Here is a 51,559-nt window from a genome sequence, read left to right as displayed (position 1 = left end):
AGCCTTGGGGTTCACACGGGTTGCGACGCCCAAGAACACAGCTGCGGCGCGCCCCTGCAAACCGAACACCCGTGTTTTCCTTCAGCCCAAACTCAACCAAAAATACTTCCAAACAATCTCAAAATCAGAACTAAAACCCAGTACAACATTATCACAAAACCAGCAATAAAACCCAAGCTTTACCACACTCAAAAACACTACCAAAAACCTAATTCCATAACCTTAAAGTTTCAAGCTTAAAAGTAGCCAAAACCATAGAGAAAACCAACTAAAAACAGAGTTTAAAGTTCTTTACCTCAGCTATGATTTGAATCCCTTTAGCTGCTATAATTCAATCCTAAACCCTCAAGCCTCAAGTCCTTACTCAAGATTCCAAGCCCAAATTGAAAGAGAAACCGTGAGGGAGAAGAGCACAATCGAGAGGAAGAGAGAAAGAGCTAGAGTGTTCTCTTTCTTCAGCCAAGGGAAAGGGTGACTAAGTCATCAAATTTTTTCCTTAAATGACTAAAATGCCCCTAGGGCCAACCTTCTCTCTCAAAGCCCCCAAAGGTTATTTTGTCAATTGCCACCTACCTCGTTAATCATAATTAATGTCTCTCAATTCCTGTTGCTTCTAATATCCTCAAATAATTACCAAATAATTTCCCATTACCCGCTCAATCCCGGTAATGTACTAAGTATCAAATTACCCCTAGGCTCACCCCGAGCCCAGTATTTGACCTCATTATGACTAAACCGCTAACTTACTTCCTTGGATCGTCTCGTGCCGAGTAACTCAAATATACCCACATAATAATGTGGTCTCACCCATATATCACATACATGCACATAAATATACAAATATGTCATCAATGGGCCAAAATTACGAAAATATCCTTCTTATAAGAAACAGCCCCATATACATGCAAATACAACCATAAAATAATACAACACACATAATCATGCATATAATCACATAATAACACATTAAACCAATTATTGCCCTCTGGCCCCCTAATCCAGTCTGTAACCGATGCTAAATTGTTGTTTTTTAGTAGTGTGCCTACCTATGTCAGGAATTTCCCAACTCCTACTCTTGTTTAGGGTTTCACCTCCACATGTCATTTAGGAACATTGGGAACCGCCCACAAACACACTCGCCACCTATAGTAGTAGCGATGACTCGTAGAGTACGCGACCCTATCCGTACAACCAGTAATGCATATATTAGGGAAAATGTGTGATCCTTCTTTGAACGTGTGCACCTACCACTTGGTAGCTTGGCGCACATCCCCAATGCACTGCCCACTCGGGAAGAACCCCCTCGAAGGGTCGCAAGAAGCTACAATGGGCCCAAGAGACATGCGGATGACTTAGCCAACACGTCAAGCCCTCTCTGAGAAGTCTCCATCCTTGTTTTCTTATTGAAAAATTCTTGTAAACCCCATCAAAAGGGGTATTAGCATTCATAATGTAATCTAGCCTTAATCAACAGGCTCGTAATCCCTCAGCTGCCTATAAAAAGGGCTGAGGGTCTCACTTGTAAGAGGGACGAGTTTGGTGCATGCTCATACACTGTCCATATTTCAGAAGAGCTTGAGGTTTACAAGTTCTTCTTCCTAATGCCAATACAAATACAATAGACATAAGGTGAAATCTTAGTAACCCGAACCACTTAATAATTCATTCATCTCATTTTACATTCTAGTATTTACTTTTTATAGTTGATGGAGTTGACGAAAAATTGTGTCAAAAATATATTCAACACATTTTTAGTACGTGGTCGAAATAGCATTAGTAAATAACATTATCATGGAAATTAATATAAATCCACATATACATAATAAAATCACACCGATAACACTAATATGTTTTTGCCGACAGCGTCTTATTGCTTACTATATATTGCCATTATTAACCAACTCAAAGTGGAAACGATTATTTATTTATTTATTTTAAAAAACGTCTTGTATCATGCTTTTTGTTTGGCTAAGACTATAGCTAATAAATTAGCATGTGACCATAAATGACACGTAAAAAAGAAGCATATAATAATAAAGTTGTAGTGTGGAAGGTTAGAGAGCAAATTTCCAAACAGTAAGTATTGTACTGTTGTGAAGTTAGTTAAGTTTAATTATTTAATTTTATCCAAAATATCAATAATAGATTATTAAAAAAAAGAAGAAGAAGAAGATAGAAGTAGTTATCTATATCAACCAAGCATGCATGTGAAGGCAATTAGTGCTGTAATTATAACCCTGAAAGAGTTATCACAATTCACATGTACAATCCTCATAACTTTCTTGTGGAAGGGCATGGCCCTATATTCCTTCACAAGTTTTCCTATGTGGCATTATATATATATATATAAATATTTATATATTATTATTATTATTAAACTATTAGCTTTACAAACATTAGTCATTTTCATTAATTTTCCTAAGTTGCAATGTCAAAAACGGCAAACTATGTGTTACCCCTTTAACATTATTGACTTATTTATGCCCACAACCTATGATGATGATGAGTAGTGCCAGTTTTCATTAATAAATAAATATATAATATAAACAATTATATGTGTGACAAATAATTTAACTCAAAGATAGTGACCAATGGATCAATCTCCATCCCAATAAGTTATGCAAAAGTTAAAAAAATATGAAGAAAAAAAACAACATCGGATGATGCAAAGCTTGCTTGTTTTCATTGCTAATTAATTCATTAACACACACTCTTTCGGGCCATTATATTTTATTATAAAATAATTATTAGGTAAATAATAATATTTCTTTATATGGGTATGTCTGTCTATGAATAGAACATGTGTAATTGTCATAATTTTCCTCTGATTTGAGATATACCATAAGGTACTACATATATATACATATTCATTCCATATATAGTTGCTAAATATAGCTATATTTAAGCATTAATTAATCACTATTCGTTCCAAGATTCAAAATAGTGTGGCTGTAATGAGTTTGATTTGTATAACTTTGCTTGGATTACTTGCTTCACAAGATGAAAGCTGATAACAATTTTATATAACACGCAACAATAACATATATAATTTGTTACAGTGTAGACGGCAAAAATTAATAAATGTAATCTTTAGAATATTTTTTTGATAAGAAAACAGATGGCTAATAAGTCTTCAGATAGCTTGCTTATTTTTTCAATACAGTGATGACTACTAGTGGGATTGAAATTATGCTGAGAATCTCAATATTAATTATATATATCTATATATATAGTTTGTGAAATAAATGCACTTATTAATTATATTAATTATATGATTTGTATATATATAATATAATATAATATAATTCAATTTTGTTGATATCATCTATATATATTGCCGTCCACGAAAGGGTATGAGAAATAATTTATATATATTTATATAGATATAATTGCAAAATATCATTCAAATAATAGCTACTACTTCTTGCAATATATATATGTATTAACCGTCCAGTCAACCGTTCTAGAATCATTAAACTAAATGGATTTTGAAATAGATGAAATTAGTATTAACAAAATTAAATATATAGTAATGAAGCTTTAAGAGTTTGAGAAAACAATCAAATTATTTAATTAGATATAAATTATGTGTATACGTAGTGTATATATTATGTATACTAGATTATTTAAAATAATAGAGAGAATCTAGCAGTGGTTATATAGTCTTCATTCTAGAGATTTTAAATATAGGCCACAATTATTATTATTATAATTGTTGTTATTAGTCAAAATAAGCCATCATGCAAATTCCTTCTATAATTCTACTATATATGCCAGCCACAATTATCAATTTGTTGTGCAAAATTGCCTAATTGACCCAAATTAAGATACTCCATCGAATACTTCTAATAATACTCCAGTTCATTTTCACATCAACAACCAATAAATCAAGTAATCATACCGTACATATATAAAATATTATTATATTTATACATGCTGGAAAAAAGTTGTAAAAAAAATTATTATTGTTTTTTTTTAAAAAAAAAAAAAAGGTAGAAAAGTAAAGCAATGCAGCACACATTTTCTACCAAATCCATGTCACGGTTGTATAGTACTACTTCATCTTCTTTTGGTGGGTTTAGAGGAAAAAGCTAAGATTTGTGCTCCACCAACTCCACATCTTCAACCCTTATCCAAAAACCCTTCATTTATTTCTTTCAATATATCCAAAAATTACACACTAGTGGAAGGTATATATATATATATATTTTAGAGACCCATTTTCTCTTTTTCTTTTCTTTATTATATACTATAAAATTATAAAAAAAATTCTTTATTGTAATATATGTTTTTTTGTTGACCCCAGTTGTCATAATAAAATAAATATATCTAATATCTTATAGCTTAACTTGATCTACAAAACTCTTCTTATTGATAGAGCTTCGCAACTTGTTTGTCTCAACTTGAACTCGATCCATATTTATATATATATATATGCGTATAGATACATAGTTCTTAAGTTACATAAAGATAATCAGATTTCGTTGGATTAGTGCCACGCATACACAAACACAATATATATTGTATACGTAGATGTAATGATAACATATATATACTGTTCAACAACTCTGTTCGAACCGTACCAACAGCACTGTACAACATAAAATATTCATGATGACGATGATACAATATAAGACATGCCTTTGAGTACACACCGGCCAACTTTTGTCCCAACGTATAGTTTTCCACGTGCAACTCACGTGAGATTACATGCTTTGTTATTTTACTTCTCTCCCTCTTTAATTATTCAATGTTAAAACAACAAAAACTATGCACTACTTACTGTGTTTTCTACGTTCGATGTGATTATAAATAAACACGATCGAATAAATTATATGTACATATGCTTTTGGTTAGATATATACATATATATATATGTATATATGATTCATATGAATGAAGGTGTAAGATGATGACAATGGATTAGGGTTTTATTATATGGAGATTAATACTTCCACAAGGTTAGAATTAGAAGGTTTGGCTTTCCCGTCACTCATGGGACGGCACGGCACAAACAAAAAAATTGTGGTTGGGCAACACGTTTATCATGGTATTTTTGTTTGTATATAATTAAAAAAAATTAATATATATTAATTGCCATAAACTAACAAAATTGACCCTTCTAGAGTTAGCTTTGTTTTTATTCAAATTCAATCCAATCTAGGCTTTGGTACCAAAGTACATGTTAAATTATCTTCGTTTGAAAGAAGGAAAAAAAAGTTGAAACTTTGAAGAAAAGCTATAAAATTCAAAAACTCTATTAGCTATAGTATATAACTTTAGTGGGAATATGAAGATAAAAAAGAGACTAGTAAAAACTAGAGTCTAGAAAATAAAGATATAAACGAATATTATTCTTATTTTTATTATATAAAAAAAGGCCTAACTTTGAATATATTAAACTTATCCAAAAATATTATATAATGCTAATTTATATGTGTGAAAATAATTGATAACCAATCTAATTAAATTAGTATGGGTTCTTAATATCATATCACTTATAATAAGTCATCTTCTTTTTTTTTTTTTTTTTAACTTTTAAAATTTTATATATTTTTGTTATTGCGTGCATGTTAGTGTTTTTTTTTTGTCTAAAATGGATGGGAAATAACAAGTGCTTTGCACATGCATAAGCATACACAAGTTGAAAATTAGAGGGAAATGTGTCATACCCAACACAAAAAAGAAGAAAAATATATTATTCATTGAAGCTTATTTTCAAGGCAAAAATGGAGAATCGGCAAGTGGTGTCTTCTATGGCTTAACTAAATGTGGAAGTGGAATCTTCCATAACTTTAACTAAATTATTGCTCCCATTATCGAACAGATTAGGCTCAAGATTTCAATCAATTTTTATTTTTGAAATTTCAACTAAAATTCGTGTTTAATATGGTAGTTATAATTTAAATGTAGGGTAGGTAATTATTTGGTACTCTGTGTTTTTGCAAAATATCATTTTGGTACCTTCTCTTTTCAAAAATACTTATATGATACCCTGTATTTTAAAATCGTACATATTTGGTATCCTAAACTCAAATTTAATTAATAAAATTTTACCAATTTAATCAAACTGTTGTCAATTATGTAAGTTCCAAATTTAAATTTAATTACTTAATTACAGTTTGATCATATTGACAAAATTTTATCTATCAAATTTGAGTCTAGGGTATCAAATATGTATAATTTTAAAATACAGGGTACCATATGAGTATTATTAAAAATAGAGGGTACCAAAATAATACTTTGCAAAAACATAGATACAAAATGAGTAAATTCCCTTAAATGTAAAATAAAATCGAAAAAATAACTATAATTTATGGTAAAATACCTTTAGTTGAGGTTTTTGTTATTTGTGTTGATAAGCATAACCTAATAATTCTCAATTCGACCATCTCCTCTCCTTATTGTGTAAAAAAAAACTTGTTATTTTTGCGTTATACTATGATGATATTTAACTAATTATTATGAATGAATATATCACTTTGATCTCTTTGATTTTAGTTATATATTGGATTTAACTATTTATTATAGAAGCCATTTCTGAAAATACAATTAAAAAAAACTATTTATATAATAGAAAATTCTAAGAATGTATTTTTTTTTTTAAATAAAAAATTAATCATACACTCCATTTTTGTTAACTTTTAAATATAACATTTTCGTTTTTGTTGTTATTGTAATTTCTAAATATGTGAATGAAGTTTTGTCAAAAAAAAAATGAGAATGAAGTTTTTTAAAAAAACAAAAATCTGAGAATGGACAATATACACGGAGGAAGTATATATTTTAGTTAAACTGATTAAATCAAAATAATAAATTTTTAAGAATTGCTAAGGAGCAGTCTAACTTTAAAAGTAGTGAAATACTCTTATTATTATTGCAATTAAATATCGGGGTGCAACAATTTAATAAATATTTTAGAATACGAATAACCAATCAAAATCAAAAGTAATACTTTCATATAGTACTAGACACGTTAAAATAACAAATATCTGCCCTCTAAATTTATTTATAAGTAATATTAACCACTTATTTTATTTTAAAATAATAACATAATCCAACTCAGCAATGGCCCAAAATTTAGAAAGAATCAAAAGCCAATATGTTCAAGTACAAGGCAAAATCCAGAATCAAATAGTTTTATTTTATTTTTAATAATTTTTATTTATTAATTATTAAAGAAATATCTCGTTTTGTTTGCATTTAATAAGGGGTCCACATCTCCATTTTCTTGATTTTGGCGTCCTCTTCGTATATATATATAGTCTCCTCCCTCGTTTCGCCTTTACCGATAAGCCCACACAAATCACAGCAACAAAAAAAATAAAACGTATACAAATACAGACACTCTTTCTCTCTGCGTCAGTTATGAAAAATTAACTCAAAAAAAAAAAAAAGATGGCATTTCAGAGGAAGAAAAAGATTAAAATTCACCGCCGAACCGAAGAGAGAGCAGATTTCTTTGATGGCTTACCGGACGATATCGTCACTTGTATCCTCGCCAAGCTTAGTTCCTCGGCTTCTTCTCCTTCAGATTTCGTCAACATTCTTGCTACGTAAGTTTTTCTTTCGAAAATTTTCTTGTTTGGATGAATAGAAAGTGATTTTGGACTTATTTTTCTTTTCTTTTTTCTGATGCAGATGTAAGAGATTGAATCGGTTAGGTCTTCATCCATTGGTACTATCTAAAGCTGGTCCCAAAGTGTTTGATATTAAACCAGAAAAGTGGTCCGATTCGGCTCACCGGTTTTTGAAAGAGTGCGTTAACTCCGGCAACGCCGAGGCTTGTTATACACTCGGAATGGTTAGCCACAACAAACCGTTTTTCGTTTTTGTTATTTAAAATAATTTTTTTTTTATTTTTAATCATTTTTATGTGGTTTTTTTTTGTTGTTTCCAGATCCGATTTTATTGCTTACAAAACCCAGGGAGTGGGGCTTCACTCATGGCAAAGGCAGCGATGAAATCTCACGCGCCGGCGCTTTACTCCCTCGCGGTGATTCAGTTCAACGGAAGCGGCGGTTCCAAGAGCGACAAGGATCTGCGCGCGGGAGTCGCTTTGTGCGCACGCGCGGCCTACCTCGGCCACATCGACGCACTACGCGAACTCGGCCATTGCCTCCAGGACGGTTACGGCACCAGGCAGAACGTTACCGAGGGGCGCCGCCTCCTAATTCAGGCAAACGCACGCGAGCTCGCCGCTGGACTTCGGTCTCCGGCGTGGAGGTCAAATTACTACCGGTGCTTGACGCCGCCAGGGCCGGTCGGTTGCCCGCTCCTGAGCGATTTCGGGTGCATCGTGCCGGAGCCAGAGCTCCATCCAGCGAACCGGTTCCTGAAAGAGTGGTTCGGGTCAGGTCGCGGCGTGTTGGGGCAGAAGCTCAGACTCTGCGCCCATGGAGGGTGCGGTCGGCCAGAGACACGGCCTCACGAGTTTCGAAGGTGCTCAGTGTGTGGAAAAGTGAATTACTGCTCGCGTGGGTGCCAAGCGCTCGATTGGAAACTTCGGCATAAAGCTGACTGTAATCCTGGAGAGCGGTGGCTTGAAGAAGACGGCGGCGGCGACGTCGTCGTCGTCGGTGGTCGGGCACAAATGGTGGAGATTGAAGACGGTGAGAATGTGTTGATTGGACAATTAAATTGAAATTAAAAAAATAAGTTTACTTGTCTTTTTTAGAATATTTAATTTTAGTTGAGAAAATTGTTGTCTTTTCTCTTGTACAGGTGAACATAAAAAAGTTTTTGAAAAAAAAAATTAATTGTGTATCACAAAAAGAAAATGACCGTATATATTTTCTTAATTTTGTTTCAGTATTTTTTTAGTTACTCTTTTTGTTGCACATGCATTGTGCATGATTCCCTCCTAATTTGTCAAAAAAATTAGACTAGGCTTTTTTTTAGTGTAAAAGAAATAAGATATAGGGATAGGAAAATGAATGTTAGACATTATTTATGGTAAATGCATTTATTGAAAAAAAAAGTATATAAGATTTCAAATTCTTTGAAGGAAAAGAAAGGGTCTGAGGATCAAAAGCTGAGAATTTGAATCGGTGTGGTGTGGTGTGTTGTGGTGGTTGTGGTCAATTTGGGGGAAAAGCATACAAAACGAGGGTCCACCTGTACGACTCTGGGGATTAAGATCTAATCTAACAAGACCAGACCCCTTTGTCTTTGTATGAATTAAGTATTTTAGGGTTTGGGGATTCTATTTCAGTAGCTGTTTTAGGAGCCAAGCCAACACTTGACTATTTATATGGATCTTAGATTATTTAGGAAAATAAAAATTAAAGATTGTTAAATAATTATGCTATAAGATCGAGTCTAAATAATTATTAATATGGGAAAGGTGGAAGACCCCTATATGTCAACAATATTTAATTTAAGATTATAATAATGTTTAATATTCATATTAGAAAAAAGTATTGTATATTAATATTGACTTATATTTAGAATAAAAGTGCATTTCAAATAATTAATAAAATTGATGAAATCAGGTCTGGGAATTGCATAGCGAAACGTGTAGAGGGAGCAATTAACAGGTCTTGCACGCATGTCTTATGACTATATGAGTCAGTCATGACTTGCTTTGCTGCTTTTTTTTTTTTTTTCACTGCCCAATTGATAGTTGATACGGTTGCACGGACTACACATGCATCTCTCTCTCTCTCTCTCTCATAAATGTTTTCAGCAACTTCCTAGAAAGTTCCACTTCCTTGTGGTTTCTTTGATTTTGTAACTTGTTTTGCTGATTGGGAGAGATTTTTTTTTTTTTTTTGCCAAAGGTCCACAAATTCTATTTTTGTTTACCACACAATTGGTTTGAACCATAAAAGTTACAAAAAAATCTACATCTATTGTGATTTTTTATATTAAAAAAAAAGTAGCATGTATTTCATTAAAATATAATTTTAGTACTCTCTAATGCTAAAATTTCTTAAGGGTAATGTATTTGTAATTTAGTAACAAATAGCACCTTTGTCATTATTTTGGTCAATAATTTTTCCATAACATCCAAATTATCCTTCCTTTTATGGACCAATTTGGTATCCCGCATTTCATTAAAATATAATCTTAATACTATCTAATACAAACGATTCATATCAAGTGTCCAATACTTGTAAAATCAATAACAAATGGTATGTTACTGCCCCAAGGGGTCTTTCCTTACTGCTTCTTTGGGGTCCAATCCTAGTTTCATCTGGAGGAGTATCCTAGAGTCTCAGGGGTTAGTGGCCAAGGCGGTGCGGCGTAGTATTGGGTGTGGAGCGAGTACCTCTATTTTAGATGACCCTTGGCTGCCAGATGAGAGCAACCCTTATGTTCAGTCTGAGCATCCTGGGTTATTGGGCAAGAAGGTCTGTCAGCTCTTCAAGGAGGAGAGGAGGGAATGGGATCCAGACATTCTTTTGGATCTTTTTAATGAGAGGGATGTGGAGCTTATTTTGAGTATTCCTCTGTGCGTCTCGGTTGATGGGGATTCTTGGCAATGGACGAAGGAAACCTATGGCATCTATTCTGTGCGTTCTGCATATAAGTTGGCCCAAGAATCCAATGGTGGGTGGTCTCCGGCAGATAATTCGGGCTTTTGGAGGAATCTATGGAACTTAAAGATCCCCCCAAAGGCTAAAAACATATTGTGGCGTGCCAATTCTGGATGTCTTCCTACTAGCTTACTTTTGAGATCTCGTCGCATTGAGATTCCTCCAGTATGTGCTGTATGTCAGTCTGACCAGGAGTCTATTTTACACGCTTTGGTGACTTGTCCTTTCGCGAATAGTTGTTGGGCAAAATCCAAGGTGGGTGTCCTTGTCGGCCCTTTTTCTGAGTTTGGGGACTGGTTTGCAGAGGTTCTGTCTAAAGGGAACAAGGAGAGCGCTGCAGAAGCAGGGGTATTGTGCAGGGAGATCTGGAAAGCTAGGAATACTCTGGTCTGGAATCAGAAGAGATCCTTAGTTGATGAGGTAGTTTTATCAGCTTCTCTATTACTTGATCAATGGTTAGCTGCTCAGGATTCTATGTTGGCCCCCCCTTCTGGTATATGGAGGCCTGTTGATGGTGCTGAGCACTGGACGTGCCCTCAGACAGACGTGATCAAGGTGAATGTTGATGCTGCTATCTTCTCTTCAGAGGGGAAATTTGGTATTGGGTGTGTGGCTAGAGATGGTGCGGGGCATCTTATTGAAGCTTTCTCCTCATTGAAAGCTGGGAGAGTGAAGCCTCTTGAAGCTGAGGCCCTCGGATTGAAAGAAGCTCTTAGTTGGATAAAGAGAAAGGAGTGGAGACCTGTGGTCTTGGAGACCGACTGCCTTAATGTGGTGCACGCTGTGCGTAGTGAGGTCGATATGGTTTCTACTTTTGGTCTTATAATCAGAGATTGTAAGAGTCTTCTTAATGATCTGTGTAATGTGGATCTTTTCTTTGTTAAACGGTCAGCCAACAAGGTTGTTCACTACATTGCTAGAGCATCTTGTTCTTTTGCTGGTTGTATTCATATAGGGGATGTTGTAGCCCCTCCTTTGTTGTCCCTCTTATTAGAGGACTCGTTGAATCAATAAAGTTATCTTTTGATTTCAAAAAAAAAAAACAAATGGTATGTTTCGCACGATTTTCATCAGCAATTTTTCTATAATGCCCAAATCACTCTCCATTTTATGAAATTAATTCATTTTTAATATTCTTCCATCTTTTAAATAAATTAAAATTATTAAAGAAGAAACAATGGCACTTGTCTTATTTTTATGGGGCCAATATTTAGTATTTAATATTTTTTCACAAAAACTTAATTAACTTATTGATTATAAAATCTATAATTTAAGTAAATTAAAATCTAAACAAACTAAAACATTAGTTACTCAGACCTCAATACTACAGGTGCTCAAACAAAGCCTTCACATAGAGTTTCTCAGATTTGAGTTTCAGACAAGTTTTGGACGGAGCATTTCAAATGGAGCTTTTGTAGATTTAATGTTTTTCATAAGCATGTTATATTTTTTTTGTCTCCACTAAAACCCTAGCTGCCTAAGGGTTTTCTCAATTTTTTAATTTTCTCTTCTAGGCTAGGGTGGCGAGCACCGCCCCTAGTGTGTGCCCGATTCCACTCTGGTTGAGAGGGGACAATTACATCATTCCTTTGAGGGATAGTGTGGCTCCATGCATCTATTTTTCTTCTCGACTAAGGCAGTTCCAGAGCTATTCTCATTAGTGGTTGAGTACAGGGAGACTTTTTTCATTGGGGGGGGGGGGGGGGTTTGCTGGGATTGGGGTTTTGTTCGTTTGGCAGCATGGATGGCAACGACAAAATCCCTGTTTTAGTACACACAAGACATGTGGTTGGTTTGTGGGGGGTTGAGATCTCGAGGTGTGGCATGGTGACTGTAACGCCCTAAACTCCAAGGACCGTTACGGTGTGCCTTTTAAACAGTGCTAAACTCGCTAATCGAGTCATTTAGCCATAATCGTGTAACGAAGTATGATTAGCGATTTATGATTAAATTTTTTGGTTAAGATATAACGTTTCACTAAAATGTTTAATGTATACATTGAGATCCCAAAAAATTATTTAAAGGTTAATTACAACAAAATATTTACAACCAATCGACCTAAACGGAAAAATAGGGTTTAACCCTAGTTCCTCTTTCAACCATCGGCCGTGGTGGTCAAGCAGCCGCATATGTACACACCGTCACCTAAGCTCTTCAACTCAAGGATGATCCAGCTTTCTTTAGCCTTTACCTGCACCACATAGCACCTGTGAGCCGAAGCCAAGCAAGAAAACTCAATATGCTCATGAACAGTAATAACCTGTCATCAAATCATAATGTGCATGCCTAGCAATAATAGCCTTAATCACGCATGCAAATAAGTTCAAATAATGATGGTTGTGGGCCCTGCCCTCCTGTATGGATGACTATCAATCCTAAACAGATGAGTAATTAACACTTGAGGTTCCGATAGCCCTAATTAAATGGGATCTGCACCCTTAGATGAGTGACTGATGAGCAAGTCACTAACATGGGATCTGCACCCTTAGATGAGTGACTAAGGAGTCACTAGTGTGGGTTCCGTACCCTTAGCCATGTGACGATACAGTCACCTGGGCCTTCTGGCCCTATCTCTGAGTAACTAGCCATAGACTAGACAAGCGCTTATAGTTTTCATCGAACTTGAGGTCGGTCCGACATTAATGCTCATGATGAGTCATTCAATGTAGATGTCGATTAGATCTAATCTTTTCAGCCCTGCGTTCATGATGCTTATGCTGCTCTTGACTCATAGGTCAATAACATATGACCAGTGCTCAGTACTGCTGTCGAACTTGACTAGTAAGTCACAGCTTCACAGCCAGTTCTGACACCATTGTCGATTCTGACTAGTAAGTCATTGCCACGCACAAGTAAGCAATGCTTCCAAGCATATATCATATGTCAAATATCCAAATGTAGGGCATTCAACATGCTTACTTAACAATTGCTAGCATAATTAGAATCATGCAAAAACACAAGAGACTCAAGCTCTGATCAATCTCATATTCAACATTCATGGCATGCTCTAACCACATGTTTCTCGTGCATCACATACAGGGTGCAGTTTTCTTACCTCTGGTTCGAGCGAGAAATAACAAATGAGTGACCCTTGAGAATGATCGATCCTTTAATTTCTTAGCAGTCACCTAGTCATAACCAAATATAGGATTCCATCAATAAATTGAGTAAAAAAGGTTCCCGGACCAAGACCTAGCCTCCGAGACATCGAATCCTACTAAACCGGGTAGTAGGAACGATCCCGAGACCTAAGGTTTGAGTTCCCATGATCAAAACACTACTTTGGCCACAAATGTCCTCAAGCGTCGCGACCCCCAGCCATAACAGAGGTGCTAGCCTCAAGCACCTGCCCCAAGCGCCGCGACCCTATGGCCTTTCAACACCACTCTGCTTCTTCGTCAAGCTTGGGCCACGTCGCTCTAGAACAGAACCGCAACCCCACCCAAAACCTAGCCAAAAACCCCTATTTTTCCTCTTCGAACTCAATTCAAAACCTCACTAAAACACTTCCAACACCACAAAGAAAAGGTCCCAACTATTACCACAACTTGTCCATCATAAAACCAACAAAACCCAAGCCTTAAACCATTCAAAACCTCATCAAATTCCCATTCCTATGATCAAAACTCCAACCTCAAAACTGACACAAAAAACAGAGCAAGAAACCAGAAAATTGAACTAACTCCTTACCTTAAACTCGAATTGAATCCTCTTCAATCTCTGAACACAAGCCTAAACCCTTAAGCCTTGATTCCGACACTTAAACCTTTAATCTTAGCTTCAAAAAAAATCCAAAGGAAGGGAGAGGAAGAGAGATGATCGGGTGAAAAGGGAAAATGGTCTCTGTTTTGGTTATGTTTTTCTACAGCCTTCCTTAGTTAACATATATCCAAAGGTGAAATGACCAAAATGCCCCCAAACCTATCTTTTTTCCTTAACAGCCCCCAATGGCAGAAGTCATTTCCCATCTAATCCCGCTAATCATAATTAACGTCGTACAATTCTCGTTATTCTCAATATTCTCAAATGCTAATAAATCATATCTCATTACCCTTTAATTCCCAGTAAAGTTCTAATCCTCAAATCACCTCAAGGCTCACCCCGAGCCCTGAAATTAACTCCGCTATGACCAGACCGATAACTTGCATTCAAAGATCGTCTTATACTGAATGGCTCAAACAAATCCACATATGATGTGGTATTATTCATAATTCTCCCATATGCATGAAAATGCACAATTACTCCCTCAACGTGTCAAATTACCAAAATGCCCTTATAATTAAAAATGGACCCATATACATGCATTTATCATCATATTATAATATAATCCACATAAACATACATATAATTATTTAATAACATAATAAATCAATTATGGTCCTCCCGACCTCCTAATTAATGTCCTAAACCTTATTAAGAAATTTGGGGCATTACAATGACTCAAATATGTGTCATTATTAAGGATTTTTTTTCTTCATTTTTTTCCTCTAGTTTTTTTATAAAGTCCCGTAAAGGGGCGAAGGGATACTAATGGCTCAATATAGTGACAAAGTTAGGCTTTGACATGCTTTACGCTCTCAGATGAGTTGTGCCTTTTTCGCATGTTAAATAAATTGAAATTTCTGAATGTATATACTTTGGGTAATTGAGGTTTACCTCTTTAATTAATGGAGTTCTTCATTTTTTTATTGAAAAAATATTGTTAATTAATATTTACTTATCATTTACAATCCACCTAAATTTATTATCATATACTAAAAAATATAAGTGAATTTGTCTAAGAAGGGTAGAAACTTGGAGCTATTTTATCGTTACTAATTAATCTTTACAATTTTAATTGACAATTGAAGTTTATCATAACAACATTTATATGCCACCATCGTAGTTTTTATTAGAAAAAATACGATTATAGTAAAATAAGTATGGTGCACTCAAAAATTTATAAAGATACTCTATTTATTCTTTAAAAAAATTCACAAACTACACGCGCTTTTATTTTTTCTTCTCTTTCATATTCTAAATATATAATAAGTGATATATATTTTAAATTATGGAAAAATACTAGTTGACGCTTGTGTGTTTTGACAGAATACTTGATCGATCCCGTATTTTGTTAAATGATAAATCAGACTTTTTGTTTTGCAAAATAGATCAAAATGATACATGAGCCTAATTTTGGTCAAATATTTTTTCAATACGACTAAAATTTACATCTTTGTAAATTATTTAATTTTAAAATATAAAATAAAATACTATTCAATTAAAATTAATAAAAAATCGAAATAAGATTTTATAATAATAAAAATTATATTTTAATTAGTTTTTAAATCACACAAAACTGAAACCTAGGGAACTTAAAACATTAAACTGAAACTCTAATCAAATAAACAAAATTCTTTGTTTTTTTTTTCTTCTAATTTCTTCTTCTTCATCATCAGCATCTTCTTCTTATCTTTTTCTTCTTCTTCTTCTTTAGGGAAGCTTGGAGGGACGTGACTGGCGAGGTGGCTGGCAAGCAGAGAGACTCGCGGACCCCAACCTTTACCGCCCTTCTTCCCCAATCTCGACCTCCACTTGGAACCCAACCTCGACCTCCACTCGGGGCCCGAACCGGCCTCCACCTCTAGCGCCCTTCTTTCCTAACATAGACTTGATTTGGCCCCTATGTTTGATGGCCCTTGACCTCTTTGACAGAGCTGTTGGGCAGATCAGTCAGGAGCAGTGGATCTGGATATTAGGCTGGGCATCGATTTTTTTTTTCTTCAAATTTGTTAGACCACCACTGACCACTATCTTCATCGACGCTTGTCATTGCCTTCATAAACTCTCTCACCTCTCGGCAACTAAAAGGATCTGTAAACCGTAACCCATTAATTGCCTTTTATTGTTTGATTAAAATTGTTTATATTGGCTTTGTGTTTTGTGAATATCTTGTTGGTGTTCAATTGCTTACTGTTAGTATTTTTTTTATTTGTTTTGATTCTTTAGGCTTGATTTGTTTGAAGGATTTGAGGTTTTTGGGTTGGTGTTGTGGCTTTAAGAGTTTCTAGTTGGTGTTGGTGGCACTGACAATTTGAGATTGTTCTCGGAGATTATTATGTATTTGATTTTTCTGTTTTGTAGTTTTGCATTTGTTTAATTTTATTTAGTATTTGTTTTTACTTTGTTTAATTTTTGTTTTAGTTTTTTAGATAAATAGATTTTAGTTTTTCTTAATTAAATTAATTTTTTTTACATTTTTTATATTATTTAATTTTTTTTATTTAAAAATATATTTTTAATTAATTAATTAATAAAACTTGAGGGCATTTTGGTCATATTAAAAAATTATTTGACTAAAATTTGGCTCAGGATATCATTTGAACAGTTTTACAAAATAAATGATCTGATTTATTATTTAACAAAATACGGGAGCCGATCGATTATTCGGACAAAATACTGGAATCAAACTAGTATTTTTTCTTAAATTATTAGACAAAAAATACCTGTTTATATATTCTTTATGAGACTATATAAAGATAATCTCATCAAAGAATCCAATTACATTATAAATATTTGAAGTCAATTGATTTAGTTTCTTTACGAAAAAATATACTTATGAAGTTGTGATTTCTATAAAGGAAACAAGGTGCTAAGAAGGAGTTTCTTTAACGTTTTTTTTTTCTTTTACAAAATAAATTTTATAATTTAGGTTAAAAGGTGAGGGAACTGATTTTGAATGATTCCTTAAACAACTTACACCAAGTGTTTGACGGAATGCTTAACTGAATACAAAAGTATTTTTAATGATTTTTTTATGAATTTTTAGTTTACTTATTTGATGGGTTTGAGATTATTATATGCTCTTCTGGTATAGAATGGTTTTGCCCATTTATTACATTTTGACTTTTATTATTTTGTACTCTTACACTTTGATTTTGTTGGATTGACTTATTGTTTTTATTTTTAAATCTTAGAGGTCATCATCTGCTTCTAGAAACCACTTTGTTTCACACAAAATACTTGGCTTACAGAGTCAAAAGAAGTCATTGACTTATGATAGATATCTTAATGAACTGTAGTTTGTGTAATATATGATTTTATTGATCTTGAGAAAAGAATGATGATGTGAGCCAACCAATTCACATTTATGATAATATATTTGCTACCATGAACAAGGTATCTCATGTGCATTATTTCTTCTTTTCAGTTTCTGTTCTTACTGTTTAATTGTGTTATTGGATGTATTTAATCCTAATTTCTATATTGAAGAATATCATAAAATGACTAGAAGCTCCACGAAACAATAAATTAATAAAAACTAAGAAAATTAATATCAGAGTTTGGTGGTAAGAAAAAAAAGTTGTAACTTGGTGTATAAAATTGTGTTCTTATGATACAAATTAGGGTATTTATTTTTTACTTCTATCATAAGGTTAGCATGGTTATCATTTTTTTTTAACTCATTCTAATATAATTGTCTTTTTCTTTTTTGTGTGTGCTTTTTTTTTTTTTTTAATAACCATGAGTATTTAGATTTCGTTAGACTAGTCCTAAGGGCAAATTCTGAGTAATGAGATGTTCTATACAAAATATGTTATTTTAAAAAAATTATATATAAAGTAATAATTTTTAAAATTTTGAGAGTCTAAATGAAAAAAAATATGATTTTCAATTTTTGGAATCTCATTGTGTTGGGACCCTAGTCACAAGTCTAGCCCGCTTGTGTCTAGGGCCGAACCTGCTAAGCACATGGGTATCTAGCAGCTCAACTAGGAGACCTCCAAGGGACGACAAAGTTTTAAGTACATGAGAGTTTGAACCCTGGAAAAGTAAGTATATCTTTATTTGTGTTATCATTTTTCTAGTTTATGACATTTATCTAATTATAATGCAATTATTTTCCTGATTTGGTTATGTCACATTAGATTGAGACATAACATTCAAATAATTTAGATTAATATATTTGGAGAAAAAGAAAGAAGAAAAAAATAGAAAAAATACCAATTTGATTCATGTGTTTTGCTTGAATACTCGATCGACCCCTATGTTTTGTTAAATGGTTAAAACAGAGCTTGTGTTTTGCAAAATGAAACAAAATGATACCCTGGACCCGATTTTAGTCAAATAATTTTTCAATATGACTAAAATACCCTTAGATTTATGAATTAATGAATTTATTAAATAATGAAAAATATATTTTAAAATAAAAAAAATGAAAAAAAACATATGTTTAATTTTATTTTTCTTTTATCTCTCCTTTCTCTTCTCCTTTTCTTCTCTTCTGTGTTCTTCTCCTTCTCATCCACGAACCCAGACCCAGCCCCAAGCCCCCATCAGTGAACCCAGGCGCTCCGCCCCATCTGGAGGTATGAGCTCACAAGAATAAAAACCCCGAAAATTAGACCCCAAGTTATCATCTCCTTACAAGTAGTTAAGGTGCACCGACAGACACGAATCACACGCAGTAAAGAGGTCCCAAAGAAAACCTTCTCAAAATAAAGATGTGTTGATAAACATCACACATGCATAAAATGACATAATAATGTTTCATCACAAAATAAGCATAAAACATGGCAGGACTTGTTAAAGTTCCTCACAAAGAAAGCAACAGAACTGGAGAAACCTTTTAGGCAAAATAAGTCAAGTAGCGTTACAACCAAATCGAAGTAAAAAGAAATAAGCTACCCACACATGGGAGAAAAAGACAGGCAGGAAAAGACTTCATGGTTTCTCGCCGCGAGCACTCCATTTGACAGCCTTAGCAACAATGTGGTCACCGAATGAGGAGAAGTTGAAGCAAGGATTTTGTCTCCACACCATATAAGGAGCACTCCACGACTTGTACTCGACCTCTGCGAGTTTCGCCTTGAGAGAACTAATCTCCTCCAGCAATGCCAGAACTTTAGCTTCCGCCATTTTCTTACTCTTGGATGAAGAGGAAGCCTTCGCCACCGCTGCTTCTCAAGCTCCTGGATCTTAACAATCAGCCAACATTTTTCCACCTCGGCCGAGGACAAGTCTCTCGCCAAAGTTATTAAGCGTTGAGCCACGAGAGAAGTCTACAAAAGAAAAAGGGTGTACATATAGGAGGTCAAGATACATGAAACATATGTATAAGGAACCACACATAATAAAGTTTCGCAAGGTATAAACTTACCTAGGTAGTTGAATGCGTAAGGGTCTCCCCGAGGCTCTGACATATTAAAACTCTCAAGCCCCCTCCACTCGTCCTCGGCAATGTCCTCAGCTGTACGGGTATACCTCTGCACATAAGGAGCTGACACGTAATTCACCCATGATACCTCACTTGAACCAGGAACGTCTGGATGAGCAAGGACAGACGACGCACTGGCCGAACGGGGCAGAGGACCTCTAGAAGGGCCATAGACAGGGAAATTTCTAGGAGCAGCGTTAAACTTATTGTAGGAGGGCAAGACAAAGCACCCTGGGTTGGAAGGTGGAGCTCGCGAATGAGAGGTTGTGTTTGGGTCCATAAAAGCAAAAGGCCCCTGCCCCTAGAAGCAGAAGATGCGCGGGTCGGTCGCTTGAACTTAGGAGAGGGCTCATCTTGAACCTAGTCGTCACCTCCACCAAAGGAGTTTGTGCCCGTCATAAGGACTTTTTCTTCCGCTCTGTAATATGCCACAACAAATCAGGATCGTAGACGCAAGAAAGGCCATAGGCATTGAGGTTTGTCGTAGTAAAAAGGTAAGCCACCATCTTCTCCATGACGCCTACCTTAGCCAAGGTCTCTACGCAAAGAAGTTGTTGGGCAGATATTTTGGGACGAGGGATGTCCCTTGAACCACCAACTCAATTGTTAGCCTAACAAAAAAAAATAAAAAATAAAAAATAAAAAGAGGTACGACGCTTATTTGGAGAGTTGCGAAAATGTTCACGAACAGAGGGGCAGCCCGTAACGAAGAAGAAATCCTGTTTCCACGAGCCAAGATTGGAGACGCCATCCTCGATCAACAAAACTTGGGTATTGGTCTTTTGCAGAAAATAAAAGCCCTTCGACTTAAGAATCGACATGAGATTATACATGAAGTGCACCTCCTTCGTCGTGGGAGCATGACCCACGCATATCATATACGCCATATATAGACAACTGAGAGTCAGCCAGCTATTTGGCGCCAGCTGAAGTGGAGCAAGTCCGAAGTACTTGAGTACTTCTTCAAAGAATGGATGAAGAGGAATCGTGCTCGCCTTCAATAGATGTTCATTGAACGCTATAGAACCAGGGGTGGCTCATGATCCCGACACTTAAAAGTGGGCACGTAGAATTGGAACTCACCACTTATGTGGTATTTCTCCATTAGTTTCATTAACTTCTTTTCCGACATATGGGAGACAAGGGAAGCCACTAGCAGGGGACCGGAGTTCGGATTCTCGGGTGCCACGTTTCAACGACGTCTCTTTGACATATCTACAAGGCCAAAAGAAAAATGTGACGTCAGTACAGGACATTTTACCTTCCATTTACATTTTCATTGTTGTCTGCCCGCAGGAGTTTTCCACCTAAGTGTTGGAGGTGGAAGCATTAGAAATGGGTTCTCTATAGACAATGGCTGAAGGGATCTAGAGGTGGCTTCGAAATCACTATAGAAAGCTTCCTCATAAAGAGGAGAGCCAAGAGGTGGAGGTTCAGGTGGAAGGTTCTCTTCCATAAACGTCAGCTCCATTTGTAAGTCTAGAAGGCTCGCTTTAAGACTAGCAGTGTAGTCGTTGAAGGCCCTAAAAGAAGCAACCCCCTCACCCCTCGAGACAGAGTCTATCTCACTTTCAACAACCCAATTTTTTTGCCTAAGGGCGGTTAATCGCTCCAAATGATACATACATGCCTTCCTTAAGATCTCGTGCACATGGTGTGGGCTATCTATAGAAGGCTTTGAATCTGATGAAGATTGCTCTATGGGTTCAACACCAGGAAGTACGCTAGACAACTCGTCGAAAGCCATGGAATGACGTCTCATGAAGAGCACGAGTGCAAATGTGTGTGCAATTCATGAGGTGATACAAGATACAAAAGAGCGGGTTTAAAACACCTAGACACTTGTGCATAAATAAGGGGCCAACTATGGGGCACGATAGTGTGTGCGTGAGGTGAACATACTAATGGACACGAGCATAGAGTTCCGCGTGAAGGGGTACTAGGGCTAAAACAACACCACTTCCAAATGGTAACTTAAACCCTCCGAGCATGAAAATGTAAAGGAGTGACCAAGGGAATACCTCGAATAGATAAAGGACAGCTACTGGAGGCTCGTAATCACTAGAGATGCCCACCACCGTCTCTACCTCAACTCCTCGCACCAAACACCTGCAAGTGCCACCGATACCTTCACACCTCGCACCACATGCCTACAAAAAGAAAGGGGATAGAAAGAGAGAATTTTTTAGTACTCAAGTGAACATACGAATATCTATAGACATTTATAAAAAAAAAAGAAAAGAAAAACAAAGCAAAAAACAAAAGAAAAGAAAAGAAAAACAAAGTGTTCTTGTGGGGGATAAAACCACCAACCTCTTGGAGTTTTAAAGACCAAGGCACCACCAATCTAAGAGAAATGAGAGTGTAGCAAGCGTCTTCAAGAAGAAGACCTATTTATAGAAAGCTCAAACAAATCCTAGCCATTGAATCCAATATTTGATCCATGGTCAAAAATGAGGTCTTACACTCACATTGGGATCCACGAAGTGAAATGATAGGCCCACATTCATTCTTAAGAACTCATGAAAATCACTACATACAAAGTTTGTTTCTTCACACTACCAAAGCAAAGAAACACACTAACACCACATGTGCATTGAAGATACCATACCGAAGAGTCTACCTGGGCTCCTAAAGACCCTCTCATAGACTTGGGAGCAAGTGTGGATGCCAAAAAAAAAACGTGACACACTCTCGAGGTAGTCCCGAGAGACCATGGATCAAATGGTGAAACCTTTGCTTCTCACAACCTTGGTTGCATCGTCGTGAGATCCCGGACATGCCCACATTGCGCACCAGGGAGACCCTCGTCTCGTGCATGGGCACCATGCCGCCTAGCGAGACCCTTGTCTCGCGCATGGGCACCAAGCTGCCTCGCGAAGCCATAGCCCTCGCGGGCCTTTCCTTTCGTGCCTCGCAAGACCCTCGTCTAGCGTATGGGCACCATGCCGCCTCATGCCTCACAAAGCCATAGCCCTCACCTTGCAAGACCCTCGTTTCGTGCATGGGCACCATGTCGCCTTGCGCCTCGCGAAGCCAAAGCGCCCGCGGGCCCTTCCTTTTGTGCCTTGCGAGACCCTCGTCTCATGCATGAGGACCATGCTGCCTCGCGAAGCCAAATCACTGCAGGCTCTTTATTTCATGCCTACGTGTCTCGCCCCTGGTGTGCGCACAAGGCACCTCGTTGAAGAGGTCTTATCTCCCTCCTTGAGATAAGCATCACCAATGAGACACATCCTCCCCTGTGGGTCTCACAAGATGTAGAATCAAGGACCTCTTAAACATGCGTTCGAGGAAGGTTAGGGAAGATCCCACAACGATTCAGTATGAAGTAAGAAATGGTGGGAGCGACGAAGCGTGTCATCCATGATAACGTATAAGGATTTCAATACTTGAAGCTCGTAGGAACAAGTTATCTTAGGAGGGTGAAAACCTACGTATGACTTGAGGAGCTCGTACAGGAATGGAATGCACCTACAAACCAAGAGGAGTTATGGTACAGGCTTAATATCCACGCCAGACAAGTAGTGGCAGTACAAGAATGATACACAGTAAGGACTCCCCCAGCACACTTATAAGGTTCGTACCTGACAAGTAGTGGGGGTACGACATGGTACCAAGGCAGGAGTACTTTTGTAGACCCCTGACACGTACTAAAGCCGACCACCACTCCTCTAACAACACTACCACATGCACCCTAGATATGTAGTTCTTTGTTCTTTCGGGATCACAATGTACTAAGGGCCATCAGAGCTCACTTATAAATAGGACTTCATTTCATCATCGAACGAGGTTGAAAAATTGACTGTGTACTAAGGCTATTGAGTAATATACGAGTATCATTTCTCTATTATTGTTCAAAGCTTTTATCCTTCAAGTTTTCCCTAAGTTCTTTCTAAGTTTATCATTTTCTTACATATATCTTTGAGTTTACGACCTAATATCGTTGACGAGTTCTCACCGTCAACAAATCTCATTCTAGTCAATCAAGTTGATAAGAGCATTTTTCTCTTGCCACTACATGGCTCAGGCATGATTATTGAGATTAGTCTATAATTACTATTGATATGAATGATGAATTATACATAAATACCATTTCCTTTCAGCTATTTTCTACTGTTTTATTCTCAGGTTTAGGATTTGGGCCTTCATAGACAGTACCAACAGAATATGGTTTTTGTTTAATTATATAGCCTATCTCCAACAAGGTGAAAGTTTTCATTGAGATTTCAAATTGCCAACAATGATTTTAATGGATTATATCATTGATTTGAAAAGTATACCTATTCACTCACTATCCAGAAAGGAAACTTGGATAGGTATAGATGTAAAGTACCATGATTGAACTGGCAAGTAGGATGCAGATATGCCAACATTTTTCTACAAAATGCAGCAGAATGCACACGACCCCAAATTAAAACCATAAAGCCAAACAAAGTTTCATTGATGGTGTATGATAGAAAAGATAAGTTCAAAACATGTGCTTCTTCACAAGTTTTCCAACAGAAACTAAATTTTTATGATAACTTGGATTGGATCAATGCAAATCTTAAATAGCAATCCCATCTAAACGTATAGCAGGAAGCAACATTCACCAATAAAATTCCTAATAAATTTTTGATAATTCCTGGTAATTTGCCAAGTCCAATTCAATTCATGACTTTATTTCATTGAAAAGTAAGAGGTTACTTACAAATTCACCAATAAAAATATCAATACAACACCAAAATTTGGAATATTATGAATCTCACCCTTATGCCATTAAACTCACTTTCTCAATAATAATGAGTAATTCCTCACCTAAACACTAATCAAATATCAAATTAGCCAAACTACTCTACTTTCTTTCAATGTATAACATACTCAAAATTTTATACCAATAAAGAATTCAAAAAATCTGAATCATACCCATTAATCTACGCTTCCTTGAATTCGACCCCAGCAGCTTTATCAGCTTCAATCTTCTTCTTGTTCTTCTCTATCGCCGAAGCAACTTGCTGAGGCATATACTTCTCATCATGCTTAGCCAAAACCTCTGTAGCCACAAAGTAACAGTCTCCACTCCTCGCTTTCTCAGAGACGTTTTTAGCCGAAACTTCGTTTCGAATCTCGTCAGTGATAGGCTTAACGAACCCTTCAACCACCGCCGAGTGACCCTCCCTGAATAAATCAGGCAAAGCTCCCTGATACCTGACCAGAATATCGGTGATCAGGTCGGTGACGACGAACTCGATCTCCGGCGACGAAGCCGGGTGGACTACGCTGCCTTCTAGGACCAAACCCCCGAGCCGGAACTTGTTCTTGCTAGGGTTTACAATGAACTTGTCGAGAGCTTCAGTTGGGGTCACGTAGAAGACCAATTGGTCTTGGAATGAGTTGAGGACGACCACGATGAAGCCCGCGACGCAGCTAAAGCTCAACGCGTAGAGCCAGAGCCTCCGAGTCTGCATTTGGCGGGCTCGGGCACCGATGTCGACGGACTTGGCCCGTTTTGGGTTGCGTCGGGCCGTTGAGAGGAACCGAAGCCCGAGGGATAAATCTTCCGGGGTTGAACGGTGGTGGGGGAGTCGGGAGAGAATCAACGGTGGAGATTGGAAGATGGATTGGCGATAGACAATAGTGGTGGCGATATGGGTTGTTTTCAGAGTCGCTCGGAGGAGATGGGATCTGAGACGGAGCGCCAGGCGAGCCGCCATAGTTTTGTTCCGAAGAGAGGAATCTCTCGCAACTGGTATAGTTGTGCTGAAGAAAAAAACTTTGACACAATTAGTTATCTATATATATATGTGTAAACATCATGAATTTGGCAAGAAAAACGGTGATTTAATATGTGAATTTAGACATAGTAGAACTTGGCCCACTTAGCCTTAAGGATTTCTTAATACTTGAGCTCAAATGATCTTCAGCCAATCAAGGAAAATACAATTGAGAAGCTTGCCAAAAAAAATGCTCAAAATGCAATGGAAACCAAAAATAAAAACCATCATATCACCATAACAATTTCACAATACCAACCAGAATGTCAAATTCTATCTAATCAAAACCAAACAATTCAAACATGAATACTTGTATATGGCCATAAGTCAAAGGAGATATCAACTAAAAGCATTTCAATGAAAACTTATTTTCTGAATTGGATTCAATTCATACCACTACTCTATCTATATATATATACAAAGGAGAACAATATATATCATACTCATCATCCTGGATAAAAAGCCAAAATAAAAACATGAATAGCAAGTAATTTCCCATTTTCTTTTTTAACTGCCGTCATTTATTCATTTTTCTCTCTTTTTCTTTTCCATTATTTATTGTCTATGAAAGGGAAGAGAGGGATAAAAAAGAATAGTAAATTTGTCAAAATTTCACAACATAGTAGGTATACTATACAGTATAGTTTTCTTCAATTAAAGTTAGGCACCTATGCAATGATAAACTATATTGTACAGCTTATGTTAATTAAGACGTTAGGAAAAGAAATAGTGGATGTGTGATGTGAATTGATCTGCAGTGTTAATTGATATAAGAGAGTTACCCCAGGTAGAGAATGAGTATGACATGTACATAAGATTGGCAACTTTGGAATAAGTTAAGAATGTTTTATGTTTTCAATTGATCAAGATTTTGAATTTTCATTCAAACTAATTAGCCTAATAGGTCTTTCTGTTTTCTTTGAATAATTGTACTTCGTAGCATTGTTATTAATTGAGTGTTGAAAATGTTCTTCTGTCTTTTGTTTCTTTTAAAATAATTTTTAAACGGAATATGGAGATCGTAAAGAGGCTATTAGGTAGCATTGCTATTTACACAAAAAATATGTTCCTCCACTAACTAGTTTGCTTCAATTTGGCTAAAGGAGTTGGTTCATGACATTTAACACATAACATCCATAGTGATAAAACCAAACCAGAAACTAACAAAACGAAAGAATAAAACAATATCTACCAAACAAGAACACTAGAATTTATACTAGTTCCATTTTCAATTTAGAGATCTACAATCCAGTTTCTGTTGGAGGTCAATTATAACATTCCATAAATCATTATCCAATCCTTTGAAACAAATCATTTGTTAGTTTCTGGTTTTGGTTTTGGTTTTGGTTTTAGTACGTAAGGAATTTGGTTGATTGAATTGATCAAATATAAACATTTTCAATGGGTTACCATAACAACTTTTTTTTCATCATTTTTGTTTTGTCATAAGAAAAAAAAAGCTTGTGGATCAAGACAAAGTCCATAGTTTTCCTGTTCAGAAACAGATACCCCTACACCCGATTAAGGTATATCTCATTACTTAATTAAAACATAAAACCCAGACATAAAACGATAGGATCAAAGCTATCACAACCAGAAAACAAAGATAATCAGATAAAATCGTGAAGAAAGCCAAACCAAAAATTTAAACCCTTGAACACAAATAAGAAAGCCCAAAATCTAGGTTTTGGGTTCAACAAAATCACACGACACAAATAGATATTCAAATTACAGTAATAATCGATGAAAAGAGATATACAAAAGGGTGCACAGCTCAAAATCAAGGGCTTGGGTACTCAGAGTCATAGAATAGAGAAATTACCGTGAGAATGAAGCTGGTCGGACAGGCAAGAGGCGAGAGACCAGTACAAAGGTCGTCTCAGAGGCAGGGGAGATGCTAGGTGAGGCCAGAGAGACTTTTTGTCATTTTCTTATCATCTTAATAATTTTATTTTACTTAAATGATTTTAGGAATTAGTTTTTTTTTTTATTAAAAAAAGTACAGGCAATGACACTTTACATGGAAAAGATATGACTGGGAGTATTCATGGTATTCACAATATATTTTCCTAAAATTACTAATAATTTAGGTTCCACACATCTATTTTCCACCACATGCGTAACATTCTATATACGCCATAGATAGCCAAAATATTACAATGTGTATTTAAAATAGTATTCAACTTACTAATTAAATTATTTGGATATAAACGTATATTTAAGTATAATTAACGTATTAGGGTTTAAACATTTTGATCATAGGAATACTGATTTTCATTAAAAAGTTTGAGTCCACACATGGGATCCCGAAAATAAGTGTTTACAAGGCATTTACAACTTCAAAAGTAATTACAACATAAGTTGGCCTAAACGACAAAATTAAGTTTGGCTCTAGTCCCTGTTGATCCCTCGGCCGTGGCGGTCGAGCAGCCGCCAATGTACACACCGCCCCTAAAGCTCTCCAACTCATAGCTGGTCTAGCTTTCCATTTCTCTTACCTGCACCACATAGCACCCGTGAGCCAAGGCTTAATAAGAAAACTTAAAACAACCGATTCAATAGGCAACAAAATATAAACAATGAACATAGCATTAATAATATGCTCAAACAACCATATGATCCAAGTTAACAATCAATAAATTAAACAAGTGCAAATGACACTTATGTATATTTAGGTGACGTTCAGGCTCGGTGCTCTTAGGCTGAGTCCTCTGGTCTTATGGCTAACCCCGACTCGCTTAGGTCGGGTTGCGTTCCGCACGCTTACTGTCAGCCCTGGCTCCCTTAGGTCGGACTTTCAGATTAAATATAATCAAACGTATAGATTGTACAATACATAATCATATGCAACATATACAAGCATGCCTAACAAATAATCACATTTATATTCACAGTCATGTCCATTTACACAGGTCCAAGTGTTGGGAATAGTGTCATTAAAACAATTGTAGTTGACAAATGTTTTAAATGAAATAAATAATTGAATTAAATTATTATATATATAGACTATGTCTGATATTATGTTGATAATATTAAGTAAATATGAGAAAATTCCAAAGTTCATCTATGTGGTATTAATCTTATGTTGATATGAGAGGATCGAGAATGAGATAATAAACTTAAAATAGTTCGCAGTAAAATAAAGTTATGAAATCTTTAGATTAATTACTGCTAGTACGATTCACTAGTATTATGAATACAAGTGACCTAGATCCAGGTTACTAGTGTAGTAGGACACTTTAATGAATGTACTTTATATATAGTGATATATGGAACTGGACCAGATGTGATTTGTTAATATTTGTTTAAATACAGTTTCGTAGTATTAATCAACCACATTAAACGATGATCATATACACAATGATCTTAATCTTGAGATTACTATGAACTCTTATATATGTCATCTGATCCTTTTATTCATGCATTAAGGTTTGTCAAAATGATCAAGCTAAGGACAATTGTGTTTGGGGAATAAATGATATATAAGGCTGGGGACATAGTTTAACAGATATGAAATCTATATCTTCTTATAGATTGACTAATTGTTCCCTATTGGGTTGACTTTTGAGACTGAAAAAATTATGAGCGCTCACGTCGCAAAATTGTTGCGACACAACCTTCACTAGTAAAGTCAATGGTACACTAGGAGCTAGATATAGTTAAAAGGTAAAAAAGTAATTTTATTCCCTTTTAATTATGAACCATTAATAGAGGAATAACGTTGTATGTAATGATTATATCAATTGAAACGTTATTCTTTAATAAAGTATTCTTTATTAAATAAAAAGATAATACCATATTTTGTGGGAAAGATTTATTTAAATAAATAATAAAATAAAATAAAATAGGAAAAATGCAATAAAGTAGTATTTATTTATTTAATTAATTAATAATTTGAAAATAGATTTTTTCAAATTTGATAAGTTAGTTATTACCTAAACCAATTATTATTATGAATAATAAGGTAATATACAATCTATATATATTATGTGAGAATAAGATGAGAAAATTGACGGTGATTCAGAAGAGTTTCAGAAAATTGTCAGACAAGAAATTCTCATATTATTCTCTTATCATTCCAACATTTCTCAAGCCATAATCCAAGTACTCACATGTTGAGATAAATTTTGTCATTTCTAAATTACAAACCCTTGATCTCTATGTGCCCACCCACTTCTTGAGGTGTAGAGAACACTCTAGAAGATTGTGATCTGAGTACTCAAAACGTTAGATAGGAAGTACGTTATTTATACAAAAAGACTCAAGGACACTTGATAGGCTTTAAGAGGTAAATATTTATGTCCTTGAATATTTGTATACGTGTGTATGTAATATATATATGTATGTGTGTATATCTATGTATATATATACATGTATGGGCATGTATATATATATTGCATGATTAATAATATTGCATATTAATGGTTCCTACATGTATTCTTGAACATATAAATTGTTTATATAAGAGGTGGAAAATTTTTTGTTGTTAACCAACTGGGCCCACCATGTTGTTTCGTTACACACTCTGATTGTTTTCCAGCAATTGGTATCAAGAGCAGGTCATTAATCCATGCATATTGTTGATTGTTGTGTGGGATTATGTGCATTCTTATATTATATGTGATCTATATTTGAATGGATGGATGTTTATATTGAAGATGACAGATTCTTAAGGGTTGTTTATAATAATGATTTTGGGTTAAGGAATTGGTCGTAATATTTCTAGTTGAAAAATGTAAGCCAATTTTGGGGCATAGGATTTTTGTAATTTTATTGTTTGAAAAGTAAATTATAAAATTGTTGTAATTGGATTCAATGAAGTTTGGCACGAAAATCGAGATGACATCACTAACCTCGCTGACTGCCATGGCACGCACCCCGAGGTGCCTGATGGACCCAAAACGGGTATGTTTAAAAATTTATATATCGCAAGCGCACGAATCGTCCATATAGAATAGTGATCATGTAAGCAAGGATGTCGAACCCAAGGGAGTTGTCTAAAATCGAAAATGAAACTATTTTAAATAAAAAATAATAAATTCTAACCTAGCTCCAAAGATTAATGAGTTTTAATATTATGAACATAAAATAAAAAATTGAAAAATAAAGCTATTTAAGAGAATGAAAATAAAGCAATAATGAGTTGAAAATAAGTGTTAAAAGAAAAGATTATTAAGATACTAGAATCCATAAAATGTAAGTTTAATAATATTTATTAGTATATTGATTCCCAAGTTTTAGTGATAGTTAAAATAATTTAAACTATCATTTTCCAAAAAGATTTATAATTTTAAGCACAAATTTCTTATAAAAAGATAGGATTTTTCTTCACTTTTCAAAATTATAATTTCAAAGCATTTAGTGTAAATCAATCTAATGAAATAACAAATAAATCAATGAACATTATTTATAAGGCAAAACATAATATTTTTGTTCTAAGCATGGATGTGTACAATTTAATGACACATTTTACACAAAGAATATTATGTTTATGCACTAATGAAGAACAAAGTGTAAATATGTTCTAACAATCTAAAATACAAGATATTTAAGACGAAAGAAATATATGTAGAAGAAAAATCCATAAACTTTGTTGTATTACAAGGGAAATCAACATACAACATAAATATTACCTAGTTACAAGTTGCTTCATCATGATCTTAATAATCTTATGAAAAAGATTAGAAGCGCATAACTAGAGTAGTAATTACAAAATAAATGACATACATACTTGCAAAATGCTCTTGAAAAACCCAAATGGAAGAGAGAATGGTAGAGAGAAAATGAGAGAAAAAGATGGTAACCAAAACATTAAACACCCTAAAATGGTCTTGAAAGTCCATATTTATAGCCAAAGTGGGATTATTAAAATAATCAATTTAAATTAATTAAATTGATTAGATTAATTAAATAAAATAAATATGGTATGTAGAGGTAAATTATAGGGTGTAATGATGATGTTGTGGTGAAAATGTGTAGAAAAAATGGTAAAAAGTTGGCATTTTTGTCATAGGGGACAAATGAGCACTTTGATGGGCTCAAGGGGGTTTTGGTGAAGGCAGGCGGCTGGGCAAGGCTGGGTGTGGAGGCTGATGGCTGCTTGGACAGGTGGCGGCAGCTGGTGACTTGTTGGTGTCTCGGCAGGTTGGTGCAGGCGTTGGGAGAAGCTTGAGTTGGCTGGGAAGTCTTCAGCAGGCTGGGCTGAATGGAGCTGAACGTGGGCCTGAGTTGGTGGCTGACTTGGGCCTGGGTTAGTGGCTGACTTGGGCCTTGCTGAAAGAAAGTGGCCTTGTGCCAAAATTTGTTATTTCCTCTTCACAAATGCCACTTTTATTTCCATTTCTCTTCTTTTTCAAGAAAAAAAATTACAAGGTACATCCTACACAATAAGTAAATATTAAACTAGAATCAAATATTTTCAATTATAAAAGAACTCAATTTAATTCCATGAAAATACTAATTGAAATTTAATTTACTTTGGCAATTAAGTTCAATAAAATCACAAATTTTTTTTTACTTATAATCTAACAACACAAATTTCAAATAATTAAACTACAACATATTATAATAAAATGTCTATAAAAACATATAAAAATCTAGAAAACTACAATAAGACTAATAAATTAAAAATTACATAAAAACTTAATAAGTTAATTAAAAACTCAAGAACTAAGCAACAATTAGCATATAAAATATGGTAAAATAACTCTAATTTGTAGAGTTATCACACCCCCAAACTTAAAGTTTTGCTAGTCCTCAAGCAAAAGAAAAATTAAAATACACATATATTTTTTTTTTATTAGTGATATAAAAATGATTTTCTCAAAAATTGCACAATGAAAATAAAGCTCAGAAATTATTATGAATAAAAGTTAAGCTTATGTAATTAATTAAATTGTCAATTTTGCTTTTAGAAAATAAGTTTTCATTAAAATTAATTTTCACTTAAACTTATAGGAAATAAGAATGTTTTTGCTATGAAAAATGTAATTTTTGTTACAAGCAAAATTGACCCTATAATTAAAAACAAAGCTTAAAAATTATTCATATTTTTAAGAGAATTAAATTCAAACTCAATCAGGATTTTTATCATTGAAAATGAAAAATATCACCAAATTTTATTTATTTATTTATAATTTTTTTTTTTTGAATTTTTATAAAAATGAACAAATAAATAAAAAATAAAAAAATTAACAAAACAACAACATATAAATTTTTTTTTTTCAAACAAACATAAATAACATAAATAAAACACAAAACAACAAAAAAACAACGCAAAGCAAAAACACAATAAATCATACTCCTTAATGATAATAACCTTATAAACTTGATACCCCCAAACTTAATTTAAGCATTATCCTCAATGTGTCAAAATATAAATATAAATTAAAATTGACAAGAGTTTAGAGTTTAGAATGGTCGTACCTCGATATGGTGCACCACTAAGAGAGTAGAAGATACAACAAACAAAAATTAAATCACACATAAAACAAACAAAACAAATAAAACACAAGTTGCCAAGATCAAATAGGAATCAAAGAACATGGTAAACAGGGTCCTCAAGGAGTATCTCATCCACTTCATCAGTTTTTAATTCTAAAAATGGTTTTAATTTTTGTCCATTAACTTTAAATATATCACCATTTTTAGGATTTTCAATTTCAATAGCTCCATGTGGAAAAACAATTCGAACAATGTAAGGACCGGACCACCTAGAGCGTAACTTTCCCGGGAATAAATGCAAACGAGAGTTGTATAAAAGGACTTTCTGACCTGGATAAAAATCTTTTCTCAAAATATTTTTGTCATGGTAAAATTTCATGCGATCCTTATACTTTTTTGAATAGTCATATGCATCATTCCTAATTTCATCTAGTTCATTTAGTTGAAGCTTTCGTTTCTCACCTGCCTTGTCTAAAGAAAAGTTTAACTGCTTAATTGCCCAAAAGGCTCTATGTTCTAACTCAACAGGTAAATGGCACGCCTTCCCATACACAAGTCTGTAGGGTGACATGCCAATGGGTGTTTTGTATGCGGTACGATACGCCCATAATGCATCAGTGAGTCTTAAGGACCAATCTTTCCTAGTTGGATTCACAGTTTTTTCTAAAATGTGCTTAACTTCCCTATTAGACACTTCAACTTGACCACTAGTCTGTGGGTGATATGGTGTTGAGACTTTATGTGTAATGCCATATTGTTTCATCAAATGTTCAAATGGCTTATTACAAAAGTGTGTACCGTTATCACTAATTATAGCACATGGTGAACCAAAACGGGAAAATATATTTTCTTTTAAAAACCGAAGCACAACTTTGTGGTCATTAGTGTGGCATGCAATAGCTTCAACCCATTTAGACACATAATCAACTCCAACAAGAATATAAAGATTACCAAAAGAGTTAGGAAATGGTCCCATAAAATCAATGCCCCAAACATCAAATATGTCAATAATAAGAATAGGATTTAAAGGCATCATGTTTCTTTTAGTTAAACTTCCTAACTTTTGGCAACGTTCACAAGCTTTACAATAAACATATGTATCATGAAAGATAGTAGGCCAATAAAAACCACATTGTAAAACTTTAGCAGCTGTTTTCTTACCACTAAAATGTCCTCCACATGCATGATCATGACAAAAAGATATGATTTTAGATTGATCACAATTTGGAATGCATCTTCTAATTATTTGATCAGGGCAGTATTTAAACAAGTAGGGATCATCCCAAGTAAAGTTTTTCACCTCAGAATAAATTTTAGATTTATCATGCTTAGACCAATGAGATGGTATTTCTTTAGTGACCAAATAATTAACAATATCAGCATACCAAGGCTGTAACGACCCAAATTTGCTAATAAGGCTTAAGGGCCTTGATTAGCGTGCCTGGAGGGCATAATGGGAAGTATGCGTGAATTTAATGATTAAGACGCATGATTATGATTTTAAGCATGTTATATGACTATTTGAGTATTTGAGATGCATGATTATGTGTACTATGGTATGTGATAATTCTAGCCCGTTGAGGGCATACGTGTGATAATTATGTGATGTGATTTGTACCACGTGGATGTGGTGATATTAATGCGATGCACGTGCCGAGACGTTCCTAGAGAGCTAGTTAACTCAAAAGTCACAACGGGATTTTATACTCGGCTCGGGAGGAGCCTAGGGGTATTTTGGGGATTTTGTAATTTAGTTCTCGTGAGATATTGGTAACCGGTGGTTTGGTAACTTGTGTAGCTGTTAGTAACCATAGAGAGTAACAAGATTGGTTAAAGGAAGTGGTAGAATTGCAAAGCTGGTGAAAAGACAAGCATGGCCTTGAGGTTTAGTTAGGAAGGGGTATTAGTGGAAGGGTAGAACAGTCATTTGGTAGGATAAATGATCATTAGCTAAAGGGAAAATATGATATACGTATAACACTTGGAGAAATGGGTTTATGCTGAAATTGGGGACCTAGAGGAAGAGCAAACCTAAGAAGAAGAAATGGAGAAACTGAATTTAGCTTTTGGAAGAAGAATTTAAGGGTGATTGAAGTTGTCAAGCAAGCTTAGATCAGGGATATTCAGAGGTAAGATCTTGATTATGATATATCCAAGTTTTAAGTCTGAAATTTTAGATAATGAATGTGATTTGAGGCAAGTTGGTGGCTGGTTTTATGTAATTTTAGAGTTGGGAAATCAAGGGGGAAGGAGGTTTAGAGCTGGAGGTTGGACTCATCATTCAAGGTAAGGTCTCTGTGTGTTTATTAGGCTTGTTTCTGTTAAGGTATAGGGAGTTTGGAGTGTGGTTTGTGTTTGAGTTCAAGTTGTTCTTAATTTTCTGGTTTGAGTTGCTAAGTGTGAAATTCAAGAGTGAATTTTAGGTTTGAAGGTGTGAGTGAGCTTGGGCATGATGTTTTTGGGTTGTTGTGAGGTTTATTAAGGGTTTAGAGTTGATTTTGGGACTTAGGATGGAGTTTGGGGTGATCTGGAGAGGTTGGAGCTCGGGAAAATGCGAAGGAAAAACCCAGAATTCTGGGCTGCGAAGGCGTGCCGCGGCACGGGTTTTGTGTGCCGCGGCTTGGAGTCTCTGACTGTTGGGTGCCGCGGCACAAGGAAGTGGTGCCGCGGCACAAGGCCAATTTCAGGATGTCACTTTTGGCAATTTTTGGGCCTTCGCTCCGGGGGTTCGGGGGATGTCTCCGGGGTATTGTTTTAAGGTCTTGGGGATTCTGAGAGTGTGGGATTGGTTCCGGGAAGTAGTTTTGGATTGGTTAGTCATAAAGGATGTTTTGTTTGTGTTGTGACTAGGTCTTTGGTGAGGCTCGGGAAAGAGGACCGTGCTCGCGGCTTTGGGGCATCGGAAGCTCGGGATACATGTAAGAAAGCTGCACCTGAGTATGTGGTTAGGTTGGGACTAAGTGTTCCCTATGTTTGTATGCATTATTATGTGAATGTGATTAACCATGTGGTCATGATGGGACTAAGAGTTCCCAATATTTGTATATCATGTCATGAGATGGTGTTATTACGCCATGGGACATGCGATTACCGGCCTAAGGGTGTCGGAATCATTATTTGCGCACTGGGGCGCGGCTCAGCCACTGGGAGCTGAGGCAGCTTATTTATCACTGAGCTCGGTTAAGCTGGCCGGAGTCAGTGAGTATTACACTGGGGGCGGCCCTATTGAGCCGAAGACAGTGTGTTAAATAGAGGGTGTGACTAAGGGCGCCAACCCTGAATGTTATTTGATGGATATGACAATCTATTAGTTATGAACGTGAATATTGTGCTATGAATATAGTTGATTGACTGTCTGGATGACAATTGTTATCACTACGTGGATAGGTGTTATGAACTGATGAATTTCTGATTATGCACTGTGGAATATTTGATTATTGATGTTAATCTTGCTATGTTATTATGCTTTCTTGCTGGGCCCTGGCTCACGGGTGCTACGTGGTGCAGGTAAAGGCAAGGGTAGGCTGAATCAACCATGAGTTGGAGAGCTCTGGGGGCGAGGTGTACATTGTCAGCTGCTCGGCCGCCACGGTCGACAAATTGTACAGGACGGAAACCTAAAATGTATATTTTGCCATTAGAGTGGCTTGAACTATTTGTAACTTCTAGAATTTGTTGTAACTAAGACATCTAAACCCTGTTTCGAGTCTCCATGTACTAAATCGTCATTTTTACTGAAAATAGCCTGTTTGTAACCAAAATCTTTTTATTCCTACTCTGATAATGGTATAGAGCTTACACTTTGTCTGAATGACTTGATTAGCAAGTCTTGCACTATTTTAAACACACAGTGTAACGGTCTTGCTTATCCAGGGCGTTACAAAGGCAATGAAGAAACATGCATCAATTGTTCATCAGGAAAAGTTTCAGTGATAGGAGTGGAATCATGTATAGTTTCAACAACTAGTCTAGATAAATGATCAGCAACAACATTTTCAGATCCTTTTTTATCACGTATTTCTAAGTCGAATTCTTGTAAAAGCAGGATCCAACGGATCAAACGAGACTTAGCATCTTTTTTCGATAAGAGATATTTTAATGCAGCATGATCAGAATAGACAACAATTTTAGATCCTAACAAATAAGATCTAAATTTTTCCAATGCAAAAACAACAGCAAGCAATTCTTTTTCGGTTGTGGAATAATTTAATTGAGCATCATTTAAAGTTTTGCTAGCATAGTAAATTACATGAGGTATTTTTTCAAGTCTTTGTCCTAAGACAACACCTATAGCATAATCAGAAGCATCACACATTATTTCAAAAGGTATTTTCCAATCAGGAGGTCGAATAATGGGTGCAGTAGTCAACAAATTTTTTAATTTTTCAAAGGCAACATGGCAATTATTATCAAAGACAAAAGCATTTTCTTTTCCAAGTAAATGGCATAAAGGCCGAGAAATTTTGCTAAAGTCTTTTATAAATCTTCTATAAAAACCGGCATGGCCTAAGAATGATCTAATTTCTTTCACAGTTTTAGGTGGGGGAAGTTTTGAAATAAGATCAACTTTAGCTTTATCAACTTCTATTCCCTCAGAAGATATTACATGACCTAAAACAATTCCTTTTTTAACCATAAAATGACATTTTTCCCAGTTAAGCACAAGGTTTTTCTCTTTGCAACGAATTAAAACAAGTGAAAGATGATGCAGACATTCATCAAAGGAAGAACCAAACACAGAAAAATCATCCATAAATACTTCAAGAAATCTTTCAACCATGTCAGAAAAAATCGAAATCATACACCTTTGAAAAGTCGCAGGTGCATTACATAATCCAAAAGGCATGCGACGATAGGCAAAAGTCCCAAAAGGGCATGTAAAAATAGTCTTTTCTTGATCTTCTGGGGCAATGGGGATTTGGTTATATCCCGAATACCCATCAAGAAAACAATAATATGCATGGCCAGCTAATCGTTCAAGCATTTGATCAATAAATGGCAATGGAAAATGATCTTTTCTAGTAACATTATTCAACTTTCTATAATCTATGCACACTCTCCACCCCGTTTGTATTCTAGTAGGGATTAATTCATTTTTCTCATTTTCAACAACTGTGATTCCAGACTTCTTAGGCACAACTTGAACTGGACTAACCCATTGACTATCAGAAATAGGGTAAATGATACCTACGTCTAACAATTTTATGACCTCTTCTCTAACTACTTCTTTCATATTTGGATTTAATCTTCTTTGACATTCCCGAGAGGTTTTAGCATTCTCTTCTAGATGGATTCTATGCATACATATGGATGGGCTAATTCCTTTAATGTCTCCAATGGTCCAACCTATGGCTTCTTTATGTTTTCTAAGGACATCTAACAATTTACCTTCTTGTTCTTTATCTAAAGCGGATGCTATGATAACAGGTAAGGTTTCAGACTCTCCTAGAAAAGCATATTTTAAATTTTCTGGCAAAGGTTTAAGGTCTAACTTTGGAGACTCAGAAATTGATTGAACATGACCTAAGGGTGAAAAAGGTTCAACTTTGGTTTCATTTAAGGGTATAGACTCTAGCAAAGCATTCACATCATCATTAAAGTCATCAATATGCAAGTTCATACCAAAGTATTTTTCACAAAAATCAAGTAAGTCATTTCCATCATCTTCACAAATACTATCTATCATGTTAACTTCATGCACTTCCTCACACTCAACAGATTTAACAACATTAAATACATTCAATTCAACAGTCATATTTCCAAAAGATAATTTCAAAACACCATTACGACAATTTATGATTGCATTAGATGTAGCTAAGAATGGTCTACCTAAAATGATAGGAAATTGAGCATGCATATTTTCCACAGGTTGAGTATCAAGAACAATGAAGTCAACAGGAAAATAAAATTTATCAACTTTTATCAAAACATCCTCTATAATGCCTCTAGGAATTTTCACAGAACGATCAGCTAATTGAAGAGTTATAGAGGTAGGTTTTAGCTCACCAAGACCAAGTTGCTTATAAACAGAATAAGGCAATAAATTCACACTAGCACCCAAATCAAGTAAAGCTTTGTTAATAAAATGATCACCAATAATGCATGAAATTGTGGGACACCCAGGATCTTTATATTTAACAAGACTCTTATATTGAATAATGGAACTAGCTTGTTCAGTTAAAAACGCCTTTTTAGGAACATTAGTGTTTCTTTTAACAGTACAAAGATCCTTTAAAAATTTAGAGTATGCAGGAATTTGTTTAATGGCATCTAAGAAAGGGATGTTGATACTAACTTGTTTAAAAACTTCTAAGATGTCATTATATTGGCCGCCTTTTTTAATTGGAAGTAATCTTTGTGGGAATGGGGCTTTTGGAATGAAAGGATGGATTGGAGTTTCCTTGTTTGAAAAGTCATTGGCATTAGAACTAGAAGGCTGACTCTTTTCTTTTTCTTTTTCGTTTTCAACCTCGGGTATGTAATCGGGTTTGACAATTTTCTTTCCAGACCTAAGAGTTGAAATTGATTTGACTTCTCCATTATGACTAGACTTTCCTATCTCATATTGACCTTTTGGATTAGGGATAGGTTGACTAGGGAATGTTCCTTTCTCTCTATCGGCTAAAGCAGTGGCGAGTTGTCCTACTTGTGTCTCGAGTTTGGTAATTGATTGAGATTGATTTTGTAGGATTTGTTGAGTGGATTGCATAAATTGTTGTAAAGTATCTTCTAAGGAAGGTTTTCTTTGTTGCAGATATGGTTGATTTTGTGGGGCATGAGCTTGGTTTTGTGTGTTGTGTTGGTGCCCTTGATTCATTTGGGGTTGGTTTTGTCTCCATGAAAAGTTTGGATGGTTTCTCCAATTTGGATTGTAGGTGGACGAAAATGGGCTATCATTTGGTTTCCCATAAGAATGAAGAGCATTGGCCTCCTCAGAAAAGGCTTCTTGGTAGGAAGGGCATGATTGGGCATTATGGCAAGGACTAGAACATATAGAACAAACATCTTTTCTTGGTTGAATTGGAGAGTTTATAGTTTGGCTTATGGCTAAAGCTTCTACTTTTCTCACTAATTTGTTTAAGGATGTTCTTAAGTCTAATTCTTCTTTTACTTCATACCTTCCTCCTCTTTTTGGTGAATTAGTTGACCTAGACCTAGGATCAAAATAATTCCATTGTTGTGAATTGACAGATAAATCTTCAAGGGCGTCCCACGCCTCTTGTCCTTGAAATTTTAAAATTTTTCCAGTATGCATAGATTGAATCATTTGACGATTAGAGGGAGTCAAACCATCATAAAAATATTTTACAAGTCTCCATTTTTCAAAACCATGATGAGGACATTTTAATAATAAATCTTTAAATCTTTCCCAACATTCATAAAACTCTTCATTATCTTTTTGAAAAAACTCGGAGATTTCTCTCCTTAGACTATCAGTTTTAGACATTGGAAAAAATTTCAACAAGAATTTATTATAAAGTTGATCCCAAGTAGTTATAGACCCAGTGGGAAGGGAATTTAACCAAGCTTTTGATTTGTCTTTTAATGAAAAAGGAAACAATCTTAGTTTGACCGACTCATCAGAAAAATTTTGAAATTTAAATGTTGAGCAAATTTCTAAGAAATCTTTGACATGCATGTAAGGATCCTCTCTATCTAACCCATAAAAAGATGGCAACAATTGAATGATTGCTGGTTTAAGCTCAAAATGAGTAGCAGAAGTTGTAGGTAAAACAATGCATGAAGGAGCATTAGATGAAATAGGTGCAAAATATTAAAGCAAAGTTTTTTCAGGCACAGCATTTTCATCAACAATATTAGCAATAGGTTCCATGATGCTCAAATCTTTACTAACACTTTCAATTTCAAACAACGATAACCGTCTTTTTACTAATCGTTTTTAGAGTTACGTTCCTAATGATGCATACAATTTTCACAAACAAGGCAACAAGGATAATCTCAAACAAACAATTTTCTGATGTGGAAGATCAGTTAAAACTGCAACCACAGAGCATACTTAGAATTTTTAGAGATTTCACAACAATATAATTCTTATGGTTTACTTGTCCCCAGGCCTATTTAATTCCAATTACTCGCGCACTACTAACAACTCCCCAAGGTTAATTAGTTGAGGCGGATGGGAATTTTGTTCAAATTTCCTTTAATAAAAAATTGCTTATGGTGAAAGGACAAGATTTAGGTTTTTCTTTTTTTTTTCAAGTATTTTTCACAATTATAGAATAATATGATAAAAGGTAAAGAAAAATAAGGTAAAATTAAATAAGACTAAAATTTAGGCAAGAGTAGGGAGGCATAGCATGCCATCAACCATAACAAAATTAAGGTAAAAATTAGGAGGCATAAGTGCCATCAACTAAAACATAAGACAGAAGACTAGGAGGCAAAATTGCCATCAACTAGCTAGGAGGCAAAATTGCCATCAACTAGTAATTTGCGGAAATTAAATAAATAAAGAAAATTACAACAAATGTTAGGAGGCACAAGTGCCGTCAACTAACAAAGATATAAAAGAAATAAAATTACAACAAAATTAGGAGGCACAAGTGCCATCGACTATAAAAATTAAAAGGATAGATAGGAGGCACAAGTGCCGTCAACTAAAAAAAAAACAATAAATATAGAAATATAAGTATATATTTTTTTTATGGGTGGTTGAACCGTCCCAAATTTCTTTTTATCTTTTTTTTTTTTTTAGTTTTTTTTTAGATATATATATTTTTTTAGTTTTTTTTAAGTGCAAAAATTAAAATAACTAGTAGAAGAATTTACTAACCTTGAGATAATTTTCGTTTCTTTTCTCTTGCAACTCCTCGGCAACGGCGCCAAAAACTTGATGGACCCAAAACGGGTATGTTTAAAAATTTATATATCGCAAGCGCACGAATCGTCCATATAGAATAGTGATCGTGTAAGCAAGGATGTCGAACTCAATGGAGTTGTCTAAAATCGAAAATGAAACTATTTTAAATCAAAAATAATACATTCTAACCTAGCTCCAAAGATTGATGAGTTTTAATATTATGAACATAAAATAAAAAATTGAAAAATAAAGCTATTTAAGAGAATGAAAATAAAGCAATAATGAGTTGAAAATAAGTGTTAAAAGAAAAGATTATTAAGATACTAGAATCCACAAAATGTAAGTTTAATAATATTTATTAGTATATTGATTCACAAGTTTTAGTGATAGTTAAAATAATTTAAACTATCATTTTCCAAAAAGATTTATAATTTTAAGCACAAATTTCTTATAAAAAGATAGGATTTTTCTTCACTTTTCAAAATTATAATTTCAAAGCATTTAGTGTAAATCAATCTAATGAAATAACAAATAAATCAATGAACATTATTTATAAGGCAAAACATAATATTTTTGTTCTAAGCATGGATGTGTACAATTTAATGACACATCTTACACAAAGAATATTATGTTTATGCACTAATGAAGAACAAAGTGTAAATATGTTCTAACAATCTAAAATACAAGATATTTAAGACGAAAGAAATATATGTAGAAGAAAAATCCATAAACTTTGTTGTATTACAAGGGAAATCAACATACAACATAAATATTACCTAGTTACAAGTTGCTTCTGTTGGAAAAACTTATACAGGATCTTTATTTATTTTCATGTATATCTAATATTAAACAAATTAATACGAGATAGCCTAAAACATGTTTCTAAAATTGAATTCAAAGAGAAACAAAAATAGAATACTTACAGTATACGCAGCGGAATTAAGAGTCCTTCCTTCAGTTTCTCTAACTCGTGTATCCTCTCTGTCGCAGAGTATTATCAAGAAACTGAACCGATCTTCTATTTTCTTCACGATCTTCCAATGTATCCTTAGAACCACCTAGACTAGTGTGGGCAATTCTCAACACATGAGATAGATATAGAGAGAAGAAGAGAAAATACAAAGAGGCTTAGAAAATGACTTGTGTTTAGAGAGAATATAAAACTATCAGAAAATCTGACTTATCAAAAACCCTTTTTTTTAACTTCTCTATAAGCACTCCTTTTATAGACTCAATTAGGCCATTTAATTTAATTAAAAAATCAATAAAATAACAGCCATTTTGAAGCCCTAGGTCGAAATTATCATGGGCTATAGGCCCGTGAAATTTCCCATTTGATTATAAGCCCATTGGACTTAAAATCAAGGCCTGTGTTATTTTCTATTGATTTAATTAATTAAATAATTATTTAAATCCTTTATCAAATTAATTATTTATAATTTGAACCTTGATTTAAATTTATTTATTAATTTAGATACCAATTTATCTTAATTAATAAATCTGCCATAATTTCTCTTTTCTTCTCAAAATTACACAACTCTGTGAAACTATCCAAAATTGACCTGGTCAACTTTGATAATTCTAATTGATGATTAAATCAATTAATTGAGACTATCTAAATGATTTTATCCAAGGTACAATGGGGACCATGGGCCTATGAAACCAAGCTCCAATAAGTTATCATAAATCTAACAAATAAATTTACTAACTTATTAATTCCTCATGACTCCACTATAGACTTGGAATTGCACTCTTGAATTCACAGAACGCTCTATAACAAATATAGATACGCTATTAATTATCCATTGTTACAACCATAATTGTCACTCAATCCTCTATAGACGGTCTACAATGAGATAGGACTAAAATACCGTTTTACCCCTCATTGTATTTTATCCTTAAAACACTTAGTTCCTTGTAAATGATATTTCAATAAATTAATTTAATTACTGAAATGAGATCTCTATCATTTAACACCTTGAACCAAACTAAAAGGAAACCATCGTTTCACTTCTTCATCAGAAGCTATAGATGTTCATATCTATGATTAACACTCCCACTCAATTATACTACCGAGTTCCCAAGATGTAAGTATGGGCTAGTCCGTAGGGTAAGCTGGTAACGAACAAGTCAAAGAACTCAAATAATACAATCAGTTTGAATACTAACCACTCAGAATTGAGATTGAATTGACCTATGGTCAACTATATGATATGACTAGAATAGATAATAACGGTATGTTTACTTATCTTATCAACTGTCAATATCGGTCCTGTCCGATGTAACAAATACATCCGATCTTATCTACTTTGCTAATGTTCTGGAAAGAACATAACACTGTAATGTGTAAGTAGATCATATCGTAGATTGGCAAGTCAGTGTAAATCCGGTGCACTGACTAATCTTAGGACTAACTTATTTTTGAACATATAATCATATTTATATTCCACTGTGATTACGTCACTATAAATAAGATTAGCTATATGCTCGGGATTTAATAGAAGTTTATATTAAATAAATAATCATGAAAATAAAACATGTGAGCAAAGTGATTGACCAAGTCAAAAAATGATTTCTATTCTTTTATTGATAATAAAATGAGATTACAAAGAATTTGGGTTTTAATTAGGGCATAAAACCCCAACAGCTTCATCATGATCTTAATAATCTTATGAAAAAGATTAGAAGCACATAACTAGAATAGAAATTACAAAATAAATGACATACATACTTGCAAAATGCTCTTGAAAAACCCAAATGGAAGAGAGAATGGTAGAGAGAAAATGAGAGAAAAAGATGGTAACCAAAACATTAAGCACCCTAAAATGGTCTTGAAAGTCCATATTTATAGCCAAAGTGGGATTATTAAAATAATCAATTTAAATTAATTAAATTGATTAGATTAATTAAATAAAATAAATATGGTATGTAGAGGTAAATTATAGGGTGTAATGATGATGTTGTGGTGAAAATGTGTAGAAAAAATGGTAAAAAGTTGGCATTTTTGTCATAGGGGACAAATGAGCACTTTGATGGGCTCAAGGGGGTTTTGGTGAAGGCAGGCGGCTGGGCAAGGCTGGGTGTGGAGGCTGATGGCTGCTTGGACAGGTGGCGGCAGCTGGTGACTTGTTGGTGTCTCGGCAGGTTGGTGCAGGCGTTGGGAGAAGCTTGAGTTGGCTGGGAAGTCTTCAGCAGGCTGGGCTGAATGGAGCTGAACGTGGGCCTGAGTTGGTGGCTGACTTGGGCCTGGGTTAGTGGCTGACTTGGGCCTTGCTGAAAGAAAGTGGCCTTGTGCCAAAATTTGTTATTTCCTCTTCACAAATGCCACTTTTATTTCCATTTCTCTTCTTTTTCAAGAAAAAAAATTACAAGGTACATCCTACACAATAAGTAAATATTAAACTAGAATCAAATATTTTCAATTATAAAAGAACTCAATTTAATTCCATGAAAATACTAATTGAAATTTAATTTACTTTGGCAATTAAGTTCAATAAAATCACAAATTTTTTTTTTACTTATAATCTAACAACACAAATTTCAAATAATTAAACTACAACATATTATAATAAAATGTCTATAAAAACATATAAAAATCTAGAAAACTACAATAAGACTAATAAATTAAAAATTACATAAAAACTTAATAAGTTAATTAAAAACTCAAGAACTAAGCAACAATTAGCATATAAAATATGGTAAAATAACTCTAATTTGTAGAGTTATTAGTGCCCCCCTCGACCCAACTGTACGTCCGTACATAATGACCGTACGGCTCCGCTGCCATCGCAGCCGCTCGCGTGCTCGCCACCACCATGGCTTGCAGAGCTCCTCCATGCCTCTAGGACCCCTTGCCGCTACCCTTGTTGATGACATATCTAGGGTTTGTATCAAACCCTAATGTGTTGTTACCAAAAATGTTTTAATTATTTAATTAATTAAACATTTGAAATTGAATTAAAATGATTTTAATTAGGAAATTTCTATAACTGAAATAGCAACTGAAATAGCTTTGATTATTTTTCTTAATTAAAAATGTTTAATTTTTCTCTTCCATAATTAAAAATTGTTTTAATTAAAATATCAAAAATTAAAATTAAAATTATTTTTAATTTTATTTTGAATTAAATAAGCCAAATTTAAATTGGGTCTTAGAAACTATTTGGGTGTTAGAACCCAAAGTTTAATTATTTTAAAAGGTTGTTTAAAATAATTAAAAGTTGTATAATTCAAAAAGGATATGGAAAATAATGGCATTGGTTCAACAAGACTACATCTTAAGGCTCGAGATCAAGGCATTCTTTATTAAGCCTTAGCTAGTCTAGGTTACATTTTCATGTATATTTTGCAAGTGTTGTAATTTTTCCAGAAATACCAAGAAGTTACCAACCTGCTTTTATTTATTATAAATTCTTGAATATGATTAAAGTGTTTAATATTTTGTCATGCATTATAACATGTGTAGAGTCCAAGAACTTTACTTAGCTAATTGTTCAGTAGTATTATAGTATGTTTAGTATTATCTTTGTTACTGTGGATTTTTGGTTCAGACCGGGAATTATTTGGACACTTATAGTAGTACTTATAGATTTTCTAAGTTTAACCTATAGTTTAAGAATATTTAGTATAACCTAAGGTTTGATTAATGTGACTGATATTAAGAATTATATTTATTATATTATAAGGTTTAGACATCAACCAATAGGATTTTAAGCACATGTTATGAATGGTGATTAAGGATTAATTATTTTTGAGGATTAAATTTAATAAGGAGTAAAGTTTGAATGTCATAGGGTCAGTCAGCAGCTTTGAATACGTTGAAGGCTTAGTCAAGGCTGTTTACTCCATTCAAACTTAGCTAAAAATGTGTAATTTCGTGTTTAAATATTCAGCGTATGCTGATATATCGCAGCTATAGGGGGCGATATATCGCAGCACGTAGATACGGAAAACACGAGACGATGCACGGTCGCCTCGGGCATACTGGCCCAGGCGATATATCGCCTACAGGGGGCGATATATTGCCTCCTCCAGCATGAATTCAAACTCTTTTGAATTCTTTTCCTTTCAGCCATTCAAACTTCTTCAAAAGTCCAGCATCTTTTGAACGAGTCTTCAGCCTCTGCTGAACGATTATTCAGATGATTTTCACCTAAAAAGCCATTATTTTTATTCAAGTAAAATCAAGATACTTTCATTCCCAAACTCTATAAATAGGACCCAGTACCCAGCCATTATTCACCTTTTGCTCTAAGTTCAGAAGCTGCTAGTGTTAAGTGAGTGTGAGAGTGTAAACACCTGGTTTGGGAAAATCATAAGCTTAAACATCATAAGCTTATCAAACACTTTGGGAAGTGAGATTCTATAGTATTTCGGTTGAGGAGTAGATTGGTCTTTCAAGTCTTTGAGGTAACCAAAACTCTAGTTCATTTCTGTATTATGTTATTTTCTTTCTCATAGTCTTCTACTCAATCTCTAACCTTAATCTTCATTTTGGTTAGGGAATCTAAGTTCTTGAGCACATAAGTTTCGGTAAGCATGTTTCTCAAATGGTTTAGTCTTTCCATCCCTTTCATTTCATCTTCTTTCTTCTTTAGACTCACTCTTTCTTATGGTTTTAGGAGTGTTCCAAAAAGTCCCAACTCAGTCCACACATCTCGGTAACTTTGGTAAGGAAAATAAGCTAGAATAAATATGTTATATGCTTATGTTATCTATGTTTTATGTTGTTAAATGTGTTATGATATGTATGCATGTATGTTTGTAGGCTTGGGCATATGACCCATATGACCAACAAGACCCCAAATGAGTTATGGGCATAGGACCTACTTAGCTAGTAGGATCCCACTAATCCCATGGGCATATGCTTGTTTAGTCTATGGGACCCCAAGTAATAATGGCCATTATAATAAGTGTATGTTATATGTATTATGTTAAGTCTTTATGTTTCTTATGAAGTTATGTTTATGACTATGTGTTAGATTTTCCTTGCTGGGCATTAGGCTCATTCCTTTTTGTTTTATGTGCAGGAAAATAAGCTTTAGAGGCGGAAAGATTCGTGACGCTTAGAGGATGTGTATCGATGGTGAATGGAGTCAAGGGGCCGAGCGTTATTCGATTCGAGGATGTAGTTTCTGTTTTATGTCTTTTTTTACATGTATTTTCTGCACCATTTATGTAATGTCTTTTATTTTAAATCATGTTTTGTTTTTAAAGACAATGGGATCCCATATCCTTCTTAGTATTCTATTTATTTGTAAGTAACTCTTATTTTACAAGTTACTCAATAAAATTATGGTATTTTCATAAAAATGTAAGTTTTATGTATAGTTTTGTTAATGGTCCAAATAGTCTAGATTAGTGGGTTATTACAGTTGGTATCAGAGAAACGGTTCCTTCGCATGAAGTTCTCCTCGATACACATGCTCAAAGCTCCGAATCTGACCGCCAAGTAAGTGTTTAAGTTACAAGTTACCTTACTTATGTATATAGCTAACAACTTTAGTGTTTATGTTTCAGTTAAGAATGAACGGAGCTTTAACCTACCAAGATATCCGAGCCATTAATGCTTTAAAAAGAATAAGGGAGCCAAGAAACACCGTAGGAGCCCTAGAAAGGATCACTCGAAGGTTGCTTTTGTTTCACCAAGAGATAGGTGGCCTTCAAGAGGCTAAACAAATAATGCCAAGATCAACGGAACAATATGTATTAGTAATTAGATTGTTTAAAGATTTCCATCCTGTAATAGCAGCTTTAGAAGAAATATGGGAAGAAATGCGTGAGGAGGATGAATTACCATTAGCAATGAGATACTATTTCCTCTTAGTTAGGTTTACCGCAAAATTTGAGTTTCAGTTCACAAATGAGCAAAAACATAGGATTCTCACCAACCTACCTATAGGACGTTTCGATGCTCATGACAATGATGATTATGAGCAAATAGATGATGATATGTTAGATGACGGATCGTATGTAGAAGATCTCGATTTTTAGATTAGAAGTTTTTAGTGTTTGTTTTATTTATTTTTATTGTAATAAGTGAAAATTGTTTTTCCAAATGAATAACATGCTTTTTGAATATCATGTGTGAGTTTGATTCTATTTTCGCAATCATAATAAATACTAAATAAAATGAATAATGACTAAGTTCGGTGAGGGTGGATACAAATCAATGAACCTGGTTTCCATATTGAGAGTTAGGGGGCCTTAGTAGTGGGAACGATTTTACTGATCCCAGCCCTCCCTCAATATGGTTAACTTTGGAACAAAAATAAGTTTCGAGCCTGAGAATTTAGTCTTATAGGATGATTAGAAACACACTTAGAAAATAAAGATGACTTGTTTTTCTAAGTATAGAAACCCACCCTAACAATAAATAAAGACCTATATAATTTTTTCATAAGAAGTCATAATAAATAGGTCCGAGATATGTTTGTTTAGAATAAGTTTTTGCCTTAGAGCCTATTAGGAAAAGTTCTAACATGTTTCTTTCAACTGTTAGAACTCTGCTACGATGTCTCTCCGAAGATCTGCACGCACCAACGGAAACGCCTCCAACGATGTTCCAGCGACCAACGCGGTCCCTACCGTTCGCCGAAGGGGAGTGCGTGCTACTGCTCGCCGCAACGCGCCAGCACAGCCAGCTGACAACACTGCAGAGATTGCCAGACTGCGACAGCAAGTCGAGGAACTTCTGCAGCAACGCCAACAGGCTCAATCTCAGCCTCAGCCTCCGCCACAGCCACAGCCGCAGCCACAACAAATGGCCCCAGCACCCCAACAAGTTGGTCCATATGGGGGATGGCCTATGACGAATTACGCTCCATATCCAGTACAGCACCTGGAGCCAGTATATGAAAGATTCCACAAGCAGCACGCTCCAAACTTCGAAGGGACTACAGACCCCTTTGAGGCAGAAGAGTGGTTAAGAAATATGGAGCCAATTCTGGCCCACATGAACCTAAGTAATGTAGACCGCATATCCTGCGTCTCATCTTTGCTCAAGAAAGATGCCAGGATATGGTGGGACTTGGTCCAGCAATCCCATGATGCTGCCACCATGACGTGGACCCGATTTGTGGAGCTCTTCCACAAGAAGTACTACAATTCAGCGGTACTTGCTACGAGAGTTGAGGAGTTCACCAATCTGAAGCAAGGGAATTTAACAATGGCGGAATATGCTCGTCAGTTCGATCGCTTAGCCAAGTTCACGGCAGAGTTGGTTCCAACCGACTATCTGAGGGTGAACAAGTTTGTTAGAGGACTTCGCCCGAAGATCGAGATGGGGGTGAAACTAGCGAACCCGGGAAACACTTCATATGCCGACGTTCTTGAAACGGCAATTGAAGTAGAAAGGTTGCAGGCCAACATAAGCAAAGAAGAAGCCGGTAAGCCAGAACCCAGACAGCAGAGCCTACCTCAGGCCAGTCGGAACAACAATCAGTCTAACAATAGCGGCAACAATCAGTCCAACAACAACGGTAACAGACAGAAGAGAAGGCATCCTGAAAACAAGTAAGCCGACAGTAATAAAAGGGCACAACCAAATAATGGGGGAAATAGGTCGGGCTACGTGGAATTCCCGCCATGTGCAAAATGTCAGAAGAAGCATCCTGGAGAATGCCGTGCCAACACTAAGGAGTGTTTCAATTGTGGTCAAGAAGGGCATCGTAAAAGAGATTGTCCTCAGCAAAAGCCAGAAGGAAAGAAGGATGAAAAGATGGTTCCTGCTCGGGTTTTTGCTTTAATCCAAGGAGAGGCGGATGCTAGCAACAAGGTGGTCACAGGTCAGGTTTCTATCCTCAATAACTTATGTCATGTATTATTTGATTCGGGTGCCAATCATTCATATATTTCGTTAGGAATGATAGAAAAACTAGACAAACCTAGCGAAAGATTTAGAACTAGGTTTGTAACCGAGTTGCCTTCGGGCAAAGTAGTTCTATCATCACGAATAGTCAGAGGCGTACCGATCAAGATTGAGGACATAGAACTAGAAGGAGACCTGATAGATCTGGTGATCAAGGACTTTGACGTAATCCTAGGCATGGATTGGCTAGCACGGCATGGTGCAACGATCGACTGCAGACGCAAGAAGGTAATGTTCGAGACTCCTGACGGCCAGAGACGATGCTTCATGGGACAAGCTTCAGGATTGCGCACCCCGTTAGTGTCATCTCTCAAAGCTCAAAGAATGATGGATAAAGGATGCCAAGCATTCTTAGCCAGCATAATGAACGTGGAAAGGGAGACGCCGCTTAATGTTGGAGATGTTCGGATTATACAAGATTTTCCAGAAGTTTTCCTCGATGACTTGCCAGGATTGCCGCCAACTCGAGAAATAGACTTCAATTTAGAATTAGTGCCAGGCACCGAGCCTATCTCTAAGGCACCATATCGGATGACACCTACGGAACTCAAGGAGTTAAAGATGCAGCTACAAGAACTCCTAGACTTGGGTTTCATTAGGCCAAGCCATTCACCATGGGGAGCTCCGGTACTATTTGTGAAGAAGAAGGACGGAAGTATGCGCATGTGCATAAACTACCGTGAGCTGAATAAAGTAACAATTAAGAACAAGTACCTGCTACCTCGGATTGACGATTTGTTCGATCAACTCCGAGGCGCGACTGTATTTTCTAAGATCGATCTACGGTTCGGGTATCATCAGCTCAAGGTAAAGGGAGAAGATATCCCTAAGACAGCCTTTAGGACTCGTTATGGACATTACGAGTTCTTGGTTATGTCTTTTGGTCTTACTAACGCGCCAGCCGCGTTTATGGACTTAATGAATAGGGTCTTC

General features: G+C 35.2%; 2 protein-coding genes and 1 non-coding gene across 3 annotated transcripts; 2 read left to right on the top strand and 1 right to left on the bottom strand.

The window, feature by feature from the left end:
- Window positions 1–7,281: 7,281 nt before the first annotated feature.
- LOC133830068 (F-box protein At5g50450) lies at window positions 7,282–8,811 on the top strand. The gene is made up of 3 exons (XM_062259973.1): window positions 7,282–7,556; window positions 7,642–7,804; window positions 7,901–8,811. The coding sequence occupies exons 1-3, from the start codon at window positions 7,399–7,401 to the stop codon at window positions 8,642–8,644; spliced, it is 1,065 nt and encodes a 354-aa protein (XP_062115957.1). The 5' UTR covers window positions 7,282–7,398; the 3' UTR covers window positions 8,645–8,811.
- Window positions 8,812–24,371: 15,560 nt separating this feature from the next.
- On the bottom strand, window positions 24,372–27,466 carry LOC133830067 (cytochrome c-type biogenesis protein CcmE homolog, mitochondrial-like). Its single transcript, XM_062259972.1, has 2 exons — window positions 27,316–27,466; window positions 24,372–25,479 (listed from the first exon to the last, which is right to left on the bottom strand). Exon 2 carries the CDS (start codon window positions 25,431–25,433, stop codon window positions 24,654–24,656), a length of 780 nt encoding a protein of 259 aa, XP_062115956.1. The 5' UTR covers window positions 25,434–25,479; window positions 27,316–27,466; the 3' UTR covers window positions 24,372–24,653.
- Window positions 27,467–40,261: 12,795 nt separating this feature from the next.
- Window positions 40,262–40,368, top strand: LOC133833398 (small nucleolar RNA R71). Its single transcript, XR_009892779.1, has one exon. It is a non-coding gene; the product is annotated as a small nucleolar RNA R71 (small nucleolar RNA).
- The last annotated feature ends 11,191 nt before the right edge of the window (window positions 40,369–51,559 follow it).

The sequence above is a fragment of the Humulus lupulus genome, chromosome 4 (genome assembly GCF_963169125.1).
Source record: "Humulus lupulus chromosome 4, drHumLupu1.1, whole genome shotgun sequence".
Taxonomy (NCBI): Eukaryota; Viridiplantae; Streptophyta; class Magnoliopsida; order Rosales; family Cannabaceae; genus Humulus; species Humulus lupulus.
The sequence above is the reverse complement of the archived record's forward strand: the minus strand, read 5'-3'. Positions and strand labels throughout refer to the sequence as shown.

Coding starts and splice junctions, on each gene's coding strand:
- LOC133830067 (XM_062259972.1), bottom strand. CDS start 25,433: ATGGCGGCTCGCCTGGCGCTCCGTCTCAGATCCCATCTCCTCCGAGCG.
- LOC133830068 (XM_062259973.1), top strand. CDS start 7,399: ATGGCATTTCAGAGGAAGAAAAAGATTAAAATTCACCGCCGAACCGAA. Junction 7,557..7,641: donor TTCGTCAACATTCTTGCTAC/GTAAGTTTTTCT, acceptor TTTCTGATGCAG/ATGTAAGAGATTGAATCGGT. Junction 7,805..7,900: donor CTTGTTATACACTCGGAATG/GTTAGCCACAAC, acceptor TGTTGTTTCCAG/ATCCGATTTTATTGCTTACA.